The sequence below is a fragment of the Vipera ursinii genome (genome assembly GCF_947247035.1).
Source record: "Vipera ursinii genome assembly, chromosome: 2".
NCBI classification, from domain to species: Eukaryota; Metazoa; Chordata; class Lepidosauria; order Squamata; family Viperidae; genus Vipera; species Vipera ursinii.
Window position 1 is genome coordinate 159,052,413 of NC_139513.1, and position 72,089 is coordinate 159,124,501.

At 41.3% G+C, this 72,089-nt stretch overlaps 1 protein-coding gene across 7 annotated transcripts; it reads right to left on the minus strand.

The window, feature by feature from the left end:
- Positions 1–11,658: 11,658 nt before the first annotated feature.
- SLC48A1 (solute carrier family 48 member 1) lies at positions 11,659–44,346 on the minus strand. Of its 7 annotated transcripts, XR_014491406.1 has the most exons (5): positions 44,038–44,346; positions 18,730–18,897; positions 16,476–16,731; positions 15,267–15,346; positions 13,213–13,283 (listed from the first exon to the last, which is right to left on the minus strand). XR_014491406.1 is itself a non-coding variant. In XM_083354338.1 (3 exons), exons 1-3 carry the CDS (start codon positions 44,174–44,176, stop codon positions 16,595–16,597), a joined length of 444 nt encoding a protein of 147 aa, XP_083210464.1. In that variant the 5' UTR covers positions 44,177–44,346; the 3' UTR covers positions 13,213–16,594. The 7 variants fall into 7 exon arrangements, 1 of the variants encoding a protein (XP_083210464.1); XR_014491405.1 differs by lacking the exon at positions 13,213–13,283 and adding an exon at positions 11,659–12,310 and having other exon boundaries at positions 15,267–16,731; XR_014491407.1 differs by having other exon boundaries at positions 13,213–15,346.
- Positions 44,347–72,089: the final 27,743 nt, after the last annotated feature.

Sequence of the window (72,089 nt, forward strand, 5' to 3'; positions counted from 1 at the left end):
TTGAACAGGATATTTTCCGCCTTGCACACAAATGCTCTGCAGGGCAGTCTAAGGTTGAGTTGAGGGTGGGTGTCCTGCCAGCCTAAGAGTAAGATGCAATCAGTTGATGGGATAAAGAATTAACAGGAGAGCCCTTGGATGGATTTCGAGCACCAGCCAAATTTGGGACTGAAAGTGACCAGACATACTGTACAAATCCCCTCCATCCATAGGCAAAATCCTTGAAAAGTACACTCTTTAAAACCTTATTGATTTCAACGGGGAAGCATTTTGCACAGGAGACACCATCATGCTTACCTCTATTTTATGCACTCAAAAACATCCATGTAACCCCTTTTTCATCTATGTGTTGGGAGTTGTGTGTCAATCACACGATACAATTTAGGGAAAGGTGCCTTCTCACTATTTCCAGCATGATGCTAGAGAAACAACCCAATGCATCACTCCCAAACATTGGCTTTTATTTCAGTCAAGAAGAATGCAAAATTGATGCACAGCTCTTCAGGATGAAACCCTTAAAAAGGTTTTATTTTCAAGCAACACTATGTAGAAAACACCTTAATCTTGAATATCCATGTAAAGGTGTCAACTGCCAGGGACTCTTCTGGGATTTATATCTGAAAATGAATTCACTATAAAGTGTATATGTACATCATTGCTTCATCTGGTGTTCAGTTACGTTGCATAAGATACGGCAACGAGAAAATTATAAGCATCATAAGAAAAGGAATTTCTCTTTGGGCGAGAGGGATTGAAAGAGAGTGATTCTACAAGGTCAGTGAAATCTAAGGCTAAAATTGTATGAGTATATATTTTTTTTCCTCCCTGCAAAATCTGTAAAATTTGAAATACCGAGGCAGTTACTCTTTTTAAATTTCTCTTGAGTAGGTCTGCAATTTCCTTTTTTTTTTTTTTTTTTGGAGAAGGAGGAGCATCTTTTTGGCCAGAAGAAATAAAATTGAATCGCTGTTTATTAGTAACATATTTCTTTTTAGTAATTAGTCGGGTTGGTAAGTTTGCAAAATTTTTGACCAGGAACTATCAGTGGAAAGAATTATACATTGCAGGTGAGAATGCCTTTATTACACATTGATTTCAGTGTTTGGAAAAGAAAATGAAGTATCACAGAGAGAGAGAGAGAGAGAGATTTTTCTATGGAATATTTTAATCTGAAAAGTCTTCAGATTAACCTAGAATCTCTGTTGGTCTCTACATGAAGTAATTCTGGTACTTTGGCAGGGTCTATTTGGGTTAGGAAATAAAATAACAGAGGCAGACCATAGTGCTAGCTAAGTAGACCCTTCTATTCAATTGCTGCTTAGGTATATCAAATCTTCCTTTACATTTTTGTAAATTGTACCAAACGGAAAATGTATCTAATCTCTTTCCTTAGTTCACTGCTTCCCAACATGGTAAAAGTAGTTTTTCCTTGGGTAATGGCGCACAATCCCATTTACCCAATCACAATTTTTAAATTGATTTGTTTTACCTATATTGAGTAAAAAGGACTTTCTGATAAAACGGTTTTGGGTAATGGAAGAAAAAGTTGGGAAAGCATTGTTCTAGTTCATATTTTTAGAGAAAGAGAAAAATCAAAAAGCACCCTTGATTACTATCACAGGATAATGGTGGCAGTGTCTTTAGTCCCTGTTAAAGCATTTCTGCCCATCTTATAATCCACAAGACCATATGAGACAAACCACTGATTATACTTCTCAATTAAGGGAGTCTTCCCATTTTTGCAGCCGTATGGTAACCTGCCTACTTTGATGAGGCCACTGTATATGGTTGATGGGGTTGCATTTTGCACGGTGGGTTTAAAGCTGTGCAGGTTTCTCCTAAAAATTGTCTATAATTGAAAGCTACGGAAAGGCTCATCAACCTGATAATTGGAAATATAAATCCCTTAATTCATGGCCATTCAACATGCAACTGGGGTTGTTGCAGTTTAATATTTCTGGAAGGTGCTAGCCATGAGTAGCCAAGCCATCCGGCTTCTGCTTCTGCTATACTGTCGGAAGCACTAACAGCATGTGAATTCCTTTTCAGTGGCTATCATATGATTTTGTTATTTATTTAGAACTATTAATGTAGTGAATACTCTCAAGAGAACTTTGCTTTAAGGGGTGTGCAGTCCAAATAGAGGAAGCGATAGGTGAAGTAGGTAGGAGAATGAAAGTACTGAGTACCACAGGTGGAAAGTAGGTGATGTTTTAAATTATATTTCTTGTGGTTTAGATACTAATGTACGTTCTGTACTTTAAGATGCAAGGTCTGCAGGGAGAAACAAAAATTTTAAGGAAAGATTTAAAAGAAGTAATGCAGTTAATTGCATAAGGTTGTTTAAGGAGGTAATGGAAAACGCAGAGCTTTCGGAAAGCAGATCTTTTTAAAGCTACATAGAAGTGGTAAGAAGCAAAGTGTCTGGATAGAAGAACAGACTTAAAGGAGGTGGACAACACTGGCTGATCTTAAAAGTTAACTAGCGCTTGTCCTGATTAGTAACTGAATGTAAGGTAACATTAGTAACATTCCAGGTCTATGTAAGGTACTTAAGAAAGGAAGAAAGATATGTGCATGTACCTACACCCGCATCACAAACCAGAAAAAGGGAAAATAATTGGTCCATGTAATCTCTAGGAATTGAAGTCAACAGGAGGAAAAATTGGTTGTTTTTTTTTTAAAAATGAAGAGTTTAAAATGAATTTTATTTATTTTTTATTTTAATCCCATTTATATCCCGCCCTTCTCCGAAGACTCAGGGCGGCTTACACTCTAAGCACAAATCAATGTGCTTAGCACTAGCCTTCATTCTATGTATATGCCTGCTTATTAGGGCTTTCACACACACCCCAAGCGGCATTATTACAAAGTCAGTTTAATTGCCCCCAACAATCTGGGTCCTCATTTTACCTACCTCGGAAGGATGGAAGGCTGAGTCAACCTTGAGCCTGGTGGGATGAGGGTATGCAGGGTTGGAAGGGAAGGAGGTATGAAATCCAAAGCAGACAAGCAGCTAAAATGGGCATTTCAGGAGAGCAGGAGTCATGTGGCCAGAGGGACAAAAGGTGGGTAATTCAGCAGCACCAACTGGATGAAAGTGAGACAGTGAAGGTGAAACACTGAACAAGAGAAGAAAGAAAGGAAAGAAAAAGAAAGGAAAGAGAAGAAAGCTAAAGGGAAAAATAGGGAATGAAGTAGTGTTTCATTGAAAGGAAAAGGAAGAATATATCTGTAGTGCTATAAACTGGGGGCACATCCTATTCCCCCCCTCCCCGTGAATTCCTAAAATCCTGAAGCTAAGTCCCAAGAGTTCCTTCAACAGTTGGTTTCATACTGTAATTTTAAATATGACAGAAGGAGGGAATAATTAAATGCAGAAGGGGTGATCATATTGAGTGTATTTGATCAATTTAATTTTAATCATATTTAAACTGAAACAAGTGCAAGTTTTGAGCTTGATTCCACCTACTTGGCGAATGCAGCTGGCATGGTGCTCAAAGATCAAATGTGCATCCCTGGTGGAATAGAAGAGGCTGAACTGAAAGGCAAAGAGACCAAAGGAAAACTCCCACCTCATGCCTGATCAAAAAGGCAGAGAGTGACCTTGTGGATGATAAGAAGAATGAAGGTGGAAAGGGAGCGTTGTGAGGAAGCATCTTGGAAATATGGGGTGTGTGATGATGAAGAAGCACTGAAGCGAAGCACATACCGTACAATATTGGGGTTGTAAGATTGGGTGGAAGGTGAAATATCTTCTTTGATAAGAGTCGTATGCCTTCCGCTGATACTGGGGACAGCTTTCTAGGGAAAACAATAAAGGAGGGTGAAGGTTCCCAATAAATTGAGGTCAAAAAGGGCAAGAGTGTCCTCCTATTGGATGACTGAAAAAGTAACTATAGTAGAAAGGTAGAAAGAAATAAACGATAGACCAAGGTTAATAGCAATTCTATGGTACTGTGTAGAACAGGGGTGTCAAACTCAATTTCATTGAGGACCGCATCAGCATTGCGGTTGCCCTCAGGGGGCCGGGTGGGTATGGCCAGGGTGCGTATGGCCTACTGGGTGGGCGTGGCCAGCTCTACATCGTTGGCATCAAGGGTGCCTATGGGACCCTGGGCAGGAGTGGGACAGATCTGAGGGTCTCTGGCAGAAGGAGGGTCTCTGGGACAGGGCCAAGGCAGTGGGGGCCATTCTCTCACTGTTTCCAGGATGGCTTCGCAGGCCACATGAAACCACTTCACGGGCCGGATCTGGCCCCTGGGCCTTGTGTTTGACATGTCTGGTGTAGAAGAAGGAGATCATGGGATTGAGTGGTAGGAATGTTGACGCTTCTTTGTGCAGCCCTTTTGTCTTCTCCACTCGTAATTACTGCCTGACATTTATCATCTGTTAAAATAAATATACGTTGGCAGAAGTGAGTGGGTGTATTCCCTCAGTGCTTATATTTATATTTGCAATGCTGTTATTAAACACAAGTTAACAAGTTGGTCTTGGAAAAGAATGATCTTGCATAACCTTTAATTGAGTAGGAATCTAAGCCCAACAGCTTTAATATTGTCCACTCTACCATAACTTGATTCCTTTCAAGGGTCATCAGGTCTGATTGCTGCCTGAAGTTGGCCATTCAGCCTTTGACTAAAAGTCTCTTACTATAGGAGCATCCATCTTGTTATAAGACTAAGCTCAGGGATACATGGACAGAGAGAAAGAGATCCTTAACTATCTTACCAAGCAGTTGTGAGGTAAGTCTTGATAGGAAGGAATAATAGTACATTTGCCAAATAAGGTGGATTTGCAGCAACATTTTGGAGGGCCCAGGAATCCTGTGTTTCTTTCCATGCTCATTTGTACATTGACAGACAAGAATTGCATACTGTTGTAACGACTGACCTCTACTGGACAATGTATTCTCCTGCAAATGTGCAAAGGGTTACTGTACCATTTCTTGTCTCCAAGAAGCTTCTTCAGGGTTGACTGTATGATGGGGAGGGATGGAAGGATTATATTCCTTTGTAGTCAACTGAAGGATATAATCCTTCCATTTCCCCCCTCCCAATCCAGTCAGAACTGAAGAAGCTTCTTGGATGAGAAGGAAAACGTCTTCCTCAAGGGAAAAAAAAAGATAGCCCTGTTGCCTTTTGAAAAAGCACCTTGGAGACAACCAGGAGCTGGATGACGGAGAATCTCCACAGACGTGAGCCATTTCTTCAGAATCATTGGAGTGAGGAATTATATCACAACATGTCATCCCTGCTGAAGCTAACTCAACCAAGTCTCCAGAGGCTTTGCAGGCTCACCTTGGAATAGCCACTTCCACTCTCCATTTAACCACTAGTTGCTTTTCTTTATAACTGAGAATAAATATAACTTAAAGCCGTGTTCATACCATTGTTTCATTGCATTACATTGGAAGGAGGCTTACACTGAATTTGAGCTGAATCAGATTGGTGATGCATAATTTCACATTGATGCTTCACTTCAAATACCGCCATAGATGAGTCAGTCACTTAGGAGCAGCTAGTATTCTTTTTGATTATTCCGTGAACTCAAGAGTAGGTGTAATCTTTTTCCTTTTCCTTTTATTTTATTTTTTTGTTCAGTGTTGACTCCTGGAAACTGCCTGCACCCTGCCAAGGTTTTCGGAAGTACTGTAATTTACCCTTGCCTGCTTCCTAGGGCTGAGAGAAAGCAACTGGTGCAAGATCACCCAGTTGGCTTTATATCTTAGGTGGGACTAGAACTCACAGTTCTCCCAGTTTCCAGCCTGATGCCTTAATTAGTGCACCAAAGTGGTTCTCCCATTCCCCCCCTAAAGATTGTATACTAAACCTATAAGTGTCATGATGAATGTCAGTATTTGTCAGGGCTGCCTTTATAGATAATTCAGGCTGCAGTATTATGCATGTGGACTTGGGTGTAAGTCCTGTATGCCCTTGGAATTCCTATTCAGAAATGTCTTGAATACTGCAATATTGCAAGCACAGTATGATTGATGCTGCCATAAGCCATGTTTCCAATATTATTTTCCAAGCCAAGTATGAATGCATTTTAAAGAAAATGTACTAAAATGATGTGTACATAGATAAAAACAACATATTTAAAAGGCTTACATATGCCAAATGAGTGCAGAATTTAAAAAAAGAATAACTCAAGAAAATTTGGTTAATACAATCAGTGAAATTTCATACAGCCTTTTGGTGAAATAACAGGCTGATGCACAGCCTGGGAAGAAGCAGTCTTAAGGTTGGTTAAATGAAAAACTCTGAAATAAAACTCTGAAATAAAACTTGACAGAGTTGCCTGTCTCTCATTGCGGCTATTCAATTACAATTAAGTAATATATTAGGTTACAATTAAGAATACAATTTAATTGGGAAATTAAACCATTCAAATGGTAAAAATGATACTGAGAGGAGTAATTAGTGGAGCAGGGATATTATAAAAAACAAGTGAAAATTAGGGTAAATCTACTGTAATACAGAAGAGGTAAAAAAAATTGTTTTGATATTTTATTTTCAGGTTTACAGTATATACCACTTCTACGGAACTCTTAACACAGACCGTCTTTCATACAATGTTCATAATAACAACACAATATAGCACATAATGCAAAGCCAGTTTAGTGCCAGAGATGAGTATCAATAGTTCAATTAATCACTCAGATTACTAGAGGGAGCAGTTCACGAGATTTCTACTCCTTCCATCTGCTTAAAAAAACAAAAAGTCTTTGGTGACCTGTCATTCCAAGTTTAGATTTTTAAGCTATTTTGATTATTTACCTTTTATAAACTTCCCAGGCAGTGTCAGGAATTGAGCTTAATCTGCTGGATGCAAGACCTGTACTTGACCTTTATACTTTTTTTAAATAAAATTGATTACGTGCCATGCCTCATCTCTCATGACAAAATGTTGTGGCTTTGTTCTGAGGCAAGTGGAAGAATGGATGTTTCCTTTTAAAAACTGGATTTCTGCAAGGTATGGACACAGAGAAAGGGAAGGGAATATGTCTGTCTGTCTATCTGTCTATCATCTATCTATCTATCTATCTATCTATCTATCTATCTATCTATCTATCTATCTATCTATCATCATCATCTATCTCATTCATTAGATTGCTATCTCAGCTTTCCATTAGGAGCTCAAAGTAATGTACATACTTTATTTTCTACTACTACTCCCTACCCAACTATCTTGTACCATAGGTTGGTCTGAACTGAAAAATAATGGCCAAGTAATTCCATTCATTTCTGCGGTGGAGAGCAGATTTGAGCCCAGATTTCTCCATGTAGAGATTAAGACTGATCTTAATGGAGATAAACAGGAACTGTTATCTAAAAGCACAAGGCACTAAAAATTACATTGATAACATTCAGGAACAGTTCAGGAAGACCCCTCCTTAATTCACCGGAGGAGGAGGAAGAGGAGGAAGCACAGCTCAGTCAGGCCTGCAGAATTCTTTTTATTGTAGCCAATCTCAATAAAAGTAGTTTTAGCCTTCCCGTGGAGCCGATTTCATGGTCTGGTCTACCTAATGGAGCTGAGTCCTTTGCCTCGGTCACAATGCCACGCTGATTGGCTTGCTTCCTAATTTGAAGGGAGAATGTTGGTTTGTTCCCAACTGGGTGTTCTCCAGATATCTTCAAGCCTTCCAAAACCTAGGCAGTAGGCCAATGACTATGCGGAAAGAGGAGAATTATGGGAGTCGAAGTTCAGCCCCATCTGGAAGGCACCAGGTTAGGGAACTGCACACCCCACCATCAGTGTCAATGCTCAGCCCATCAATTCCTGTTCTATAAATACTGGAGCTTCTTTAGAGACGATGGGCAGCCAGACTGATCACTCAGTGTTCCCCCCCCTTCCCTGAAAGACCCAGGTGTTCATGGGGAGGGGGGGAAAAAAAGAAAGAAATGTTCTAGTGAGCTGTTTCAAACTGGTTGTAATTGGTTCCAGACCCCAGCTGGCTGTTGCAGCATTGCATGGCTGGGGTGTTTAACCGCAAGGCTACAGAGCCTTGGCATGTCTCCTGCTCCAGGAACTTCATCAAAGCCGAGAGACCGTCCTGGCCCTTTGGATCCAAATTCATTCCAAATGTTCCAATTATCAAGGCCTCCCACCAGCATCTTTCAGCTTCTTGGCTCCAGGACAAAAATCCACAGATGAGGAGAAACAAACAGCCACGCCTTGCCCTGTCATCGTGCCAGGACAGAGGCTGAGGCCCTGCAAGCCAGTCTGGGAAGAGGCCTTTGGCCTGGCAGCATATGCTCCTCCTCCCAACAGCGCCCCCCCCTTCCCCATTTCCATCACAGATTTTGTGGAAATGAATGCAAAAGTTCCCAGGCCAGGATGTGTGGGGAAGAATTCAGGCGGGATGGGGGGGGAGGGGCGGAACGCCAATATGTCTTTCTCCTTTCTTCCAGATCATGGCCACAGTGTGGGAAAACAGGAAGACCTCCACCCCTAGGATTTATTTATGTATCTATTTGTTTATAAAACCTATTTATATTATAGGGTTCTCTTTACATTTTCAATATATGGCCTGTGTGTGGATCTATGGGAGCTTACACTGCACAATGCAGGTAGTCCTCGACTTACAACAGTTCATTTAGTGGCCGAAGTTACAATGACACTGACAAAAAAAGTGACTTATAACCATTTTACACACTTAGGACGGTTGCAGCATCCCCACGGTCACATGATCAAAATTCGGATGCTTGGCAACTGACTCATATTTATGACGGTTGCAGTGTCCCGGGGTCATGTGATCCCCTTTTGCGACATTCCGACAAGCAGTCAGTGGAGGAAGCCAGATTCACTTAACCACCATGTAACTAACAACTGCAGTGATTCACTTAACAAGTGTGGCCAGGAAAGTCGTAAAATGGGGCAAAGCTCACTGAACAAATTTCTCACTTAGCAACATAAATTACGACCAATTGTGGTCGTACGTTGAGGACTACCTGGACAAGATCTGATGCATCTGTACAATTAAACGGAGATGACCTGGGTATTCATGTATAACCCTGCCATGGTTCCCATCCATATTTCCTCGTCACAAAACCGGATCCATTCGCAAGGATAGGAGAAAGAGGCACAGCATTCTAGAATTCCATGTAGCAACCGTTTGGACAGAATGATCCAAGGAAAGCATGCGGCTATTGACTTTTTGGCTGCTCAAACATCCTATTTTCTAGCACTTCCTTCTCCCTTTGTCTTTTTTAAGAAGCTTTTTAAAATCTTCCAGGGCCTGCAAAGGGAGGCGAAAGTTAAGTCACCCAAGAATCAGCCCAGTTTTTTTCCTATTTCACTGTGATGTCTGGAATATTTAGGGTCCTTGGTTCCATCCCCCCCACCCCTTTTTCTTAGTGAAGCATGCATTCCGTTATGAAAAAGGAGATGAAGTAATTGAGATAAAATAACAGGATAAGCATTGATAGGGCAGAAGACTTCCCCACATTAGTTTGGTTGTTTTATTGTCCAAGGGGAAAGGTACCATTTACACCACGTCTGAAGCTGGCTTGGTTTTTTTTTTCCTTCTTTATTTCAGAAACAGGGTTTGCAGATCTGCAACTCCTCTCCACACCCTTTTGGAGTAAGCTCTTTTTTTGAAACTGAACTTTTGGGAAGCATCAGCTGGAGAACACTGCTGAATGGAGATGTGAATGGGAGGATCCTGTCACCTGGACCATTGGTGACCATAGGATGGAACTGAAATGCGTTTGAAGGCCTGGATCGTCTATCAGTTTGACTGATCTGCCTTGTTTCCTGCACTATTTCAGGAATTTTATGCCTGTGCATCCTAAATTCTCTGGCTTCAGACTTGTCCTTTGTGTATTCCAAAACTTAACAAAATGGCACCAGTTTTGTGCAGGTGTCGCCACAAACCCTTTCTTGTTTGAGGTATGGCTGAATTAGACCCAAACCTCCAATGTGTGAGAAACATGAGAAGTATTCCGTGTACATAGGAATGCCTTTCTAAAGTGGTAAATGTGTCTTTCATTACTGTTGCATCAATCAAGACATGAGCTCATGGGTTACAATTGATTTAATTTGTGGATATAAAGTCATTTGAATCATGGTAGTTAATAGATCATTTGTATTCAAGGAACAACTTAAACAATAGATTGGGACTTTGGCTATAAAACTCTCACCATTCTCTCTCACTTTTGTATAATTTGTTTCCTACCTCTGGAATTTATTCCAGAATATTTACATTCATCATAATTACATTTCTTTCCAAGCATCAAGAATTTTTTCCATTTGACCATCTGCACTATTGTGCATTATATATATATATATATATATATATATATATATATATATATATATATATATATATATATATATATATATATATATATATATAGCACAATGGTGCAGATGTATGTATGTATGTATGTATATGTGTGTGTATACACACACACATATATGCAGCAGCAGTGAATGGGTTAATTTTATTTTTATTATGGTAAATATTGAGAAATATAATGCATACAAACAAAAGCTGTTTAGGGGTCCTCCGTAATTTTTAAAAGTGGGGAAAAGTCCTGAGAGAAAAAAGAAACATGCCATAAAACATTGCTGACTGGTTTAAGAGAAAGAAACTGCATATGTATGTATGTATGTATGCAGTGCTTTTTTTGTAAAAGAAAAAGGTGCCGGAACTCACACATGTCATACAACCCACTTTGCCTACCCTACAAGGTTCCATCCAAAAAAGGTGCTGGAACTCCGTTCTGGGCGTTCTATGAGAAAAAAAGCCCTGTATGTATGTATGTATTTGATTCATATGACCAGCCCATCTCATATAATAATTCTGGGTAGCTGCACTTGGTAAAACAATACAAAGCACAAGTAAGAGACACAGCATCTTATAACAAACTAGGCACTGCAGGTCACCAGCATCTGGAGGTTATTCCTGGACCACCTTTGACCCCTGTGCTATATTGAAAATCAGTACATTATCTAGTCATTCCCGTTTAATAAAGTCCTAGATTTCGGACTCCCCAACCCCATCCAAACAATGAGACAAAAAACATGAGGTCAAATAGCGTTTCTGATGTTGGCCACAGTGAGTGGGCTGTGTTATGTATGTATAGGCAGAAATGGACTTTCAACATTTTTTAAACCCAGTTTCAGTAACTTTGTTTTTCTTCAAAAAGTGTACTTTATGTATATCTTGCCTCCAGAAAGCAGAAGGGTTAGAAGGAGCTCTAAGGGCCCATACAATAATATCCACGAGCTATATAAAGACTAGGATCGCATGTTACTCATATCTGGTTTAGTGGAAACCCACATCACAGACGTTTGCTAAGAGAACAGCATAGAAATCTGTCAGGTTACATCTGACCTGGGACCCGATAGGCAACATACTCAAGAATTTTGAAATTATAAACATTGGGAGCACAGCATCCAGGAAGAATCACCTTTCCTTCTTGAGTATTTACCTCCCCTATCATTACTCCCCTCCCTCCCCCCCAATTAAAGCTAGCTTATATTTAGAATTATATCTCTATAAGTCTACTCACCATTCTCCTGATTAGTGGTAGGTCTAGAACGGGTGTAGGCAACCTCGGCTCTTTTATGACTCATGGACTTCAACTCCCAGAATTCCTGAGTCAGCTACTGACTCAGGAATTCTGGGAGTTGAAGTCCATGAGTCATAAAAGAGCCGAGGTTGCCTACCCCTGGTCTAGAATCACCTTGGAAATGAAGGGCAATCTGGCGTCTTCCCAGAGTATCAGTTGGCTTGGTCAACATGAAACAATGGTGGGTGTCAAAGGCACAAAAGTATAGGGAGTACCAAGAACACTGAGGAATGCTCACTGTCAGAGGGGTGGTGGTGGTGAGGACAGGAGGAGACTGTATTAAAAGGGATGACTTCTTAGATCTGCCAACATCCTTGAGTGCTCCCTTCCCTCCACACTTTTAGTGTGGGGAAAATGGATGAAGCACAAAACATTAAGAAATTCTAGTGTTTTTCTGGATCTATACAGACCGGTTAAGGGTGGGTTTTCTGGCGGAAGGCACGCTTAATCTGTTTTTCTGGCCCACATTCCTGCTTCAGTTAAGTGACAGTGTTTTATTTAAAATGGGATGATTTGATTGCAGGCCAAGGAACCAGCTACAGCAGACACACACCCAGGTTTCTCCTGTGCTCCTCAAGAGTGACCTGGGTGCTGATCTCGCTCCCTCAGTTGCAGCAAAACATTGTCCACTTTCCTGATGTAGGATAAGAAACAAAAACTATGGACTTCCCCCACACAAGGGTTTCCTCCTCTAGCCAAAACTAATGTCAGGCGAGCTAGACCTAGGGGTAGAAAAAGATGAGTTTCCTCTGTTAGTTGTGGTTCCCGCTTCGTACCATAAAAAATTAAGTATATTTTCCGCAGGAGGAATAGGAGACAGCAAAACTTGCTTTCCTCTTGGTAGCTGGCGACATCACTTTGCTACAACCTGGGAGGGAACGTTGTTTTGGCTTTGCAGACCGGCGGGAGAAAGAGGGGATGGTTCTGCGTGCATGGCGGGCAAACACGCAGTTCCATTCGTGCAAGCGGCAGGCCTGAGCAAACCTGCTGCTCACGCAAATGGGATGCACACGCACACACTCACCCGCTGCTCACCTGAGTGGGGATGCACGCGTGCACGCTTGCCTGCCACTTCCATGGCCCCGTTCTGAAAGGCTCAAGGCCCGGTAGTGGGCCATGGACCGAGAGTTGGGGACCCCTGCTGTAGGGATCCTGAGTTTTTCAGGGCCAGCGGCAAGAAATTGTGGGAACTGTACTCTGAACACAGTGCTTAGCCCTGCTCAGATTCTAAGCTTTGCAGCAAAAAGATCCAGTGCTTGGAAAGACTAACTAAAAATTGCTTAGGGGAAAAATTATTTCTGCGTATTTCCCCCTGGACCAAAAGGGGCCCCGTCCTATTCTTTGTACCAACACAAGCAGCTCAGCGCTTGTCAATAGTTAAGACTTGGAGAACTTACAGGAACTATTAGCATGAGAAAAAGAAACAGGGTGAACGTCTCTTCCCATTATTTCTTTCTAAATCTAGAAAGAATGAAGTACTTTATCTTGGATGGCTTGGCAAAGGAACTTCCCCAAAACGGACATGGATGATGGGAGGTGTGCTGTTTTAAAGATCTAGCAACACTTTTTTTGCAACCAAAATAAAACTGCAGGAGGCGCAAAGGACGCTCTTCTCAGGCTGTGGAATCAGTAACACAACTTCTTTACCAGCAGACGGAACAAAACCTGCTAGCTTCGTGCGCATTCTTGGATCCTCTTCATATTTCATGCAGGGAAAAAAAATATATCACAATGATTATTTCAAGATTCACTGGCTATTCCATGGAAAATAGCAAAGCACACGCCTGCCAAAATGTAATATCCAGAAACATCTATCCTTTAGAATTGCTGCAAGAGTGCAAAGCTATTGTGATAGCCTTTAAAGACAAAAGCAAGTGTCCCTTTCTAATGAAAGATATAAATTAAAGAGAAATTTGCTCCTTTTAAAAATGATGTCCAAAGGTTCCCACATCAGCATTTTCCAATGATGGCATACATTTGTACAGGTAGTCCTGGATTTACAGCCATTCGCTTAATGACCATTCCAAGTTCCAACAGCGTGGATAAAAGAGACAACTGGTCCCTTCACAAGTCTTGCAGCAAGATCATATGAACAAAATTTGGGCATTTGGCATGTACTGTATTTATGATGGTTGCAGCATTCCAGGATGATTTGAATCGTCATCTGTGACCTTCCCAGCCAGTTTCTGACAATCAATGGGGAAAGTCGGATTGACTTAATGGCTGTGTGATTTGCTTAACAACTGCAGCAGAAAAGGTTATAAAATTGTGTGTGACTCACTTAACAATTGTCTTAGCGACAGAAATTCTAGCCCCAATTGTGATTGTAGGTTGAGGGCTTCCTATACCAGTATATTCAACCTCTCCTCATCATATCTGGATATTTTCAGCATCTGCTTTGTACTTAAGAGATTCACCTACCCTGCTTTTGACTTTCCTCTGCAAATAGAAAGAGACTTTTAAATGTTTTTTTTTTAAATTTATTTTATTAATAAGAAAAATGGCATGCAAACATCCTTCACCTGGGTGAACCGTTTTCCTGTCACATACCTATTGCACATGGAGAGGAGAAAGCAAAACACAAAACCTAATCTGCTGTTTGAATTTCAGCAGACATGAAACAGCGAGATTAAAAAAAGACTGGATGAAGGTATGCATCACCATTGGGTCTTCTGCAACGTTATTACATAAAAGCACAGTATGGATACACTGCCTGGCATCAGACTGGCTACCTTTTTTTCCCCTTCACCACAACCTCCTTAGTAAATGATATTTTACTATATTAGTATCTTCGTTCTATGGGGGACATTTTGGGTCAACTAGATCTGTTCTAATAGTCTTTAAATTGCTTGTGAAGATTTGGTGTCCCTGCGTGTATCAAATCCCTTCTGTGCCTTTGGAAGTCTGTTTTTTTTTGCAAAAGAACCCCGAGAAACATGATCCCTGTAGTGCAGATCACCAAACCTGATGGAAGTACCATGTGGCATATTTGACAAAATAGGATGGCATCTGAAGCACGAGGAGTTTGTCGATATAAACTTGAAGCATCTCTACATCTGCCTTATAGCCCATAAATCCAAAGGGAACTATGAGCCACTTGGTTCGCATCCCAGTGTTTCCTGACATATTAGGAACAATTGGGTTGGCCGCAGCTGCCTGATTAGAGATCATTCCACATAAAAGTCTATGCCGGTGTTTCTCAACCTCGGGAGCGTCAAGACCTGTGAACATCAACTCCCAGAATTCCCCAGTCAACATGCTGGATGGGGAATTCTAGGAGCTGAAGTCCTCACCTCTTCAAGCTGCCAAGATTGAGAAATACTAGTCTTCTGTAAAGATACAGAAGAAGTTTAAAAGACAGGTCATCCTCTATAATTCTGCATTCAAATTAAGGTTACTCCAGATCTCAGTAATCTATCCTTTGGATGGAGGACAAGTGTTAGCTCCAAGGAAATGCTAAGGGCTCTTGGAGAAGGACAGAAAGACAGAAACTTCAAGGAGGATTGCACACCCCGTTGTCAGGTCAGCATAAGCAAAAAGGGGAGAAATAGGTGAAGGAGGAACAGCGCAATACACCCCCCCCATTCAAACACATCCACTGTAAAACAACTGAAGCATTTTAAGTGAGATTGCAATTGGAAGAATGTGTTGTGTCCAGGTGAGAAACTCCCAACTCACCATTTCTTCTCAGATGTGGCAGCCATCCCACTTCTTCAACTCTTATCTCATACAAGTTTGATCTAATTCAGCTAAGCGTTCTGTTAAAACAAAATGCATTTTTTTTTCTTTTGGTAAATTAAGTTTATGCCGGGTACGTTGCAAAAAGTGAGTCCACCGAAGGGATGACCACCCCAAGTTCATTGGCCAACAGTCCATGCGTCACTCATTCACCAGTGAATTCTTAATTCAACCAGAAGAAAAATTGTGGCAGTTATCGATTTTTGTCCCAGTCTGCAAGAAACAGACAACACAGTTGGCTCCAAAGTACGAACTGGTTTCCCTAAAATATTTCAGTTGCTCACTTTATAAAATATCAGTTTTAGACACACACACAAAAAGCAAAGTGCTGTGTAGATAATGGTGTTATGGATAAGGATCTCGGGCCCTTTAGATATTTCTGAAGCCCGGGTCGTGGTATTTATCACTACTGGCTGAGGCTATTGGCAGCTGTAATTAACATCTGGAAGTCTCCAGGTCCCTCCCTATGTTGACCAGATAGCTATGAGGGAAGGGAAAATGTTTGGATAGGAATGTTGTTTTCCTTCTTAACCCACATGGTCACTCTACAGAACTGCAGATGCCTTTGCAACAGTATTTAGCTTTGCCTAACTCAAATTAAAGAAACATTTAACTATTTGAGACTGGTAAGAAGGAGAGAGAGAAAAAAAAGTGCAGAGCAGTTTTGTTCACAACATACATTTCTTGTCCCTAAACACCAGCAGCACAATGGTAACCCTCCTCACCAAAGCACCAGGAAAGGAAAGCTTGCTTTAAAAAAGTCGTTTTAAAATGGGATTCACACCTTGAGCTATAAAAATACATCTGTATGAAAGGAGTACAAATCAATCCTTGCTTTGTAGGACTGGACCATAGATTTTGCCCCTGTTCCTGTCCCCAAAGGGAGAGTTGCTTCTCATTAAAGAGAGAGAGAGAGAGAGAGAAAAACTATGAAAAATGCCATAGGTCATAGCCATTAGAGACTTGGGACAAAAACTCAGGTCCTGCTGGACATCTTGAATCATCCATCCAAACAACAAAGTCTTTGTGAATGACGAGCAGATACGGACAAGCAGAACTAGTCAAAAGGGAGAATGATGACTGGACAAAAGCAATTAGGAAGCGGTCCTAATGGGACCAGCAGACAAAATGCAGAAGCAGGTCAGGCACCTGCTGTTTTCTTTCAGCCGCCTTCTGGCCAACCCCTTGCCTCCAACTGTCAATCAGATGAAGGATAGCCTTCCTTGACCCTCCAAGGTCTTTCTTTGATGGAATGGACATTCAGGATCTCAGAAGTCACTCAGAATGCTGATGTCTGCAAACTCCTTCTTGTACCGATGAGAGTATAAGCCAAGGAGAAAAGCCCACTTGAAGGAAAGGATGCTCCAGATGCAGGACAGGTAGTAGCTCTGTGGATCTGTAAAGGCTGGGAAGAACAAGCAAATCACAGCATCTTATTAAGAGCAAGAAGAAGTAGTGTACAGCTCCAGTGTTGATTGCTTTGCTAACCTGGTTCATTACTTCCAATATCCACCCAGAATGCTCAGTCTTCCACTGTTGCTGAACGATAGTCAAAGTGACTGAAGATTATGAGAACCATCACTCAACAAATATCACTCAACAACATCTAGAATCCCAGAGAGCCTTCACTTCTCCTAGACCAGTGATGGCGAACCTTTTACTGACCAAGTGCCCAAACTGCAACTGAAAACCCTCTTATGTATCGTCGGGTGTCCATTGGGTGGGTGCGGCCAATTGGGTGTACGTAGCTGCGGTGGTAACGGCAGACTGGGTGGGACTAAAAAGTTCAATCCATCAATTCCAACTTTGCGAGATCTTTTTTTCCAAGCGAAAAGTTGAAATTGATTGATTAAACCTTTTTTTGCACATGATGATGGAGGCCTAAAGCGAAAATGTTTTATACAACTCAGCTGAAGGCCTAGGACTGGGGCAATGGTGCGGGTGCCCACAGAGAGGGCTCTGTGTGCCACCTGTGGCACATGTGCCATAGGTTCACCACCATGGTCCTAGACGCTGTCATTCAATTAGAAGACCAGCAATCTTAGGCAAGATGCCCAACAGTCAGAGACAAGGAACTGAGCAACACCTGGAAACTGCTGTTCCTATGGCAAGTTTATGTCTTTGCCAGTTGCTAGCTTGATGCTTCAAGAATAACTCCTAGAATTTTTACCTAGCCTGCTGTGAAGAAACACATGGACAAGCCCCCAGATTAGAGAAGGATGGCTTAGAGTGGTCAAATAAACTTACAATGTTGTTTTTGGCAAATCTTAAAAGAATTTATAAGACAATAAGGAGAGTGGTGGTTCATGTGGCTAGGATGCAAGGCTGACAATCAGCAGGCTGCTGCCGTGTGATGGGGTGAGCTCTCATCACTCACTCCAGCTCCTGTTGACCCAGCAATTCGAAAGCAAATGAATGACCGCGAGTAGATAAATAGGTACCATTTTGGTGGGCAACTTAACAGGGACATGATATTTTTTTATTTATTTTTATTTTAATCCCATTTATATCCCGCCCTTCTCTGAAGACTCAGGGCGGCTTACAATCTAAAGCACAAATCAATGTGCTTAGCAATAGCCTTCATTCTATGTATATGCCTGCTTATTAGGGCTTTCGCCCCCCCCCCAAGCGGCATTATTACAAAGTCAGCTTATTGCCCCCAACAATCTGGGTCCTCATTTTACCTACCTCAGAAGGATGGAGTCAACCTTGAGCCTGGTGGGACTCGAACCTGCACTAATTGCAGGCAGCTGGTGTTACTTAAGGAGGCATTAGCCCACTGCTCCACCAAGGCTAATAGGACATCCCCTGGGCAACAGTGATGTCACCTGCTAATCCGAGAGCGAATGATAAGACAGCCAATTTTCAAGCCATGTTGAGTATCTATTGGTCAAAGCCCACCCCTGGATTTCCCTTTGAAAGGAGACATATTCAAGCATTATTGTAGAACCAAGCAGCACTGGTGCATCCCACCACGAACTTGAGAAAGTGGATCTACAAGCACACAATGGCTTGAGCAAACAACTGAAAGGTTGTAGGATTATATATCCCAGCTCATATATAAATCTTTGCACCTTCACCTATTTTAGCAAAGGATCCTCCCATGCTGAGGTGCAGGTTTCTGACTCAGGAGTGGGGAGTCAGATGCTGCTGGGTTACAATTCTGATAATCTTTGAAAACTGACCGCATCAACTGCGATTAATGGAGTTCAGTATTGTCCAGAGGGTCCCACTCTTTGCAGACAGAAATGTGGTGAAACTGTCTGATGGATTCTCTAAATGAGGAGGACGGGGAAGAGGAGTAGATTTCATGGCTGTCACAAACTTGCTTCTCCCTCTTTTTTTTTGGCTGCACAGACCTGCTAGTGTTAGACTTCAGAAGAGAACCAAATTATGGACTTACATTGTTTCTTTATGATGGCCAGGGCCAGGAATGTGCACAATCCCACCACGGAAAGTATGCCAAAGAAAATGCCAACGCACATGAAGAACCTCAGACCTTTCAACCAGGTTCTCCAATAGTCCTGCATATACATCACATGTGTGATTAGGGCCCAGAGTGCCAAGACACCTGAATGAAACAAAAAAAAAGAAGGAGAATCAATAAAAAGTGAGCATGTAAACTCCAAAGTTGATCAGCAGCTTTAACCAGCAAGTTTCTGCAATTTCCTTTAGGTCAGGCTGAATTTTGACCCTTAAGAGGCACCCCCCAAAAAAGGGACAAGAGAAACGCTGTGTTTGATTTCAACTCAGAATACTTTAACACAATTCCACACATGGGTTATACAACCTGAGAATATTCAAAATTGCCTACTTCATAGAAAACCTGCTCACCTAAGATATGTTGGGAGAAAGTGAAAGTCCCTGCCTCACAAATGGCAGTGGAAGAATTCCTGGAGCTTCCCTCTTGTGGGATCAGTTCCCATCCAATCAAGAAAAGTGTTCTCCTTACTAAGGTTTAGAAAGCCTCAGCATAACAGAGGTGGAAGGGACCTTGGAGGTCTTCTAGTCCAACCCCTTGCTCAAGCAAGAAACCCTATACCATTTCAGGCAAATGGCTGTCCAATCTCTTAAAAACTTCCAGTGTTGGAGCATTCACCACTTCTGGAGGCAGGTTGTTCCACTGGTTAGTTGTTCTAACTGTCAGGAAGTTTCTCCTTAGTTCTAGGTTGCTTCTCTCCTTGACTAGTTTCCATCTGTTGCTTCTTGTCCTGCTTTCAGGTGCTTTGGAGAATAGCTTGGCTCCCTCTTCTTTGTGGTAGCCCCTGAGATATTGGAACACTGCTATCATGTTTCCCCCTCGTCCTTTTCTTCATTAAACTAGACATAGCCAATTCCAGCAACCGTTCCCTATATGTTTTAGCCTCCAGTCCCCCAATCATCTTTGTTGCTCTTCTCTGTACCCTTTCTAAAATTTCAACATCTTTTTTACATTGTGGCGACCAAAACTGGATGCAGTATTCCAGGTGCGGTCTTACCAAGGCATTAAAAAGTGGCACTAACACTTCACATGATCTTGATTCTATCCCTCTGTTATTGCAGCCTAGGACTTTGTTGGCTTTTTTGGTAGCTGCCCCCTACTGCTGACTCATTTAAGTGACTGTCCACTAGAATTCCAAGATCCCTCTCGCAGTTACTCCTACTGAGCCAGGTACCACCTATTCTATACCTGTGCATTTGTTTTTTCTTGCCTAAATGTAGAACCTTATTTTTTTCACCATTGGATTTCATTTTGTTAGATAGGACCCAGAGTTGAGATTCTTCTGTATCTTGAACCTGTCTTCTGGAGTGTTGGCTATTCCTGCCAGTTTGGTGTCATCTACAAATTTGATGAGTGCCCCTTCTATTCGTTCACCTAAATTACTGATGAAGATATTGAAGAATACTGGGCCTAAGACACAGCTTTGGGGTACCCCACTGCATACTTCCCTCCATGTAGATGCAGTTCCATTGAGGACTACATGTTGAGTGCAGTTGATTAGCCCACTACGAATCCATCTGGTGGTGATGCTGTCCATCCCACATTTTTCTATCTTAACAACTTGTAGGCTGTGGTCTACTACTTTATCAAATGCCTTACTGAAGTCCACAGCACTTCTCTGTTCCACTAATTTTGTCACTTTGTCAAAGAATGCAATGAGGTTTGTCTGGCATGAACTGCTTTTTGACAAACTCATGTGGATTTTTTTTATTATGACTTTGTTTGCCTCTAAGTGTTGGCAGATTCCTTTCTTATGTTTTCCAGAATTTTTCCAAGCATTCCCAGACATTGGGGTTTGAGTAAATGAAAGTGTGTGTGGGGGAGGGGATGTATTTGATGTTTTATTATTTTATGACATTTTTGAATATGTACTGATATTTTTGTTGCAGATAAATTCTATTGTGAGTTTACCTTTTGTAAGTCACTTCAGTTTAGGTGTGCATTTTTTAAATCAGTGATCATAAAAGCATAATAAACAAACCAATAAAAAAGTTCTAGTGCACTTAAGAATATTACAATTCTGTCACATCCCAAACTATGTGCTGGTGAGATGTCTTTGGGAGGTGCCCTGGGAACAGCATCCCAAGACATCTGTTCTCCTTTACATCTTTGTTCCAGTTTGTCAGCATCTTCAAATGTTCTACCAAGTGTCACTTCAAAGTGAAAATGAGTCCTTCTGTAAGGAAATAATCTCCCATACAATATATTCTTTACTTATAAAAAGTCCACAGGACTTCTGGTTTGCCCTCATGGCTGCCACGGCCGCTGGAAGGCAAGCTCCATCTTCCGCATTCGGTTTCGTTCCACTGGGGGACCCTGGAAAAGGTTGAAAATCGCCCTGTAGGTGCGACAAGCAAGGAGGGGACACCCGCTTGATCGCAGGAGAGCAGCAGCCCTTCTGCTCGATCCTGGGTAGCCCTCCAAACTGGAGGAGGAAAAACCGGCCATAGCAATATGGCTTGTCACTAAGCTGCAGACAGCTAAAGTCAAACTCACCACCAAGCACTTCTAAAACAAAGCGGATGAAACTGGGTGAGATCCAATCTCCTCTTTACCCTAAGTATTTTCTTTTCCTGTAAAAGCTGTCCAAAGTATCTTTCCCCCTGTGAGGAGAGAGGGAAGGGAATTTCAATCTCACCCTCTAAGAATAGCGGCGACTAACTACCCAGGGGAATTAAAGCGCTAAAAGAATAACTTTAATCTAATTGGATTTATATGTTCCTGAAACCTGGGGACCAAAAGTTTTCTTATTTTTATTGGAGACTTTTGCTTTTATCTACAAAAAAAGAAACAAAATTGGAAAAAGGATTATAAAAATTTTGAACTTAAAAAACTTTAAATGGCATCGGTGACATCTTGTGGTGAAGTTTGGTATTATAACTTGTTATTTCCTAAAACAGACTTGGCTCGAAGCCCAGACTTTAGTTAAGGCTCTTTTGACCTTGGTACCACCTGTGAGAAACTCAGCTGTAAAGAGAAGGGCTGGGCGGCATAATTGGCCTACTTGAACTCTGAATGTAAACTTTTACTGACTTTCAGAGTTATATGTGGGGAATTGCCTTCCCTTCTCTTTATTTGAGGAACATTGGTTTCTATATGAGATGATGAAAGACCTTGGACTATAAAATCTTGCTTGACAAACGACTTCTACTATAAAGACCATCTATAAAAACGTGAAAGAGAGGTCCCATACCTAGTTATAAAATTATTTTCAACATCTAATTTTAAAGTCTTCAACTTTATATATTATTAAAAGAATATGAATGAAGACCAGGAAAAGATCTTTTCCATGTTGAAAGCAATACATGAAACCGTTCTCTTAGCTTCTGATAAAATAAGACCTAAAATAAAAGATCAAGATGCCAGGCTAGATGCACAAAGCCAAATTTTGACTACAACCAAAGAACCAACAATGCAGAAGATAACAGAAGAAGTGGAGCAATCAAATATTAAGACAGAGGACACAATTGACCAACGAATACAGTTAATGTAAAAACCAGAAAAGGGAGTGACAACACTGAAAATGGAGAAGACTTTCTATATAAATCAGAAGAAATTTGAGAAAGAAGAACAGATTGAATGGAAGATAAACATATCAGGGCAATCATGGGTAATTTTAATAATAGGGAGACAATTTAATGAATACAAATGGGCTAGCCCTTCCAAAAAATGGCAACTAAATGGTCTCTCTTATTTCAAATAACATATATAATAATAGAGGGAGATCTATTTGATGATTTAAAAGCACTACTATGGAAGCCTAGTTGGCAAAGGAAGAAAGCCAGAATAAGGCTGAAGAAAATTGGGGTTTTGACTTATTAGAGGGGATTTCATATTATTAATTAGAGGGTTAAAGGGAGAAGTTGAGATAAGGGGAATTTTGGTCATTAGATTTAAAATATTTGAAAATAAGGATTTTATCTGTTTAATATTTAAAAATTAGACCCAAAAGAAAAAAAAATAATTATTATGAATATGTTTGATTTATTGATTAACCCAGACAATATATATAATGGTTTTGATTTATTAAAGGTGATATTGTATTATTAAGTAGATGATTTAATATGGTGGGAAATAGATAACTTTTAGGAAAAAGAACAAGACTATATTCAAATAGATAAAATGTGTATTTTGAATATTAGGTTCTGTTATGAATTGAGATAAGGGAAATTCTGGTTACCTAAAGCCTGAAAATTATAAATATCAAATGTTAAATTGGAATATTGATGGGAAATTAAAAATTGGGAAAAAATTAATAACAGGACATGTATTGTTTATGAAGACTGAATGTAAAAGTAATTAAGATATGTATAAGCTAAAAATTTTTGATAAATGTAATAATGATGTTTTTATTGAGTTGATATAATAAGAACTGTATTAGCTTAAATACGAGACAGCAGATATTAAGGGAAAAAGAGAGGAAATATTTGATGTAACTTGAGATTTGTACTAAAGATTTTTATGTTACTGAACTATTGATTAACCCAGCCACCACGTTGCTTTTTAAATAGTTAAATGTAAAATTGGAAAATTAATAAAATATTATTTTTAAAAAGTCAACATGTCCGGAGGAAATATAGGCTAGCTAGACAACTTTTCTGCACTATGATTAGGCATATTTTGTATATTCAGGGATGTTTTTTGGATATGGGGGTACAGCCCCATTTAATTTAGCAAAACCTAGACATCAGAGCTGTGCCCTGCTTCGTTTTCAATACAAACAAGTGCCAATCAGTCTGTGTATGTTGGGGCTGGGGATCTGCAGCTCTTTAAAAGCAGCTGTGTCTTTTCCCAGGATCCTGGGACACCTGCCTTGGTTGCCAACTTTGGTAACCGACCCAAACTGGAGAAGATTTAGCATCCTTCAATTATGCCAAGTCACAACTCCTTCCGTGCAACGTAGCTATTGGCCATTCTTGCCGAGTAAAAAAGAACAGAGATCTATATATCTGGAGATGTCTGCGCTGGGAGGCCAGAGCATCCTCTAAAACACAGCATTGCTGTTGGGTAAATATTGTTTCAGATTTCACTGACCCAAATAATCGGGCAGTGGATAAGATACCAGATTTGCCCTCTTGTGGTTAAGAAAAAAAGTTTGCTACATGCAGCAGGCAGCGGCTGAAATAAGGAACAGCTGAGAGTTGGAGACTTAACGCAACACTTTGGGGAGGGCTCCTCAAGGGGGTCTCAACAGGTGGCAACAATGTTGATTGACTGTATCAGGATGAACAAACTAAGCAGCACCAGGTCTTGGTTAACATTTGGATGGGGAATTAATAGAAAATTCCAAGGCTAGAACTGAGAAGTTTTGGGGGGTAAAAAACTCTGGAAGAACACAATAGCTAGATACTTCTATTTTATTCAGCTGCCAAGAAAACTGCTTGAATGCATGAAGTCATCACAAACTCACCTCGACTTCAAAATGTTTTTTTTTAAAAAAAAAAATCTGGAAGAACAAAAAGTTCAGGAAAGAGTGCCTGTGCTTTAAAGATGGAGAACTGCAAATCAACTTCCCTCCGCCCAGTACGCTCCCACAGAGAGGGCCTCCTCAGGGTGCCACCAGTCAAAGAATGCCGACTGGTGGCCCCCAGGGGGAGGGCGTTCTCTGTGGGCGCGACAGATTTATGGAACCGTCTTCCGGTTGAGCTCCGGATGGCGCCCGACCTGCGCTCCTTCCGGCGCGATCTAAAGACGTATCTCTTCGAACAAGCTGGCCTGGCCTGATGGGATGGGGTTGGGTTTTTATTACTTTTAATGTGTTTTAACCTATTGTAAGAGTTGTGGGCATTCTGTTTAATCTCTTTTAATTTTTGTATTTTGTCTTTTAACATGTATTGCCCTGTTCACCGCCCTGAGTCCTTCGGGAGAAGGGCAGTATACAAATAATAATAATAATAATAATAATAATAATAATAATAATAATAATAATAATAATAATAATAATAATAATAATAATAAATCAGAGTGCAGAAGTCGCATGGAAGAGAGGCTAAAATGCAAATTGCAAAATGAGATGCACCAAATCCTTCAAAGCAAGGGGGAAGCAGGTATGCCTGTAACAAGATCAGGGCTGGAACACACCCAAAGCCAAGAAGATGTTGCTTAGATAGGCATGCGTTTATGCACCCCCAAGGACTGATATCAGAGGCACTGGGAACCACTGGCAGCCTGGCTGGCAGCATCTGGAAGAAACAAATCAACAAACCCTGAGATCTGGGAAAAGGCCATTTTTTTTTCTCCTTCTCCCAAAACCATGTTTGGGATCACCAGGGTTCTTTTCTACATAGGAAACTAACTCCTGCACGTGTGGAGTTGGTGGGCGAAAAGTTGCGTCAGTCTGTCCCCATCTGTCACTAGAGATGAACTTAAACTGGGGAGCATCTTTACTTTTACCACCCCTTTTATAAGAAATCAGCAGCGGCTGATGAAAGAATTTTTTGTTACAAATATGCATAAAGGTACATCGATGGAAATGGTTTGGGATGTTAGTAAAGCTTATATGAGAGGGGTTCTGATTTATATGAACAATGCTTACAGGCGTAAGCAAATGCAAAAACGTTTAGATATTGAGGAAGAGATTAAATCTAAGGAGAAAAAGCTTAAGATAAAGTTTTCTCCGCAATTGTTTTTATTGGGTATTGTTGTAGATTGTAATGTTAAAGAAACTAATTTGATGTTGAATATGATAACAGCAGCACGGTTACTGGTGGGACAATATTGGAAGAAGGATAGTTTGCGTACTATAGAAGAATGGGTGTTTAAAGTTTCGAATCTTGCAGAAATGTCTAAGATTTCTGCTTACTTGAAAGATCATTCACAGGAAAGATATATTTCAGTTTGGAGGAGATGGATAGATTATATTCAGAACAAATATGGGACTAAAAAGTTCCACTTAGCTTATGAGTAGGTTTTAGTGGGATATATTGTTATTGGTACTTTGTATGTAGTTATGTTAAAGGGGAGTTAAAGGACATTATGAATTTGGTTAATTGTATATTATGCATAATTTTTATTTAGAATATGATTATTATAATCCTGTATTTAGCTCTGGGAAGTGGGGGGGGAAAGTGGGGGTGTTTGGGGTGGGGGGGATTTGAGGATATATTGTAAAATTTTGTTTTTGTAAAACTCTTTAATAAAAAAAGAAAAGAAATCAGCAGCGGCTGTTATAGGTCTGCCTTAGTTGGGAATGCATCAGGATCTCTGAAAAGCTGTCAGAGCAGAGGAACAAAAATAACAAGCAGAGAGCTTATTGTTACACCCATTTAATGCAAGTCTACTTGCAAACCTTTAAGCGAGCAAGTGTTTATATACATATATCTATCTATCCTGAGCATATGTAAACATTTCACTCCAGATCTGCAGATGAGCAGAGGGAGAACGTGCAAGAACTGATAGGCTGCACCCTGGAAGTTCTGCAACACAACCCACAGCTCCATTATTAGCAACTGTTAGCAAATGCACTAGGGGCCACCTTCTTTTAATTTTAGCGTATATTTAAAACACACAATCAAGAGAAAAAGAACTGCGCCCGGGGGGGGGGGGAACCATCAAGAAAAACAGAAACAAAGGTTGGCAAGTCATATAAAACTGAACAAAAAAGAGAAAGTGATATTAGATCAGTACAGGTAGTCCTCAACTTACAACAGTTCATTTAGTTCGAAGTTACGTCACCGGAAAAAGTAACCTATGACCGTTTTTCATACTTCTGACCATCCCAGCACCCCCATGTTCACATGATCAAAATTTGGATGCTTGGCAACTGGTTCATATTTATGGCAGTCGCAGCGCCCCAGGGTCACGTGATCTCTCTTCTGACAAGCAAAGTCAATGGTGAAGCTGGATTCACCCTAGCAACCGTGTTACTAATTTAACTGCAGTGATTCATTTAACAACTTTGGCAAGAAAGGCCGTAAAATGGAGCAAAAATCACCAAACAACTGCCTCACTTAGCAACAGAAATTTGGGGCTCAACCGAGGTCGTAAATTGAGGGCTACCTGTACAACATATTAAAGTACCGTATCTCATTTGAAGACTTCAAAATCTTTAAATCAAATTAGTGTTCAGTAATTAATGAAAAGGGGACGCAGTGGCTCAGTGGGTTAGGACGCTGAGCTAGTCGATCAGAAGGTCGGCAGTTTGGCGGTTCGAATCCCGAGTGCCGCGTAACAGTGAGCGCGTTACTCGTCCCAGCTTCTGCCAACCTAGCAGTTCGAAAGCACGTAAAAAAATGCAAGTAGAAAAATAGGGACCACTATGGTGGGAAGGTAACAGCGTTCTGTGCGCCTTTGGTGTCTAGTCATGCCGGCCACATGACCACGGAGATGTCCTCGGACAAGCGCTGGCTCTTCGGCTTTGAAATGGAGATGAGCACCGGCCCCTAGAGTTGGAAACAACTAGCACGCATGTGCGTAGGAACCTTTACCTTTAATTAATGAAAGTGGCCAGGAAACAGTATATGAAACATAAGCCAGAGTGAACAGTTAACGTAATTGCTACAAAAAAAAAAATTTATTTATTTATTTAATTGATTTTATATACCGCCCTATTCCCGAAGGACTCAGGGCGGTTTTCAGGGCGAGTTAAAACAATACAAATAAGTACACTTTAAAATAGAATTAAATAAGACTAGCCCACAATTAAACAAATTAAAATTAAAATTAAATTAAAATTAAAATTAAATTAAAACCCCCTCAGTCCAAGCCAGCAAGATCAAACAACCAGGTTTTAAGGTCCCGGCGAAATGAGCAAAGGTCTGGGGCAGTCCGAAGTTCTACCGGCAGTTCATTCCATAGGGCAGGCACGCCCACAGAGAATGCCCTCCCCCTTGGAACCACCCATCGGCATTCCCTAACCGGCGGAACCCTAAGGAGGCCCTCCCTGTGGGAGCGCACAGGACGCTGGGAGGCTGATGCTGGCAGCAGGTGCTCCCTGAGATAATCCGGACCCTTGCCATTTAGGGCTTTATAGGTCATCACCAGCACCTTGAATCTCACCCAGAGGAGAATTGGAAGCCAATGCAGCTCACGGAGAAGAGGTGTTACATGAGAGTATCGGGAAACTCCCATTACTACTCGCGCAGCTGCATTTTGCACCAGCTGAAGCCTCCGAGTGGTCCTCAAGGGCAGCCCCATGTAGAGAGCGTTGCAGTAGTCTAACCGGGAGGTAACGAGCACATGAGTGACTGTGTGTAGGGCATCTCGGTCCAAATAGGGTCGCAACTGGTGCACCAGGCGAATCTGGGCAAAAGCCCCCCTGATCACAGCTCCTATACGATCTTCAAAACTGAGCCGTGAATCCAGGAGAACGCCCAAGTTACGAGCCCTATCAACAGGGGGTAACACCTCATCCCCCATCGTTAATGATGGACAAAAATGATTCACCCGAGATGCCAGTATGTACAGCCACTCAGTCTTGGCAGGATTGAGTCGAAGCCTGTTTCTTCCCATCCAAACCTGAACCGCCTCCAGGCAACGGGACATCACGATGAGGGCATCACTGGGTTGGTTTGGGGTGGAAAGAAAAAGCTGGGTGATACCCCACCCCGAAACCACGAATGATCTCATCCAGCGGCTTCATATAGATGTTGAACAGGAGGGGAGAGAGAACCGACCCCTGAGGAACTCCACAAACGAGAGGCCTTGGGGCGGATCTCTGCCCTCCCGTCAACACCGAAAAAATCCTAAAGATATCTTTTTTTTTTTCTGGATTTGGCCCATAATTCAACCCCTGAATTATAGAAAAAATACAGAGGGTTTTTAAATTTAACTACTATTTTTTTATTGAAATGTTTTACAATACATTTTATTTTTAACAAAACACAACCCCTCCCAACCCCCTTCCCACTCCCCAACCCTCCCCCGCCCCTCCCTCCCTTCCCCCTCCCCGACTTCCCAGAGCTAGATACAGGGTATAAAAATACAAACAATCATAATCTACCTTATGCAAACAACCATAAACTATTAAATCTATCGCACTTTAACTCTTATAAAATAACTACAAGCAGTATAAATATCACATCAATATTATTATTATTATTATTATTATTATTATTATTATTATTATTTATTAAATTTTTATACCGCCCTTCTCCCGAAGGACTCAGGGCGGTGAACAGGGCATATCTTAAAACTACAAAAATACAAAAATTAAAAAAGAATTAAATTATTGCCCACAATAAAAACAATAAAAATATATATAAATATTAAAACCCTAAGTGATTCCCCATCAGGCCAGGCCAGCTTGTTCAAATAAATGGGTCTTTAACCCGTGACGGAAGGAGCGGAGATCCAGTGCCATCCGGAGCTCAACCGGCAGCTGGTTCCACAAAGCCGGAGCGCCCACAGAGAAGGCCCTCCCCCTGGGGGCCACCAGCCGACATTCTCTGACTGGAGGCACCCTGAGGAGGCCCTCTCTGTGGGAACGCACGGGGCGGAGGGGAGTTGACGCCGGCAGCAGGTGGTCCCCGAGGTATTCCGGACCCATGCCATGTAAGGACTTAAAAACCATCACTAAGACCTTGAACCTCACCCGGAAGACAACTGGTAACCAATGCAGCTCGCGGAGCAAAGGTGTAACATGGGAGTACCGGGAAACTCCCAAGACAACTCTCGCGGCCGCATTCTGTACCAGTTGGAGCCTCCGAGTGGTCTTCAAGGGAAGCCCCATGTAGAGAGCATTGCAATAGTCAATAATTATTCAAATGCTGGATAAAACTTTTTAGTCCCATATTTACTCCACAATATATCTCTGTTGCAAATTTAACTACTATTTTAAGTGGGAAAGCCATCTTGGGTACCAATAGGAGCTTCCTCCTTTAAAAAAAACACGTTTATTGTTAACGCAGTTTGCAGGGTTTTTTTTATTTATTAGTATGGGAGAAAAAGTAAGTTCTTGCCACGGTCCTGCTGTGATGGAGGGGAAGGCCAGTGAACTCCCATAATATGCATAGCCCTCGGAAATCCCCTTTCTTCTCACCTTTATTGTCTCTTTATTTTTCCTTACTAAAAGCTCTTCAGATATAGCTGGCAATTTTGAGAATCATAGGCCCCACGTGCCTGAAGAGACCAGGCTGGGAGAACAACAAACTGGAACAGAAGGACTCACAGGCTAACTGCAAGAATGAGACTAATGGTTACAGCTAATTCTAGAAAGCAGGGGAGCTAGTCTAGAAAACTCTTTTAAGATGAATATGCACCAAAAAAAACAACAACCCCAACCTATAATGTAATGGGCTTCCGTGAGTTTCTTTAGGAGGAACCAGTAAACCACAAAGTGGTTTTTCAAAGCTCAGCCAAGGAGGAAGCTTCCTCTTTTTTAGAAGTTGACATAAAAACAAACAAGCTTCTGGTTGACATCAGCAATTAAATATGCCTAGTCACATTTTCACCCCTTCCCTGTTTCTCGGAGCAAGAAGGCGTCAGACTCTGTTTTTCCCCCCACATGTTCAAAAACTGAGTCAGTTTTTAAGGAAGCCAAACTGGCTTGTGATGAGGGACTCCTGACCTGGCATTGAAAAAAAACACAACACCCTTGTGACTCAGCAAAACACTTCTTTGGAAAGGAATGAGTTGGCAAAAAATGTTCCAACAAATCCAGAACTTCTCAAAACCTTAGTAACAATTCCTACATTTGCTTCTTCAGCCTCTACATTCAGAAGTACTCTCTGTTCAAGTCAGCAAAAGACCTTGATTTTTTTAAAAAAAAAAGGTAGACCATGCAATCTACAATATATCTATCTTCAAGTATATTTTAATAGTATATATCTACAAAGTTTTCATTCCACTAGCAAAAATTAATGATACTAAAATATTGGATTGCAAAACATTCACACACACACACCCCTACACACACACACACACATACAGACACAGAGTATATATAGTAAAATGGTTTAAAATTTATATTAAAAAATAAAGCATTACTGGGAAAATACTTTATTGAATTACTAATTAGTATTAAAAGTTTGATAATCTATTAACACATAGCTCTTTTGGGCTGCTTAGTTACAAAAGAAAAGGGAAAAGGAAAGGAAAGGAAAAAAAGAAAGATCTCTAGAGGCACATCAAGTTGCGATCAGGCTAATTTTTAGTATGAAGAGCTATCAGTTAAATATGTAGGCATCCTCTAGGAATAGTTAGATCAGGGGTGTCAAACTCAATTTCATTGAGGGCTGCATCAGCATTGCCCTCAGGGGGCCGGGTGGGCGTGGCCTACTGGGTGGGCGTGGCCTACTGGGTGGGCGTGGCTAGAGCGCGTATGGCCTATGCATCAAGGGTGCCTATGGGGGCCTGGGCAGGAGTGGGACAGATCTGAGGGTCTCTGGCAGAAGGAGGGTCTCTGGGCCAGGACCAAGGCAGTGGGGCCATTCCCTCACTGTTTCCAGGATGGCTTCGCGGGCCACATGAAACCACTTCGCGGGCCGGATCCGGCCCCCGGGCCTTGTGTTTGACATATCTGAGTTAGATGAAAGCAGATAATTAGAAGCTATAGAGAGATTTAGTTTGGCTAATAATAACACATTTTATTCCTATACTTATAATTTGTTAATTTATCAGTTCTAGAAATGAAAAAAACAAAAACAAAAACAAATACAGGTAGACCTCAACTTACAACCAATCATTTGATGATTGAAATTATAAGGATACTGGAAAAATTGACTTATGACCATTTTTCGCACTTACGAGTTCTGCAGGGTCCCCATGAACACGTGATCAAAATTTGGACACTTGGCAACTGGTTTATATTTCTGACAGCTGCAGTGTCCCGGGTCAGTGATTACCTGACCAGCAAAATCAATGGGGAAGCCAGATTATTTAACAGCTGTGTTACTAACTTACTGTAGGGACTTACTTCACACCTGTGGCAAAAAAAGGCAATAAAATAGGGCAAAACTCATTAGACACCTGTCTTGCTTAGCAATGGAAATTTGGGATTCAGTTGTGGTCGTAAGTTGAGAACTACCTGTATAACAGCAAAGGTTTCGATTTGCAGCAAAAGTGGTATCTCACGGGGTTAGCTATTCATAAAGATTATCTCATTTGTTTAAACCAGGTGCTCCTCAAAACTAAGTAATATGAATACAGATAGTCCTCAGCTTAAACCACATTTGGACAGGAATTTTTGTTGCGAATCAAGGCAGTCGATAAGTGGATTGCAACCAATTTTACAACCTTTTTGTCACGATTGTTAAGCGGATCCTGGTTGCCAAGGCTCCAAATTTCCATCCTGTACCTATCAGGATTCTGTGATGCACAAGTACAAGGAGCAGTGGGCTAATGCCTCCTTAAGTAACCCCAGCTGCCTGCAATTAGTGCAGGTTCGCGTCCCACCAGGCTCAAGGTTGACTCAGCCTTCCATCCTTCCGAGGTAGGTAAAATGAGGACCCAGATTGTTGGGGGCAATTAAGCTGACTTTGTAATAATGCTGCTGGAGTGTGTGTGAAAGCCCTAATAAGCAGGCATATACATAGAATGAAGGCTACTGCTAAGCTTGTAAGCCGCCCTGAGTCTTCGGAGAAGGGCGGGATATAAATGGGATTAAAAAAAAAAGGACCTGTTGTCAAGTCCGGCTCTTCAGTGCCGTTGCAACTTGGAGTGCTCACGAAACAAAAGGTAGTAAGTTGAGGACTATCTGTGGATCTTCGTTTTCAACACTTCTAAGAAAAAAAGGAAGGCAGCACAGTGATTAACTACAAAGCATAAAGTATGAGAGACTGCTTATGTATACAGCCTGGTAACTGGAGAGATGGTCTGTCACCAATGATACCTGCCCGGGAGATTTGATCCTGCAAGATTGGCGTGCTCCTCTTGGGATCCCAGAAGCATGTCTTTTCTGTATTAGCACCTGCCCTCTGGAAAGGAATTCCCCCCCAGGGGTTACCCCTTCCAGGAAGACCAGAGTAGGAAATCAAAGTTATGAATACTAACTTTGTAGGAGCTCAAAGTAGCATTCCCCCAATTTTTCCTTGCAACACTACAATGTACACTGGGCTGAGACAGGACTGAAACCTGAGTTCCCCTAATTTATTTATTTATTTATTTTAATTCCATTTATATCCCGCCCTTCTCCGAAGACTCAGGGCGGCTTACAAGCTTAGCAGTAGCCTTCATTCTATGTATATGCCTGCTTATTAGGGCTTTCAGACACACCCCAAGCGGCATTATTACAAAGTCAGCTCATTGCCCCCAACAATCTGGGTCCTCATTTTACCTACCTCGGAAGGATGGAAGGCTGAGTCAACCTTGAGCCTGGTGGGACTCCTCCACCAAGGCATTAGCCCACTGCTCCACCAATACTGGTCCAACACCTTAAGCACAATTCCACACTACAATATCCCAAATTTCCAGACAAGTGGCACATGTTGAAAGTACGTGCCACCCCTGTACAGGACCCTTAACACAGACAGAGGACAGTTATGATCTGGGCCTGGGATTCCTTCTGTCTGAGTGGCAGTAGATCCATGGCTCTGAAGGATCACCTCCCCTAAGCATAAAAGCTCTTGTAAGACCACATATTCAAGCATGACTTCTTTGGTACAGATCTAGCACAAGCAAATTCTTGGCTTATTCAGCCAGGCTGCTTCAGAAAAAACAATTGGGTTGATCTGTTTCCCCTCCCCTTCCCAAGGGTGTGGGAGAAATGACATCAGCAATTGTCCAGCAGAAGATTTAAGGGAGGTACCATTTTGCAGCTTGTTGTTGTCTTCCCCAGCCCTGAATGCAGTCATTCTTTTGGCCCAACGCAACCCTCTTGCTAAAGTCCTAGCCTGCATTCCAGATGTGAGGCAACATCTGACTGACAAAAATCACTCAAGGTGACTTGTTCAAAAGAGCAGCATACCCAGGAAACAACATGCACTCAATTCCACAGCTTCTAAAAAATTCATTTAGTGGAATCCCAGAAAAATAATAACATTTTTCTTAAAAATAAGAAAAACTGGACCCTTGTTTGGAGCAAATATCTTGACCGTCACTCTGAACTCTCTCTCTCTCTCATTCTGTCTCTCTGTCTCTGTGCGTGTGTGTGCAAGTGTATGTTTATTCCTGCTACAACATGCAAAATGAAGTTCTTGCCACTTAGATATCATCTGGGTTAAATATATGCAACGGGATAGAAAAAGACATGCCACACATAAACGAAAAACATAATTACAGCTCAGTGGAAGAAAATATATTTTGCACATGCCAGGTTTAAATTAATACAATTTTGTTTAAAGGGTCTTGGACACTTAAGATGGCAAAGATTTTTGCTAAATGTTTGCAAAGATCTTGGTTTCAGGTAATGTGTTATTGGATCCTAAGGACTAATAACCTCAAAAAATAAAGAAATAATCAATTATTCTTGGTCTCCCCAAGTCTAGCTAGGATAAAACTTTTAAAGAATTCTGTATACTGTAGCAACTCAGGATACATGCAGACATAACTACGATCAAATTGGAAAGCCCAACACAAATCATCCTTTTATGGATCCAAATCCTGAATCTCTCTCGCCTCTGCATAAAGCCTCAACAAATCACCTTTTGGGAATCTTTGTGTTCCACCTGTCTTGGAAGCATAGTTTTAGTAATCCAGACATATTTAATTCAATTAACTCACTAGGAATCTCCCTGAGCTTGCATTTTCATATAGACAAAATCTTAGCAATGTCCTTAAAGGATGTAATACACCTTTCATTCTCTCTTCTCCGTTATGTCTTCAAGCTTTTCTCAGGTTTGAAAAACTTTTCTTTTTAAAAAAAACTTAAAAAAGAAACTGTTAGTCGCGCGGGAACTTCTCTGCCATCTTTTTTCTCTCAGTAAAAGATCCTTTTGAAATAATGCTTGTTTCAGGACTCGTGCTTTCCTGAGGAGATAGCTGAGGCAGGACCTTACAGTTACAACATTATTGAGTAAACAGTGCTATTACCAAATATTCACATGATGCCTCCAGAGTGCAAGCAGTCCTCACTTAGTGATCATTTGAAGTTATGATACATCTCTCTACAGCTACTTACACCCTAATTCTGGAGGTCAATTGGCCACATACATACCCCAGTCACGTTATCACATTTCGGATGCTTGGCAACTGGCTTACATTAATGGTTGTTTGCAACACACCATTATTCTTTCAGCATTTTTGGCTGGATACAAATTCAATAAATAAAATATGAGAAAAGCCAGATCTGTGGTCTGATTCAACATAAAGCAGTGCCATATGTATTTGCATTGCAAATGTGTTGCTTCGAAAGACCTAAGCCAGGGGTCCCCAGCCCCCAATCCGGGGACCGGCCACAGGTCCACAGCATGCCAGGCCACGCAAACAAGCGGGATGCAGGCAGCATGTGAAACCATGCCCTTTCCAGTCCACGGCAAAACCTCCCTCCATGGAACTGGTCCCTGGTGCCCTAAAGGTTGGAGCTCCTGGCCCAAGCCACGATTGGAGGTGGGGAGGGTGATTGTAGGAGGAGAGATGTATTAGTCTACGGTTGCAAAAAGGAAAAAAAGAAACTAACTGGTAGTCTCTATTCAGACAAACATTTTATAAAAAGGGGTTATGCTTTTGTGGAATCCTACATCAGTGTGTAGCTACCCTGTATACTGATGAAGTAACCAGCACCTCGTGAAAACCTAATAAAATTTGTTAGTTGGAAAAGGGGCTACCGTTTTCCTTCTGATCTGGGGGAGTGCAATTTGCTTAAAGAGGCCTGTCAGTTGACTCTGTAACTTTACCAACAGGGCTGGGGACAAGGGCCGAGAAGCATTCTACACTTTTGGTGAATGCCTAGCTTTCTTCTTCTATGGAACCCAGTCGTTCTCATTTGACAGATTAAAGCCAAAAACAACCCTGACCTACAGATAAGATCATCAAGTAGCTCAGATCTTCCATGAATCTCAGGTGATGTCATGTTGGAACCTAGGATCCAAGGTCAAATTCTTAATTATTAGTTCTGGTCTGAATTGTTAGGCATATGGTGTTAGCCTATAATGTTGGGTTGAAAATATATTAACCATAATGCTATGTCTTTAAGAAGTTAATTGGCCAGTGGGTGTGTAAGTGTTCTCATGGCCATAAGAGGAAGCTAGGAACGTAGCTTCTCTCTCTCTCTGAATTCACTGATCTCTACTGTTACTGTTTTTGCTCTGCTGTTGGTTTATTACTGTTGTAAACCTGAACTGTATATTGACCTCTGGACCGGTAAGAAGATTTTGTAGCTTGGACTGTTGCTATTGTTTATGACCTGGACTGTTTATTTTTTGACTGTGCATTTTTGTTCTTACACCACCTCAAAAGTAAACTACTTTTTGTTTTTAGAACTCAGTGTATTTCTGTGTGTGACTTTTTTCTACTCTCAGTACCCTTCCTTGTCTGTGCAACTCTTTGGTAGCACAAGGAGACCTCTGCACACTAAATTCCTTAACACTGGTTATGGGCCCAGGCCTGTACTGAGAGTTAGTACACACAGTATTCCTAGCTGAGTTTGTGTTAGTTTTTTTGGTGTAAAATGGCACAGGAACTGTTGTCAGGCATCTCCTGGATAACCCGGTTGGATGGGACAAACTATGTTTCCTGGTCCATGAAATGCTGCTTGCTTTTGCGCAAGGAAGGACTATGGACTGTTGTAAATAACCCACCAGATACTACTGCTTGGGATCCAGATGATGAAGAGGATGCAAAGAAGTTAGACAACTTTAAACGTAGAAATGAGAAAGCTCTTTGCATTATTGGACTAACACTGAATGACCAGCAGCTTGTCCATATTCGTGGTGAGGAGTCTGCTGCTAGGTGTTGGGGTATTTTGCGAAGGCTTTATGTTCAAGACAGTGTGGGTGCACATATACACCTTACACGTAAGCTGTTTAGGGCTCGTCTGCAGAAGAATGGAGATATGCTGACCCATTTAAATTACATGAAGGCAATTTTTCAAGAGCTTCATGAAAAGGAGCTGATTTTTTCAGAGTTGCATCAGGTCTACATTATTCTGTCATCTTTGGATGAGAGTTATGATGAGTATGTTTCTTCTTTGGAAGTCCTGACCAGAGAGGAACTGACATTGACTAACATTACTGGGAGACTGCTGGAAGAGTCCAGAAGGAGGCGTGACAGAGACCAGCTGAGAGAGACACAGCCACGAGAGGAGCAGCCATTCACCACTGCTTACAATGTCAAGAAATGTTATTCTTGTGGGGCTAAAGGGCATATAGCCAAATTCTGTAGAAAGGGTAGAAAACAGAATGTAAATAGCAGTGGAAAGGCTAAGAAGGGCATTGGTTTGGCTATTTCTGATGAATCAACATCCAGAAAAAATGAATTGTGGGTTGTTGATAGTGGGGCTTCACAATGCATTACTAAAGAGAAAAAGAGGTTTGTTACTATGAAAAACAGCAACCAATATGTTTCACTAGCCAACGGTTGGAAGATGAAGGCCTCTGGTGAAGGTAATTCCTATTGTCCATGCATTGATGAACAGTTACCTATGTTATATATACCTAAACTAAGATTCAACCTGTTATCTGTAAGGGAATTGGTTAAGGTTGGGTTTGTGGTAACATTCAGAGGGGAGCAATGCACTATTGAGAGGAATGGAACCTGTGTAACTGCTAATTTGAAAAATGGTTTATTCGTTCTCACAAGTAACCAGGTTAGTACAGTTAAAGCTAACTCAATATGTGAGAACAAGAAGCCACATGATGAATGTATACATTTATTGCATAGGCGGTTAGGGCATATAAACTTTAACTCACTACGTAAAACAGTTGAGTTAGTAGGAATTAAACTGAAGCCATGTAGTAAGTATTTGAATTGCAATGCCTGTAATCAGGAAAAGAGTAAGGCAAGTCCGGCAAACAGGATAAACAGCTTCAAAACAACTGTTCCTTTGGAAGTTGTGTTTGCTGACTTAATTGGACCCATGAAACCAAGTTTAGGAGGATCATGTTATATTTTAAGTATCTTGGACCACTACTCTCGATATGGTTTTTGTTATCTGCTTAAGTCAAAGGCAGACACTTTCCAACAATTTGCAAACTGGCTGAAGTTCGTGGAGAGAAAAACAAAGAGAAAGGTTCAGTGCATAATTACTGATAATGGTACTGAATTTACAAATAAGCGTTTTGTTGATATGCTACAATCAGCTGGCATTGAGCATAAACGTTCAGCCCCATATAGGCCTCAACATAATGCTTTTGTTGAGAGACGTGGGCAAACGTTACAAGCCATGATGAGAACCATGTTAAGAGATTCTGGCTTAACAGATAGACTGTGGGGGGAGGCAGCAAAATGTGCAAACCATGTTCTGAATATAGTTGTTAATACTTCTACTGGTAAAATACCATACACTATATGGCATGGTAGAAGACCAAACCTTGATTACCTGCACACGTTTGGCACCCCAGCTTGGATCCATATTCCTGCACAACTCAGGAGTAAAGGCCAACATAGGGCTAGGCAATTATACTTCGTAGGTTATGAAGCTAACCATAGATCCTATCGTTTCTGGGAACGAGGCACAACTAATGTATATAATAGTGCGAGTGCAAAATTCCTTGAGCACGTTGGTTGGGATAGGTTAGAGCAAGAAACTGTTAATACTGATCCTCTAGTGTTTGAGGACTCCCATGATAATGTAACTAGTAATGATAATACATCTCCTGTAAAAGATGAAGAGGAGATAGGGGAGATTAAAGATGAATCAGAGGAAGGAGAGGAGTCAGGAATTCAAAGCCCTGTAATTCCTTGGCGTTCAACGCGCATTAGACATCCACCTGATCGCTATGAAGCAAGTATATGTCAAGTTAGTGTAGAGCCTTCTAACTATAATGAGATCAGGATGTATCCTGAAAAGGAACAGGCATTATGGAAAGCTGCAATGAACAGGGAGTTGAAGTCTTTGCAGGATCTTAAAGTTTATGTGAAAGCAAAACTGCCACCTGGTGAGCAAGCTATAGGTTGTAAATGGATATATAAGATAAAGAGGGGTGTAGATGGAACTATAACCCATAAGGCACGTTTGGTTGCACAAGGTTTTGCCCAAACTACTGAGGATTATGACGAAGTATTTGCACCCAGTCTAAGGTCAACTACTTTAAGAGCAGCTTTAGTATGGGCGGCTAAAAACCAATATATGGTTAACCATGTAGATGTTGAAACTGCATATCTACATGCTCCATTGCAACATACTATTTATTTAAGACTACCACCAGGATTGACCAATGATAGAAACCATGATTGTTGGGAATTAAAGAAAAGCCTCTATGGATTGAAACAATCAGGCTATGAGTGGAACAAATGTATAGTTAATGAGTTAAGTGCATTAGGTTTTGTAGCCAGTAATGCTGATCCTTGTTTGTTTAGACAAAAACACATAAGCTTATCTACAATGGAAGCTGAATTTTCATGTCTATCAGTGTTATGTACAGAACTGCTAGTGTACAAACAATTATTGTTAGATATGGGTTTAAATGTAAATGATCCATTCATTGTGTATGAGGACAATCAAGCTGCGATAAAGATGGCTAATAATGCTGCAGTAAGAACAAGATCTAAATATACTGATCTTCGTTATTTAAATGTCAGACAATGTATCAAAGATAAATTAATACAGCTAGAGTATTGCCCATCTGATGTAAATATTGCAGACCATTTTACGAAGGTACAAAGTGCTGTGAAACACAATGCTAATTGTGAAAGAATGTGCATAAGATTGTAAGAGTTATATATTATTCTACCCAAAGGGGAGAATGTTAGGCATATGGTGTTAGCCTATAATGTTGGGTTGAAAATATATTAACCATAATGCTATGTCTTTAAGAAGTTAATTGGCCAGTGGGTGTGTAAGTGTTCTCATGGCCATAAGAGGAAGCTAGGAACGTAGCTTCTCTCTCTCTCTGAATTCACTGATCTCTACTGTTACTGTTTTTGCTCTGCTGTTGGTTTATTACTGTTGTAAACCTGAACTGTATATTGACCTCTGGACCGGTAAGAAGATTTTGTAGCTTGGACTGTTGCTATTGTTTATGACCTGGACTGTTTATTTTTTGACTGTGCATTTTTGTTCTTACACCACCTCAAAAGTAAACTACTTTTTGTTTTTAGAACTCAGTGTATTTCTGTGTGTGACTTTTTTCTACTCTCAGTACCCTTCCTTGTCTGTGCAACTCTTTGGTAGCACAAGGAGACCTCTGCACACTAAATTCCTTAACACGAATCAATTCTCCACCAGCTTTGGTATTGGTGCCAACAAAACCATGTCTAAGAGTTCCTCAAGAATGACTTTGGGCACCCTAGACATTGGGCTAACAGTTGCCTAGACAATTCTTTTCACCACCACCACCACCCCCATCTATTTGGATCAGTCTTAACTCCTGCCTGCACAATTCCCTGCAGTTATCTTTGCAAGATTTTCAGAAGTGGATTGCCCTTGCCTGTTTCCTAGGGTTGAGAGAGGGTTAACTGGTCCAAGGTCATCCAGTTGGCTTTGTGGTGAAGGTGACACTAGAATATGTGGTCTCTTGGTTTGTGCCATAACAATTCCTCACAGACAATTCCTACCCAAGTACAAAGAAAGTAAACAAATGTCCACAGTGCGTGGTCCTGCCCTGATGCAAATTGCCACTTGTTGATGAACCTAATGCTGACAGAAGAAATTCAGATACATTTGCATCCTAACACAAGCAGACTTAAAATAGATAAGCTGGGAAGAGCTTAGTTATTATTTCTGGGTGGAAAATATATACAACTCACAAAACAGGATGCCCACTGCTTTGGTTCTGTTGTAGCTTAGAGCTCAACAGGTCTGTTGGCTTAAATTTACTATACTCCCACCGAAAGCTTTGAAATGACAGCAATGGAGAAAGCACTTTGGCAAGGCAATATATCAGACAACTGTGGTCGGCACCCACAAGAGTTTTATTGCTTGGAAGGCCACACTCAGCCAGTTGTGCACTTGGGAGAACCAGTTCAATTTTCAACATCAAGATCAGTGTTTCTCATCTTACTGGTGACGATGCAATCCAAACTACCTGGAGTGCATCAGGTGAAGGCTGCAATGCCCAGCATCCTTAAAGTTGATAGGACTGAGTCAAAGATCACTTTGCATGGCACCTCAGGTTTCCTAAAAAAATTTTCTTTGTGGCTGTAATGTTGCACACAAAGGCAGTTGGCTAAGAATGCCAATTGCCTTTTCCCTACACGATGACGGTTATTGTTGAAAAGCCTACTGCATTTGACCACAATTAGGAGGAATCCAAAAAGCACATGAAGGCCCTCTCCATGGTATAGACATCCCAGTTATGACACAGCCTCCTTAGAGAGGCTCATGAGGACGACAGCACTGGTTTTGGGGCACCAGGCAAAAATTCTTTCATTCACCAATCCCTTGAAGGATGTTGTCAACTTGACACTCATTTAGAAGCTGCATGTTTGAACTGTGTGGTTTTGTCTTAGCTATTTGTTTGGTTTCTACCGTATACTTATCTTCTGATTATACACAGAGAACACCTGCTGTATATAAAACAAGTACCATAAATAAAAGCACTGCAAGAAGTAATGTAAATAAAGTCCATAGCAATCTAGGCTACTAGTAACATAATTATTAATGCAGAGTCACATTTAAATTGGTAAATCAATCTTCTTCACAGAAGTCTGATTCCTAGGTGCTGTGCTACATTGATGGCACATTAAAATGCCGACTCCAGGGTTACTAATAGGCTTCCAGTGGAACCTCAGGCATCCCTTTTAGGGCGTACCAGGCCCCCTGCCTCACCTTTTACCTCTTTTTTGGCCGTCCAGGAAAAGCAAAGCAGGGTGAGACCTGGTTAGTTGGTAAATGAGAGAGAATCAAGAAATATTAAGGTTCAGACATGGGTAGGAAGTCTCCTCGAATGCATCCCAGAAGTCAATGACAAACTATTTACATGGAATTACACAGATGGGTCTCTGGAATCACCAGAAGTTGAACTCAACTCAGGGGAGACTTTAAGAGAAATTGAAAACTTACAAAGCTGATTTCTTGAATCACCTTTATTTCTAGGAATACCTCTGGACCTCTAAAGCTTTCTTAGAAAATAAAAATGAAGCAGGTGAGCTTTTGTTTGCTATCAAAAGGTGCCAATCGACCTAAAAGATTGGAGAACATTGGTGTCATGAACTGCTAGGAGGTATCCCCAGTTACATCTATCCAGCCTATCAGGCTTTTCTGCTGTGGTACCCACCCTATTGGAACATCATCCCTCCAAAACCTAACTTGGCCCTGGCCCTCCTGCCTTTGAGAAGGCCCTGAAGATATGGCTATGCCACTATGCCTAGGAGTCTGGGTATGGTGAGGAGCTCTTACAATGGCTGTGTTGAGCTGATGTAGGATAAATTCTGCTGCGATTATGATACGCTGTTTTTTAATTGATTATGGGTCGTTTCTATATGTTTGCACATTGCTTTTTACCTTGTTTTTATTGGATTGTTTTGACCTGTTCTGAACCGCCCAGAGTCATTTAAATGAGGTGGGTGGCCATACAAATTGAATGAATAAATAAATAAAGTATTAGGATCAGAGATTAAAGTTTTAAGGTCCCTTCAAATTCTCAGTCACCCATACGATTTGCGGGTGACCTTGAGCCCACAGCTATTTCTCTGGCCACCCTACGTCACAGGGCTGTTGTAAACATCTGATGAACTAAGAAGATCAGATATCTGGAACTCCCTGAAAGGCACGATATTAATGTAACAAATGAGAATACCAGATGAAAATGGCTTGGCGTGATGGCCCTAAGTTAGGGTAGGCAACCTTGACTCTTTTAGGATTTGTGGACTTCAACTCCCAGAATTCCTGAGCCAGCATGGCTGGCTCAGGAATTCTGGGAGTTGAAGTCCACGAGTCCTAAAAGAGCCAAGGTTGCCTATCCCCTGCCCTAAGTGGTGTATCATTAACCACTACACAAATAAAAATTTGAGAAGAAAATTGTGGATACATTACAAATCACAGCCAGCAAAAGCAAACTGCATGAAAAGCTGAAAGCAAAACAACTGACTTTTCAGAAACATTTATTTCTTAAAGGACTGTATATTTTTATTTTGGAGTAGGCCTAAACCAGGGGTAGGCAACCTCGGCTCTTTTCTGACTCATGGACTTCAACTCCCAGAATTCCTGAGCCATCTGGGTTGGCTCAGGATTTCTGGGAGTTGAAGTCCATGAATCATAAAAGAGCTGAGGTTGCCTACCCCTGGCCTAAACCAACAGGCAGAAAAATAAAATAAAATAATCGTTAACACAGATGGTGATAAATGAGGCTACTATCTCTCATACAGAAAACTCAGCCTCAGCAGCTGACAGGATGACTTTGGGCCCCTCATTCTTTCTCATATATAAAATAACAACGAAATAACGTGAGTTGACTTGAGAATCGCTTTTTGTTTTCTTTCCCCCCCCCCTTTCTTCCCACTATGCCTCCGAGTCAGTTTTTGATTTCTGATCGACTGCCCTGGACAAGTCCCTGGTTATTTACTAAGCGGGGTCTTCAAACTCGGCCCTTTTATGACTCATGGACTTCAACTCCCAGAATTCCTCAGCCAGCATGCCTGGCTGAGGAATTCTGGGAGTTGAAGTCCATGAGTCATAAAAGGGCCGAGTTTGAAGACCCCTGCTTTATGGACTAGAAACCTTGATTGTATGATTGACCGTTCAATCAATCATTAGGTGCCATCACTTCCGCGTCTTCCTTTGCAGGGCTGCCTTGGGCACCTGACAAATATACAGAAAGCGAGATGCAGAGCAATCCACTCGTGGGTCAAGGGAAATGAGAGAAACAAAGACGAAGCCAACAAGCCTATTCGCCTTCAAAGCCTTACCGAACTCAACACAACTTAACTTCGGAGTAAAACCACCCCGCCGCCCTTCTAAACAGCCCCTTTTCCCCGCCAAACAAACGCAAGGGGGAATTGTTCTTCCCAGCGTGTATGCAGGCGACCCAGGCGGGTTGGCCAGGCTGAAACGATACGGCAGGGGTCTTCAAACTTGGCCCTTTTATGACTTGTGGACTTCAACTCCCAGAATTCCTGTGCCAGCTGCGCTGGCACAGGAATTCTGGGAGTTGAAGTCCACAAGTCATAAAAGGGCCAAGTTTGAAGACCCCTGCGATACGGGGTGCGGGGGGTGGGAGCACGGCTCTACTTCCCTCCCGAGTTTGGAGGGAGCCGGGGACGGACCCCAAAACGGACCCAGACCGCACGCCCGTTTCCCGCTGCCGATCAGAGGCTCACCCGAGAGTCCGCCGGCGGAGGCGGTGTAAGGCTGCCGCAGCTTCGGCGCCAGGTTCCAGGCGAGGAAGGCCGACAGCCCCGAGATCATCCCCACCGCCGAATACGCCAGGCGAATTGCGATCTTCCTCGTCACCGCCATCGCGGAGATAGATGAACCAGCCAGCCAGCCGGCCGCCCCGGCCAGAGAGATGAAAAAGGCAGCGATTCCCCACCCGGGCAGCCTAACGAGCCTCGTCCTTTTCTCGGCGCGACGGCTTCGCAGCGACTCCTTGCGAGCAGGGGGACTCAGCGCTCTCGGACCGGCTTGACTTTGCACCCTTTTTACGTAGAGGAGAAGGCGGCCCATGTTATAAATATGCATGAGATCGGGCAATTATTTATTTCGGACTTGAATCCCGCCCGTTTTCGAGGGGACGGTTGAAATTTCCCCCCCCCCTCCCCTGGCTTCGTTTTCACAACAACCCCGCGTTGTACGTAGGGTACTTTAAGAAGCGAGCCATGTTTCAGATAACCCATTGCGTTGAACGTGCCTGGTTTTTTTTTTTTTTGGTTAGGTTTGTTTCTTTCGTGGGAAGTCAGCCACCCAGAGAAGGAAATATTAAAGGGGGAGAAAGAATATTTCCTCAAAGGATCTTAAAGAGGCAGAAAAGCATGCCCAGGTTTTGTTTTTCTTAATAGCCCCAAGTCTCCCTCCCCCCAAGCAGAAACCAGCTCTGTAGAAATGCAGATGTAAACCATTCAGGAAGGTTGAAGCTAGAAGATTAAGAAGTAAGACAGGACATAATAGGATTAACCCACAGATGCCAAAGGGGCAGACTCAGGTCAAAATACATGATGCAGGAAATACAAAGCTTCAAACAACAGGAAACAACCTGAAAAGCTTGAGAGGATATAAAAACCCACTCCCTACATGTTCTCTCTCTCTCTCTCCTCTTCAATAAACTGCAACCTTCTTTCTAAAGCAGTCACCATGGTGTTTATTCCTGGCTTGGACTGAACCACGATGAAGACTTTTCCTTCAATACTTTGGTTTCATTAACTGTGATGCAATGCTTTGAGCTGTAATTTAATCGCTTAAGGTCAGTGTGTTTTTCAATCTTGACAACTTTAAGACCTGGCTGGGGAATTCTGGGAGTTGAAGTCTACACATCTTAAAATTGTCAAGGTTGAGACACACTGGCTTAAGGTGACATCATATACACAATTGCTTCCGTTAATTCTATATAGTGTCCCAGCAAATCTAGATGATTGGATGAAAGATCTACAAATGATAAAATTTTAGCCATGACTTACAGCAAATTATTCTTTAGAATAACTCATGGACTGGGATAAATTCTGAACGTTGCTTTTAATATCTTGCAAAACATATTAGGTAATATTCTACTTTGGAAAGACTATCTACAAGCAAAGAATACTGTACACTATACAATTTTAATATTAAAATGTGCTGCATTATCGATTACCAAATACCGTACTTTACTTAAAAATAAGAGGAAAAAACATGAATGAGACCTTGAACAAAGCTTCTCACTGTCTGCTTGCCAACTAATAGAAGTTCTAATCTGCAAGCCATCTAGAATCGCCAAACCTGTTTTACCTTTTGAATTGAATATTTTGTGGTATCGAAAAGTTCTATGTTCCTAGTTTCCTGCACTTCTGGAAAATATCTGCATTCTTTTCCTTCTCAATAGTCCTGTTTGGCTCTGTTTCTTTTGGAATCCTACATCCGGCTACTATAGGATGATCTTTGAAATTCTTATGAGAAAATCCAACTTGAGACAAAAAGAAACACCTTTGCAAAATTTATTAAGCTGGCATGAAACATGCTAGCTCCAATGAAGTGCGGTGCTCACAAGCATAGACTCAGATTGCACAGCTTGCTGCATTGTTCTTGATCTCCAGTGGCAAAATGCCTTTGGCCAACTCTACCGGAATTCCTTGTATATTAGCACTGTGTTGGTGGTGCCAATGAATTATGTCTAACACATTCGGTTTAACTTGCTAATCCACTGGGTCAAGGACACTTAATGCGCTTATGACCATGGCTAAACCTGGGTGAATTAGTGACTGCTAATTTGCTTTATGTGGCTCCAGAAATGCCCATCATACAAAAGCAAAAAGAGTTGACAGAATTTCATTAGCAACACTTCCCCATCCGCTAAAAGATACGATAAAAGCTGATGACCCTGAAATGATTCTTTTCCTGTTACTGACAGCAAGGAAGATGATTAATTTTAAGAGCGGAACCATCTCCCATTTCATTGCACCTGAGATTTAGCTTCCATCACTAAATTTATTAATGATATATTAAGAAAGAAAGCCAATGGGGTATAATGGCAAGACCCAGGTTCTAGTCCCCTTTTAAGCACAGAAGCTGGCTGAATGACTTTGGGGCCGGTCACTTTCTCTCAGCCCTGATTTGGAAGTCCAAAAAAACCCATCTATTTTCCAACCTATACAAGACCAGAATGCACATTGGATTTGTATAAACTTCAACTAAGAGACCCTTATCCCACAGTAGATTTATTCAGGCTGATGACAGTGATGTTGATGATATTAAGAGAAGACACTTCATCTATTTATTAGGAAGAAAACTGGTTTTCTTCTGGAACAAAAAGTACTCTCTTATATCAGGTACAACCACTGTGTTTTCTTCATTCTATTGTGAATGATGATGTAATGTTTAAAATACATTTAAATACATGCTTACAAATGTGTTGCTTTCATTGATCTTCTGAATTAGGCAGGCTCTAACTCAAATTATATTCTGACTAATATGCACTCTATATGCATGACCCAGTTTGGGCTGTCTGAGATGCTGATGCTGAGAATCAGCTGCCTTGGACTGGTTACTCTTAAGGTGGTTCATAGACAATATGATACATGGCAGCATTAATTGCATAGTTTGAATGTGTTAATGCACTCACTACACTCACAAGCACATGCACGCACAAATCTTTGCACAGCTTAACAATGCACGTATACACAGTGAAAACTTACAAATAGCTAGGTCATAAATTCTCCTATAGGCTACACAAACTGTAGAGTATTTTCAATTGCTGGGTCTTGGGCAGAAGATGTAGCTATCAGACAAAACCTAAAAAGATTTGAAATGGGAGCTGGCTAAGGAATCTGATCTGCATGTAATGAAAGAAAAGTTGACTATAATGTGCTACAGATGTAACACACACATGGAACAAAGTAATTTTGCAACTTCAGTGTGTGGTAAGAGTTATTTATGCAATATGTAATTCAGACAGAGTCTAATACACCCACACTGAGTCCATGAATGTAACATGCATTGCTGCGAAGAGGCAACATTTTATGGAGTTCTTAACTGTATCTGCAAGATTGCATCTATTGTTCTCACATACAGACATACCTTTATCATTATTGCCAGATGGGAGGATTCCATCCCGAATTCTTAGCGTAACAGTTATTATTTTCCATAAACATTTTATTTCTGAATTTTCTGAAATGCCAATTTCTCTTCTCTTGAATGCTTCCTTCAATATTTGTTTGGAAAACCTCTACCTTTCTAGGCTTTGGGTAATGGTCAGGATTTGTAAACAGCTAGCTCCTCCATTGTCAAATAAAAAGAACTGCTTTCAAATAAATTTACAGGAAAGTTTTGTGCCTCTTGCCACACTTTTGTGGCATCCAGGTAACCTGTATATGCTGTAAGTATAGTTGGGGATACAACCATCCTACTAGTAGAGTTGATGCAATAAAAACTTCTAGCTGCAGAGGAAATATTTTATGCTAGTTCAAAGACAGGTAGGATTCATAAACTGATAATTCAGTGGAGAGATGAAAGTGGATTTCCAAGGGTTCAGAATAGGCTGAAAGCCTCTTTCCTACCATCCAACTGAGTTGGATTAATGGTCCTATAATCCCCAGCCAAGAGACCAACACATTCAGAAGACTGCAGATTGAAGAACATTGGGTTGGAAGAAGAAACAGCCTGAAGAACAAGAAATAAGTCTAAAGTAAAGATGGATGTAGGGCATGAAAGATGAACCACAAGGATGGATGAAACAGGAAGTCAAGGCAAGATTTGACATATAAATCACACTAGGTATGTGTTGTTTTGTTTTCAAGATCACCAGTAACATGTGATGTACAAAAAATAATTAGTTCCTTTGAGAGAATTACAGTAAAGTTTCTCTGGCATGATGGGAGACTGATAGATCCAACCATGTGAGTTGGCATACTCCTCTATTTGCCAGGAAGAAACTCTGTTTTTTGATACCTAGAGAGCTGATTGAGAAGTTCAATAGTGCCCTTTATCTCTGAACTTCAGCTATCCCAGTTGGGACTGATGGGCATTGAACTCAACCTGTAAAAAAAAATCAACTTACCTTGTGTAAGTAGGTGCCTTCGTTTTGTTTCCTCTCCCCCCCCCCACCCCCTTTTCTCACTTTTGGAAATGGCTTTTTAATTCTTCAGGATTTGATCTTCTCCCTGAAAACTCTAGAATATTTATTTATTTATTGAGCAAATTCATTTGGCCAACCATCTTCATTTGGTACCAAATATGCATACTGTAGTTGCTGTGACTTTTCTGCCTGGTAGGCTTTTTAGTACCATTCAAGGTGCTGATTATCACCCATAAAACCCTTCATGGCAGAGAACCAGGTTACTTGTATCTCTAGGTGTCTCTGCCTGTGGCCACACAGAGTGGGCATATTTCAGGTCTCTTCTTGTGGCAATGCCATCTAATGGCACCTAGAAGACATGTCATCTCTGTTGCTGTACCGGTCCTTGAGAATTAGCTCCTCCCAGAGGTGGATGACCCTGACTCTTTTGGCCTTCTGTATAGCTGTAAAGGCTTGGCATTTCTCCCACGCACTGGACTGAGGTGGCAGATACCATAAACTAGCATAGCTGTTAGTCTGACAAGTCACAAAGACTTGCCTGATGACATCATAAGATCCAACTCTGTAACTATTCCTTGCATATATTAAAAGCCTGAACATTCCAGTGTGTATGGAGATAGGGTGGGGTTGGGTGGGGTTTGTGATTTTTACTCTGAGAATAGTAACTTGCACGCTACTCCTGCTTTTTGTCTTTTAAATACTGTATGTCTTTATGAGCTGTAAATGACAACTTCCAAATTCTGTCCATGGTACTGATCCAGCTGGTTAATGGTTTATCTGTTTGCTCATTCACTTTACTTTATTTAATGGAGATTCATTCGGCAAAGCTTTCAATTCTTACTTCGTCTTTATCTAATCTTAGGTCTGAAGAGGTTTAGCCCATTCCCCCATCCTCTCTCAGAGCCTGTGGTTTGGCACAAGTCCACCAGAGAGTGAAAAATGGGTCCCTAAGTAAAAGGTCATCAAATACTAACCAGTCTCATGTGAAAGCTGAGCTTGAAGCTATAATAGTAGTCTGCTTGGAGATATATTAAATTTTTAAAGTGTGAATGCCCTGATTTTCCCATCGAGGGAAGGGTCAGCCTATGTGGTTTCCAGAAGCATTTTATGTAGACATTTATAGAATAATAAAAAAGTAAATTTTACATAAACATAAAAGAGGCTTTTGCAATGCATTCAAGCAATTCTGTTGGGCTAGGAAAAGCACTTCTTTTCCTCTTTATTCTCATGGATAACCTATTGTTTTTCTTCATCTCCCTCTTCCTCCTCCTCCTCCTCCTCAATTGGGGCCTTAAGATAGGCAGCCTTATAATTCTATCATATAAGCAGGTGAGATTTTATTGAGACTATTTGCTGCCATAGTTGGATGGGAGCTCAGCAGGAAATGACAAGTTGTAGATTAGAGTGGGAAATCAAACATAATGAAAGAAGCCAATGACAAATTACTTCTATGTTTTTACACCAGGATTTATGATTAACTCAGGGGAGTCTTTACTTACACAATGGGTAACCTTAGCACTGTCCTTCTGTGAGCAGCTTCATCTCCATTGTTCCTCCCCCATATCTACTTTATCCCCCATATTTCCAACAGAGAATTGTACCCATAATTCTTCTTCCCCATCTGTTCAAGATGCTTAAGTTTGGATTCCTTTTATTGAGAAAAGATTAGATTCAGCCAACTAAATCAATTTCTTAACCTTGACATATTGGCTGGGGGATTCCGGAGTTGGTACACCCATCTCAGATTTGCCAAGGTTGTAAAATGCTGGTCTAAATACAGGTAGTCCTCGACTTACAACGGTTCATTTAGTGACTGTTCAAAGTTACAACAGAACTGAAAAGAGAGACTTGTGACCGGTTTTCACACGATCACTGCAGCATCCCCGTGGTCACATGATCAAAATACAGATGCTTGGCAACTGGCATGTCTTTGTGACGGTTGCAGTATCCTGGCATCACATGATCCCCTTTTGCAAACTTCTGACAAGCAAAGTCAATGGGGAAGAAGGATTCACACTTAACAACCATGTTGCTAACTTAACAAGTGCAGTGATTCACTTAACAACTGTAGCAAGGAAGGTCGTAAAACGAGGATTACCTGCAATCCCTTCAACATTAAGATGCTGCATCTAATTACTCTCTCCGGTATAATAATTCAGCCCTGAATTCTGTCACCGGCCGTGTAGGTACATTGCAAGCCTGCCTTAAGCAAATTTTGAAACAGGTTCTCCTTTGTTGCTAATTAGCTTTATGAAATCCCAGTTGGTTGTGTCTTTTCAATCATCTGTTTAGTCATCTGTTCACTCATCCGTGATTGAGCAATCTCTATAGATGCCATATGGTAAATAAATAAATAAAGCACCTGGAGACTCTTTTTCCTGTCATACAACAGGTGAAGGGACTTAAATCTGATTTTAAAAATGCCAAGATCTGAGAATCCTGAATCTTTTCCAGAAGTATGATTTTAAATCACCTTGAAAAAAAAAAGCCCTCAGGTTTTATTGCTGAATGGGGGGGGGGGGGAGAGGGGAGGGGAATAACTTGAAATTGGGGCTGGCCAAATTCACAGCACTTTCCCAGGTGTCTCTGCAATGAGCACCCTATATTATGAAAAAATGCTTGAGGCAGCACAAATATTTAATTAAAAAATGTGGATACACACTTCCCCCACAGGGATCCACAATATTCAGAGAGTGGATTTCCCTCCCCCCACCAAATGCTAATAGCTGTTGCTTCCTTCCTTCCAGATTAGGAATGTTTCCTTAATTTTTCCTGGCTGATTAAGATTCTTGGCTTATTAAATCCCTTCAAGGAGTTGGAGAGCCCATCCTCCCTGTTTGCATTTGGTTTTGTCTTAGCGTGTTGCACAAATCTAATTGCTGTAGCTTGCAAGCCATAGTTTCTGATGCAGAATCTTCTGGAAACCCTGATTATGATTTGTTCAGTAAAGTATGACTAAACAAACCCTGGCTTAATGCAATATCTGAGCAGTCTCAATCTCATTGTAGATTCCTCAGTAAATCTGCAAGGAAGGGAAAGAAAATGCTGTAATTCTGTTGAGCTTATGATGAGCTCCTACAATTAGTTTTGACGATGGACAGCAACTACCAAGCTTGCTTCGGCTAGTGAAGGAAGTGCTGCCAATCATCATAATTGGTCAGCTCACATGCTACATTTGTGCGCACGTGTGTGAGCAATCACATGGTGCAGGAAGTCTGAATCAGCCATTTCACCCCAGGACTTGAAGAAGAGGAACTCAAAGTGATTTGTTAGGTTTTTCATTTTTCACTTTCTTCAGGGCTCTTTGAGCGCTAGCCAAGACAGTTAACAGATGCATCTCAGAAAATAAAGCACCTTCACACAATTGCTCAAGGCACAAAGAGCCAGAATCAAATGGTAAAAATAGATTAAGAACTTCTCACATCCAAGGACTGTGATTGGAGTGATCGAGAATGGTCACTTGGATTTGTGAGCAGAGCATCAGAACAGCAACATTAAATGTTCTTCCATACCGTGTGGTGTTTTACATGTTTAATGAAATCAAACAACCTATCTTGGCTATGTTTGGTAAACCACAAATTTTGAAGTAACAGACCAAGACTGTGGCTTTCTAAGGCTCAGGCTTGGAAGGGAACAAATTGAGACCCACCTGTTTCCCAAGAGCATGAAATGTTACTCTGCCTCAGGATGCAGGAATCAGTCACACCTATGCACATTCCAGGTAACACATTCTGTTTGTTTACACTGTACATATTGTACTAGAATCATAGAATCATATGGCTGGAAGGGACCTCAGAGTTTTCAACCTTCTACCCAAGGCAGGAGGTCCTTATGCCATCCTGGACAAATAATTGTTCAATATTTTTTTAAAAACCTCCAGTATTACCACAATATACCTACAGCAATTGGATAAGCTCCTAACCTCCTCCTGTAGCAGTGCAGTTACATTACTGAGTTCAAATATCACCTGTTGGAGAATACAGAGTCTCTTCCCACTTTTCCCAGGAATTACCTAGCATCTCCTAGACCAGGGGTAGGCAACCTCGGCTCTTTTCTGACTCATGGACTTCAACTCCCAGAACTCCTGAGCCAGCAGCTGGCTCAGGAATTCTGGGAGGAAGTCTATGAGTCATAAAAGAGCCGAGGTTGCCTACCCCTGTCCTAGACCTTTGCCCCAGGAGAATACTGGCAAGGCTTCACAACATCATTAGTTCTTAACCATTGCTCTTGCAAGAACCAGTGGACATGAAAAGAGGAAGCAGAGAAAGGAAAATGGATGGAAACTAGTCAAGGAGAGAAGCAACCTAGAACTAAGGAGAAATTTCCTGACAGTTAGAACAATTAACCAGTGGAACAACCTGCCTCCAGAAGCTGTGAATGCTCCAACACTGGAAGTTTTTAAGAAGAGACTGGACAGCCATTTGTCTGAAATGGTATAGGGTTTCCTGCCTGAGCAGGAGGTTTGACTAGAAGACCTCCAAGGTTCCTTCCAATCTGTTATTGTTACTGTTATTGTTATTATAAAAAGGCCTTGTTCCTAGATTCAGTTCACACAAAATTTAACAATTCCACTCTTCTCCAATAGCTCCCTGCAGGTCAACTCTTACTCCCCCCCCACCTTCACCAGTATGGCCACAAAAGACAAGTTGCCAGACCAACTCCACCCGCCCTCCCCCCCACACACACACCCCTCCAGATTAAATGTCCCATTAGATTTTTTTCCTCAGTCTCCTTTTAAGGGAAGTGTAATGTATTGGGTCTTGTTTTACTGAGTGTATTTGAATGCTGGAAGGTTGCTTAAGCAAGGAGCTGGCTCCCAGCTCCTCAGACAACCCGTCTCTGGAGCTGCCATTGGCTGCCTCTGGAGGGGGGGCAATAGGTTGCTTTAAACCTATTGGCTGCCACCTAGAGGCCAGGGTATAAATAGCTGCATTTCCAGCCTTCTTCCTCAGTTCAGTTCCTGTTCTCAATAAAAGCATGTTCCTGCCTGAACTCACTCGCCTTGTCTCTTTACTCAAGCAAAGAATCCAGTACACAACAGTAAGCAACAACCACAGTAAGCCAGAAAAGCAGCAATGAAGGAGATGGCTATCCCTTAGTCATAGGGATCCCACAGGGAGCGTCTGGTAATTCAGGGAGGGAGACTTGTAGATCCCTGCAAATAATTCAGGAAGCATTCTTGGCATCCAGAAGGTTCACACAGCCAGGAGTGGCAGGTCCTGGAAAATAGCAGTAAACCCCAGACGCTAACTCATCATCTGTATGGAGAATGTAAGCTGTGCTCTCAAAGAGAGCTTTTTAGAACGTTGCTTATTTATATGTGGGAAAGCACAGAAGGGTGACTTGACATTCAGAGTGTGAATGCCAGAGGCTCTACTTGCTGGTTGTAAGTGCTTGTGGGAGTAATTTCTGGCCCCTGAATTAGAAAGACAGGAAGGATAGCTATCAGGTCTCTTACTGCTAGCCAATGGCTTTCCTGATCACTCTATCCCCTCAAGACTTTTCTTAGAAGACCAAGTAGGAAAGGGCTGGACAATTGTTTAACTGCTAAATAAATTCAGGCATTCCCAGAATACAGTGCCCCAACTTATGTCTCAGCTAAGGGTGTTGTGGGACATGACATATTATTAATTAGCGAATGCCAAACAGCAAATATTGTCCCGTGTCAAACAAATTAGAATTAAGTTGTCACTAAACTTTACAAATATAGAGGCACCAGGCACTGGAATTGGCAGTTTTTAATTAGTTTAACATAATAAAAACTAATGGGATAGAGGAAATTCAGATAAAGATTTGTATATACATTTGATATTATTCCAAATAGGGATGTGTCAAGAATCAATCCACATCATTTAAAATAGTTATTATTAAAGAGGAATGTTTATGTGATGGATTCTAGGAATTCACAACAGGAATAGCTGACCTGAAATCAGAAATATGTATTAACTCTATTGCGAGTTTGGAAAAAATATCGATATAAGTTAAATTATAAAATACCAATTTGGGCAATACCTAAACATGCAATAGAAAATATAAATGTGGGATTTAAACATGTTGTGACTACATATAAAGAAATTCTTAGGATGGAAAGGAATGTGTGGCAATTGAAGCCATATAATATTTTAAAAGAAGGGAAAACAGTACAAACTTGGTTCCAGTATGGGCAGTTACAAGCTAGATGGAAGGAAGATCAGAAAGTTGGTATTTTGATAACTGATGAAAATTTGGTTAAACAAATTAGAGATCAAGGTCAAGCACATATAAGAAGGATATATAATGCATTGATAGAAATAGACTCAGAAACGGAACTGGTTAAAGATTGTATGATAAAATGGCCCAGAATTTTCAGGACGTCATAACAATGGATACTTGGGAAAAGATATGGGTTAGAAATGTAAAATTTACACAGGCTCAAAATTTAAGAGAGAATTTTTATAAAATGTTTTATAGATGGCACTTAGATCCTAAAAAATTAGCAAGTATGTATCCGAACTGTCAGCCTAAATGTTGGAGGTGTGGTTGTGATGATGCAACGTATTATCATATATGATGGACTTGTAAAAAAGTCAAAGCTTTTTGGATTAAAATTTGGTGGAACATGCAGAAGATATTTAAGAAAAAGATAAGGTTTTTCCCCACAGTTATTTCTGTTGGGTATTATTACAGATTGTACTATTATAGATACTAAATTGATGTTGAATTTAATTACGGCAGCAAGACTTTTAGTACCGCAATATTGGAAGAAGGAGGAACTGCCTACTATAGAAGAGTAGACTTTGAAAGTTTCAAACCTGGCGGAAATGGCAAAGATTTCAGCATATTTGAAAGAACAATCACAACAGAAATATATTGTGGAATGGAGAAGATGGATCGAGTATATTCAGAATAAATATGGGACTAAAAAGTTTCATTTAGCATATGAATAAGTATTAGTTTTATATGATGTATTATTAGGTATTCATTATTAGTTATTTAGTTATGTTTAAGGGGAGTTAAAGTGCGATAGAATTTAATGTGTTTTTTTTAGTTAGTTAGCATATTCTAGCTTTAGTTTGTAAAAGTTAATACCCTGTATTCAGCTCTGGGAAGTCGGGGGGAGGGTGAGGGGGAGGGAGGGTAAGTGGGGGGAGGGGGAGGGAGGAAGTTTATGTTTTTAAAATGTATTCTAAAACTTTTCAATAAATTAAATGCATTAACAAAGTACTATTTGTTTTTCCTCAAATGTAAAATACCATTGGATTTTAATCTCACACTTCTGAACCTCATACATATACAATACTTCTGCAAATTTTTTTTTGCCAATAAACTAGAGAGATAATGCTTTATAGAAATCATTTTGTCCTCTTTCCCTGGAGACCTTGAGGTAGATTCCAAAATTAATGTAAGATGAGACCAGTAGCAGCAAAGATAATTGTGCGCTATAATAAATAATAAATTGACAATGTCAACTTCCTATAAAGAAAATTTATATAAAATGTTCTATAGATGGCACTTGCCATCAACAAGATTAGCAAAAATGTTTAAAAATATGTCAGAGAGTTGTTGGAAATGTAAACATAAATCAGGCACGTATTATCATGTTTGGTGGACATGTGATAATAAAGAATTATTGGAAAAAGATACATACCTGGCTAGAAAAAATGTTGGGAGAACATGTAAACTTTAATCCTGAACTTTTTTTTTATTAGGTATAACGCCAGAAAAGACTAATAAACAAAGCTTATATTTGATTTTGCACCTCACAACAGCGGCAAGAATTATATTTGCGCAATATTGGAAAAATGATGGAATACCATCAGGTGAAGAAATAATAATAAAAAATACTAGAATGCGCAGAGATGGACAGATTGACTATGAGACTGAAAGAAAAAGAAGAAAGAGAATATTATCAAACTTGGGACATTTTATCGATGGCTAGAGGAAAGAATAAAGGATTAGGAATTAAATATGTATTAGCAAAGGTAAACTCAGACAGCATGCTGGTTGAAAAATGATTACTGTATGTATGGAAAAAAAATAATTAAAAAAAACTTCTACAAAAAATAAATAAATGTGTGCCATAATGGAATGCATTGTCCAGAAATGTTAAGAGGAAGCTGTGATTCCACAGGCCTTCCACAAGAGGTCCTCCTTCACTGCAAGCAACTATTTTTCATACAGGTTTCATCCAAAGCATCCTTCTACCAACCTTACATAAATAATGTCCTTTTTAGCGGGCAATAACTATAACTCTACAGTATATTGTAAGCTTTATCCATCCACACTATAGAATTGGATAAAGGTAGGCAAATGCTTATGGCTTTATTTTGAATACCTGAGTTGGATTCAAATTTAATCAGATTTACAACAGAACCATTGAAATCAATAAAACTTTAATTATTTCTGAAAATGCAATGGTCGGCATTTCTTTCTTTTTTTCCTTTGTTTTCTGCACCAGGAAAAAAGTATGCCTTTCACTAAACTATAACGTTAAGCCCAGGTCTGGGCAGAAAAAAATCTGGACAAGTACAAGATGGGACTTGGTGTTTCCTCACCCTCTGGGGTTGTTTGCAACCTAGATCTGACAGTCCTACTAATGGTCTACTACTTGATTCTGTGGTCTATTTGATTCTGATTTAGTTTGATCTACGCACACTAAATCGCTGTGCTTTTAAAACATGGTTAGTGGCTCAAATGAACCAGAGCATTCTAGTTTGTTCAACAAACCAGAATTTTCAAGAGCTATGGTACAGCATCAAAATGTGAATCACATTCATCATCTTTGGCTTGCAGTTATAGTAGCTTTCCAGTCAAGATGGCTTTCAATGTACAAAAACAAGGAGAGAGAGAAACCCTACCATTTGTTACCCCAAGCTTTTTGGTGGAGGTTAAAAAAAGACCAGAAAAATGAATTCTATGTATTTTCTGCTCCAGTCTCTTAACTGTTCACATTGATCAACTTTGCAGCATCTGGATTTGTGAAGTTTTCAAAATTCTGCCTATTGTCACAATTAGATATCTGTACAACAGTGTGACTTGCTCGATCCAGCTGCCAGAACGGAAAGAAACTTCCCCCACCCCACCCCACACAAGATTACGAATCCATTTTTTCCAGAAATACCCCTTGCCTTACCAGCACTAAATAAATCCCTCCCCCCCCTTTCCCTGTTCCTGATCTTTATCTGGTGCACCAAGGTCAGGGAGCATGGAAAAGAAAGCTAACAGGCCACGCCTGCCCCAAGGGAACAAAAACAAACTGGATGTGTTTCTTATCTGTAGCAGGAGGGAGCAAAGAAAACAGGCATTTTCCATTCGGGAAGGAATTAAGTACAAATCTCTCTCTCTCTCTCTCTCTCTCTCTCTCTCTCTCTCTCTCTAATGTTGGCTGGATTGAGACGGGTTTCAAGTACGTTCGCAAAAAAAATGTTCACTTCAAGTCTCACTGGCATAATTCATGGAAGAATTAGATTTAATCCTTGGCATTAGAGAAAAGCGTGAGAAACTCCTTACCTTTCAAATTTTGGATTGTGCCAGGGAATCCAAGGGAATAGCAAACAAGCACCACCCTTTGCAGGACAGGAGAAGTATGGGGATTTGAAGATGGAAGCAACAAAAGCAGAGTTCATGTAACAGGCCTAACGCATAGCTGTTTATTCAAGGAAATGTAATTTTGAGGGAATGGCACAATGCAGTAATCCATGGACTAACCACAAAGGGAATGGGGTAAACCAGGTTGCAGTTCAGGACACTGTATAAACACTGTTATATATTGAATGTTAATTGTTAAACAGACAGCTCAGCTGGACATCAGCTGTGTAACACCCGGCAACAACAGGTGGCGTCGTAACTCCTGTCCTATTGGTCAGGCCATTCTGGCGGGACCCTTTAAGGATGTGGATTGGACGCCGGCTTGCCGGCAACAGTATTTAAAGGAGCTGAGCTGTGGAGAGTCTGTCTGTTCCATCCACAATAAAGCTGATGTCCCTGTCTTCTGTTCCTGACCGGTCTACCCACGATACTTAACAGTGGCGACGAAGGTGGGATACTGCTTGTAGAGCTGAAGCGCTAGCTGAGTCACTAGAGCTGAAACAAGAGCGAACGTGGGAAAGGAGGGAAGAGAAAACTCTCCCAACTAAATTCCTTCCCGGCTAAGAGCAGTAACTGGACCAGGACAGAATGACCCAAATCGGACACGTCTGCGAGTTTGATGTCCATTACCCAGGACAATGGGAGTCCCACTTGGGACAAGTCGAGGGGTATCTCTTCGTGAACAAAATCACAGAAGATAAGGCAAAGGCAGCGGCACTGCTATGCATTAGCAGGCCAGCTGTGTACGACATAGCCGTCGGGCTATGCATCCCTGATCCTGTCACGGCACTACCCTACGCTGACCTCGTCGGCAAATTGAGCCAACACTTCATGCCTAAGAAGTCTGAAATCTACTGGCAACTCCGATTTATCCAGAGGAATCAACTTCCAGGTGAATCGGCGATGGATTTCGTGGCTGCCGTGCGACAAGCCACCCGAATGTGCAGATTCTCCGACCTGGAAGATCGTATTTGGGACCGAATTGTGTTCGGCCTGAGTGACGATCACCTCCAGCAAAAAATAATCACAAAACCAACCCTGAGCCTGTCAGAAGTAGTCAACGAAATTATGGCTCAGGAGGCGATCAACGAAAAGAACGCACTCAGACATAACAACAACCCGAACGGCTCCGTGCATCAGGAAAATGCTGCTGACAGCAGAGAAGGGGAACAAGCCAATGAAACTGAAATCGACGCTATTCTACAAAGGCTGGAGAAGTTCAAGAACCGATGTGACCACATCCAGACGCAAAAGAAACCAGCAGGGCCCAACAGAAACTTTAGAGTCCCTAGCCGCAACGTAAGTGGGAACAGCCAAAATTGTGCCAGCTGCGGGGCCAATCACCCCAGAGCATCCTGCCGGTTCCGTGGAGCCAAATGCCATGCATGTGGTAAAACCGGCCACATACAGTCCATCTGCCGAGCCCGGAACCACGACAATGTAAATGACATCGACGAGCAGCCTGCAGGTACCAGTACCCCCTTTGAAACCCCAGGGACCCGGGCATCCCAGATTATAGAAAATTTGGAAGTGGCATGCCAGTCAGCGATCCAACCCCCGCTCAAACCTAAAATCCAAATCACTATTAGTATAGAGGGTATCCCTTGCCAAATGGAAGTAGATTCCGGCTCGCCAGTTTCTTTAATTTCATCTGAGACCCTGTCTTTAATTTGTTCTAAGAGCAGGCAGCGGATTGGCATAACACCCACCAAAATTAAACTAACGGACTTCCAACGTTCCCCGATTAAACTAAGAAGACAAGCCACTGTGTTTGTCAAATATAAGGGATTCCAGGGTCAGCTAGGAATTCTAATCACTGAGGGAAAAAGGACTAATCTAGTGGGCTTAGATTGGTTTGAGGCCCTGGGCATTTGGCTAGGGGGTATAAACAGCGTCCAATCTAATAGCCTAGATTCCGTCTGTAGCGAGTTTACAGACGTGTTTGGGGGGGGGTTGGGGAAAATACACCGGGCCCCCAGTTAAATTGAGACTTAATCAAGTAGTCCTGCCCATTAGAATTAAAGCTAGGAGGGTCCCGTTCGCTTTAAAAGAAAAAGTTGAAAGCGAGTTAGATAAATTAGTAAGGCAGGGAATTCTGGAGCCCGTAGAGGGGGGGAATGGGAAACGCCTATTGTCACCCCCCTAAAACCGAACGGTAAAATAAGAATTTGCGCGGATTATAAGGCTTTGGTAAACCAGGCCTTGAATCCGCATGCTTACCCGGTCCCCTCGGTGAAACATGTCCTCGCAGTAATACAGTCCGGCGCCATCTTTGCCAAGCTCGACTTGGCGCAGGCGTATCAGCAAGTTCCAGTTTCCCACGAAACAGCTGAAATTCAAACAATTGTCACACACAAGGGAGCCTTTCACATAAATCGTTTGCAATTCGGAATCGCTGTAGCTCTGGGGATTTTCCAGGAAATTATGGAAAAAACGCTGAAAGGTATCCCTGGTGTGTGCCCGTATTTTGACGGTGTGCTGATCGCCAGGGAATTGGAGACACAGTTGGCTGACAGGCTGAGAGCAGTACTTAGCAGATTCAGGACTGCCGGTTTGAAACTACAGAAAGATAAGTGCTGTATTGGGGTAAAGTCAACCGAATTTTTAGGGTTTAGGATAGATGCGCAGGGCATCCACCCCACTGACTCGAAAGTAAGAGCTATTAAGTTGGCTCCTACTCCTAAAAATAAGGCGGAATTACAGGCATTCTTAGGCTTGATTAATTTCTACCATTCATTCTTACCCCATAAGGCAACTATTGCAGAACCTCTGCATAGGCTGCTAGACAAAAACGTCCCCTGGAAATGGTCCACAAAACATGACAATAGCTTCAAAACCCTAAAACATTTGCTCTCTAGAAATTTAGCTGTCACTCACTTTGTCGAAGGAAAACCTGTATGCCTTGCATGCGATGCCTCTCCTTATGGTTTGGGCGCGGTACTCAGTCACTTAGAAGACACAGGGGAGCAAAAGCCAATTGCCTTTTACTCCAGGACACTTACACCTGCAGAGAGAAACTATGCGCAGATAGATAAGGAGGCGTTAGCCCTCATGGCAGGGGTTAGGAAGTTCCACGACTACCTGTATGGTAGGAAATTCGTCATCTTCACTGATCACAAACCCCTGTTGAGGTTATTCACAACCAACAAAATAACACCTCAGATACTATCCCCCAGAGTCTTACGTTGGTCCGTCTTCCTGTCTGCCTACTCTTATGACTTGAAATATAAACCTGGGAAAGACATGGGACATGCGGACGCACTAAGCAGGCTGCCCCTGTCCATTGTCGAGCCAGACCCTGCCCCGGCCTGTAACCTCATTACCATTCAGGACCTCCCTGACTCCCCCCTCCAAGCCAAGGATATAGCTAGCAGCATAGCTAGCGATAAAATCTTAAGCAGAGTATCAGCATGGGTAGCCTCAGGCTGGCAGGCACAGAGCCCAGGGAAGGACTTTCAACCATACTTTACCCAAAGAAGTGAACTATCTTCACATAAAGGATGTCTACTATGGGGAAGTAGGGTTATAGTCCCTGACAAACTGAGAATTAAGGTATTGCAGGCATTACATGAAGGGCACCCAGGCATTGTTAGAATGAAAGCTCTGGCCCGCAGCTATGTTTGGTGGCCTGGTCTCGACAAAGAAATTGAACGCTTGTTGCCGTTAAGACGCTCAAACAGAATCCGCAAGCCCCCAGCATATCTGCAGGATTTCGTAAGGTCATAGGTCATCCACAAGGGAAAGAAGAAAAGTTATATTATTGTTATTGTTCTTGTTTGGGGGGGAAAGGGAATGTTATATATTGAATGTTAATTGTTAAACAGACAGCTCAGCTGGACATCAGCTGTGTAACACCCGGCAACAACAGGTGGCGTCGTAACTCCCGTCCTATTGGTCAGGCCATTCTGGCAGGACCCTTTAAGGATGTGGATTGGACACCGGCTTGCCGGCAACAGTATTTAAAGGAGCTGAGCTGTGGAGAGTCTGTCTGTTCCATCCACAATAAAGCTGAACGTGAACCCGATGTCCCTGTCTTCTGTTCCTGACCGGTCTACCCATGATACTTAACAAACACAACCAAAGAAAACCATGTGTTTTGTGAAGTCAGGGCTTTCCCCAATTACCCTGACCATCTTTTCCTCTCCTGGTGCCTGCTTAGATGAGTTTGAACGATAACTTCCAAGCATTCTCAACCAGTAGGAGCAAAACCCAACTTGGGAGAAATTTAGGCAGCTGAAACCCCATCTCATCTGGATCACAGGTGTCAAATTTGACTGCGTTCACATGACACAACGTAACTTTTTTGCCTTTGCGGAGCCAGGGTGGGCGTGGCCTGCACGTAACGCATCCAGCCTGCAGGCCACCAGTTTTGGACCCTGATTCTGAATGGCATCAGGCTTGAGATTACACCAATTAAAACAGGGGTCCCCAACCCCCAGTCTGTGGGCCGGTACCGGGCCATGGCATGCCAGCCACCAGTCCGCACAAAGGAGCAAAACCCCATCTGTGGCATGCAGGCAGCACACAAAACCATGCACTCTCCGGTACGTGGAAAAACCTTTCTCCACGAAACTGGTCCCTGGTGCCCAAAAGCTTGGGGACCTCTGCGTTAAAAGATCTAGCTTGTTCCACTCCTGTCTTCCACTCAAACAGCCATTTGAGAAGTAGAAGTCAACAGGTGCACTTTTGGCTAGCTTAGGCACAAGCAGGATCACTTGTTAATTGCTGCACATTAAAGCTATGATTAAAAGTGCAGCATAAAGGGGAAAAACTGGTATTCCTCAAATAAGAGGTTCTTTTTTTAAAGGACAGTTCATTTAGGACAATTTGAAAAGCTTGGCTTGAAAACTTCAGATCCTTCCAAGTTCTATTTTTCCTGGCAAAGCCCAATGCTCACCTACCTGGGGCTGTTCTCGGCTGCTGTTGTAAACAATTAATGATGATTCAGGCACAGCTTGTGAAATAATCTGATCATATGAGACTGAACAGAGTTAAGTGCTTGATTTAATGGGACAACTACATGCATCCTTTCTTTTACTGCCCAGTTTTTGCTGGCTTAGGTATTCACAGCTGGGTAAATACTGAAGAAAAAAAAAGAGCAGTCTTGCTGCAATGATTAGGATGTCCAACAGAGGTTAGAAAAACCAACAAAGACTGTGTTCTTATAAAGTGTTTGATTTATTTATATGTTCTTATCCTTCTTCCAGTGTTAAGGTAGCATATTACATTTTCTTTATGTGGTCCTTTCTCCGATCCCTAGGAAAGCAAAAGAAGCAGAGATCGCTGAGCTTACCTGTTATCTCAAATCAGAATTTGTAGTGATAGAAGAGAATATTTGTAGCTTAGGGTTGAATTGTGCGGTTCTTCGTGCTGAGTTTGGTTGCTTTCTCTCAGACGTTTCTTTACCAAACTAGATAACACCATCAGTGCTACAAGAGCAAACCCCACTCCCTTCTAGCACTGATTATGTTACGTAGTTTAGTAATGAAACATCTGCAAGGAAACAAACAAGTTCAGAGAGCACCAAGAACCTCATACTAGAACTTGTGTTTACCATTAGGCGTCATATGAGACACAGTGAGGTGGTAAGCATAATACTAAACTGTAAATGATGGTGTAAAAGCTGCAAGAACAGGAATTACGTATGGTGCCAGTTCAAAGAAACTATACCTCAGTGCAATGTGAGAAGCAAATCCTAGTGACTCCAATTTAACTTCTTCTCTCTGGAAGAGTCTGCAACTCCCAAGAGCATGTCCTATACTGCAGAGATCCCCAACCTATGGGCCGTGGCCCAGTATTGGACCGTGGCCTCTTGGTTGCAGAAGTCGCAGAAGGGTCGCACACATCTCTCCTCGCGCCAGCGCTAGCCTTGGTGTGATTCTCACGCTGGTGCTAGCCTCACCACGACCCTCGCACCTGCACTAGCCTCAGTGCGACCCTCACACTAGCCGTAGCAGCCCCATTTACAGAGCATGCATGCTCACGGCCCTGTTCACATGTACGCGACGTGTCTGCCCTTCCCTTTCCCTCTGGGCCACCAACCAACTGTTGTTTCTCGCACACTGCCTGGCATTTATGGAAGGCTGCTGTCTATGCTGCACTGATAGCCACTTGTTCAAAGGGGATCACAGGCAGTTGTGATAGCCAGGTTGGGATTCCAGTTCATAGAATTCCCATCCAGGTTAATGATTGTTAGGCTGGGGAAAGTACCAAAAAGTCTTTCAAGGGGGAGCAGAAAAGTATCCTGATGAACAAAACAAAAGAAGATAGGAATTTGTGAAGAATACAAAAAGCTCCAGCATCCTATATCTACAGTACTTATGACTGCATCTGCAGGCCATGATGGCAAATATTTCCTTTTTTAAAAAAAATATGTTATCAATTTTCCAATTTTACATTTGAATATTTAAAAAGCAACTTGGTGACTGGGTTAATAATTCAATAACAAGGTGCAAATCTCAGGTTACAACATCAGATATTTCTTCTCTTTTTCCCTTAACATTTACTGTCTCATACTCAGACTAGTACATTTCTAATTAAAACATCATTATTACATTTATCAATAAATTTTTAGCTTACACATATCAATTAAATTCAATCTTCATAAACAATCTATATCCTGTTATTAGTTTTTACTCACTTTTTAATTTCTCATCAATATTCCAATTTAACCTATGATAATTTTCAGATTTTGGGTAACCAAAATTTCCCTCATCTCACTTCATGACAAACTATAATATCCAAAATACACCTTTTATCTATTTGAATATAATCTTGTGCTATTTCCTAAGAGTTATCTATTTTCCACCATATTAAATCATCTACTTAATAATACAATATCCCCTTTAATAAATCAATAAATCAAACATATTCATAATAATTAATTTTCTTTTCCCTTTTAGGCCTAATTTTTAAATATTAAACAGATAAAGTCCTTATTTTCAATGATTTCCAAATATTTTAAATCTAATAACCAAAATTCCCCTTATCTCAACATCTCCCTTTAACCCTCTAATTGGCAATATAAAATCCCCTCTAATGAGTCAAAACCCCAGTTTTTTCAATCTTATTCTAGCTTTCTTCCTTTGCCAACTAGGCTTCCATATCTGGGCTTTTAGATCATCAAATAGATCTCCCTCTATTCTTATATATGTTATTTGAATTAAAGGAGACCATTTAATTACCAGTTTTCTGGAAGGACTAGGCCATTTGTGTTTGTTAAATTGTCTCCCTGTTATTCCATTCCCCCCCTGTTTGCTCTAATATATTTGTCTTCCATTCAATCTGTTCTACTTCTTCTCAAATTTATTCTGATTTATATAGAAAGCTATTTCCATTTTCAATGTTGTCAGTTCCTTTTCTGGATTTTCCATCAGCTGTATTTGTTGGTCAATTGAGTCCTCTGTCTTAATATTTGATTGCTCCACTTCTTCTGTTATCTTCTGCATTGTTGGTTCTTTGGCTGTAGTCAAAATTTGGCTTTGTGCATCTAGCCTGGCATCTTGATCTTTTATTTTAGGTCTTATTTTATCAGAAGCTAAGAGAATGGTTTCATGTATTGCTTTCAACATGGAAAGAATCTTTTCCTGGTCTTCATCCATCTCTTTCCCGTATTTGTAAATAGTCCTTCTAGTAAAAGTTGTTTGTTAAGCAAAGGCCAGTAAAGGTTCACATTCAGAGTTCAAATTTTTTCTACCCAGCTCTTCTCTTACAGCTAAGTCTCTCACAGATGGTACCAAGGTCAGGAAAGTCATTATCTAAAGTCTGGCCATTGAGCCAAGTCTCTTTTAAGGAAATAACAAATTGCAATACCAAGCTTCACCACACGATATCACCAATGCCATTTAGTTTTTTTTAAGTCCTGAATTTTTCTAATTCTTTTTCCAGTTTTATTTCTTTTTTGTAGATAAAAACAAAAGTCTCCAATAGAAGTAGGAAAATTTTTGTTCCCCAAGTTTCAGGAACTTATAAATCCAATTAGATTAAAATTGCTCTTTTTAATGCTTTGATTCCCCTGAGCAGTGTAGACGCCGCTATTCTTAGAGGGTGGGATAGCTATTCCCTTCCCTCTCTCCTCACAGGAGAAAGATACGTCAATCAGCCTTTACAGGAAAAGAAGTTACTTAGGGTAAAGAGAAGATCAAATCACCCAGTTTCATCTGTGTTGCTTTCAAAGTGCTTGATAGTAGATCTGACTTCGGCTGTCTGCAGCCTAATGATGAGTCATATTGCTATGGCCATTCTTTTCTTCACCAGTTTGGAGGGCTGCCCCAGATCAAGAAGAAGGGCTGCCACCCTCCTGTGATCAAGCGGGGGTCCCCTCCTTGCTCATCTCCCCTACAGTGTGACTTTCAACCCTTTTAAGGGTCCCCCAGCAAAGGAAAATTGGATGAGGAAGATGGAGTCATCTTCCAAACGTCCGCAGCGGCCACGTCGGCAAACCAGAAGTCATGATGGCAAATATTTTCACTGCTCTTTTTCTATCCTATATTCCATTCTTCATCTCTAACGTATGGAGTTCTAAATTACATACACACACACACTTCCAAAGTTAAACTATAATTATTCTCTGCAAAAGTTAAATACTATATAGTATTCTTTTTTCTTCTATTCAATTGTATCCAGTTCTCAGAGACTGTTTGGACAAGTTCCTGTCTAATTTACTGGCAAATGAGTTAAAGAACCCTAATATTTCTTACATTGGATATCTGATATCCATCCTTTTTAAAACATTCTTTGAGGGGTTCCAGTAATAGCCTTGGTGGAGCAGTGGGCTAATGCCTCCTTAAGTAACACCAGCTGCCTGCAATTAGTGCAGGTTCGCGTCCCACCAGGCTCAAGGTTGACTCAGCCTTCCATCCTTCCGAGGTAGGTAAAATGAGGACCCAGATTGTTGGGGGCAATTAAGCTGACTTTGTAATAATGCCGCTTGGGGTGTGTGTGTGTGAAAGCCGTAATAAGCAGGCAGATACATAGAATGAAGACTACTGCTAAGCTTGTAAGCCGCCCTGAGTCTTCGGAGAAGGGCGGAATATAAATGGAATTAAAATAAAATAAATAAAAATAAAATATTTTATAGTGAACTAATTTCATTTTGAAATCATATTTCTCATTTTCTAACATTGTGATCCATTGATTATTTAAAACTGGATACTCCAATTTTTATTACCTGCTCCAAATACATACAGTTGTGGCCAAAATTGCGGAAACCTTTTGGGAAAAGTGTATTTTTGAGGTTTGATGGCTAATAACACCACTTTTTTGGGGGGGGAGTAGTACCATAAAATTATATATCGATGGAAAGATAATTTAATCAAGAATGTAATGCAACAAAGTTTGTTCAATTATCTATACTATATTCTATGAAATGTTATAGCCAAATGACCAGAAAAAGGAAGCTTAGGTTGATATCAGGTAGCTTTCCTTCATCTGACTGTAGCCAATGAGCATGAGTGTTTAGAGAGCCAATCAGGTGTCATCTTGTTTTGGCAATGAGCCAATCAGATCACAGTAGGATTCAGTTATCAATGTCATGTATTGAAGCTGAGAGGAGGACATTTGTTAGTGTGTTATGTGATCGCTATCAACTTGGTTGGGTTTTTTTGTGTTCTTTCATTTAGTGAGCTTGTAAAACGTAATAAAATTAAAGTAATGGTGCAAAGAGTTGACTGGTTGCCCAGAAAGCGATGTAAAATAGCATTATTAAGTGAACAAGGCTACAGTTATAAAGAAAATAGAAGAAAAATTGGTGGAAACTTAACCAAAGGTGGCATTTCTACTGTACACTTTTCCCAAAAGGTTTTCACAATTTTGGCCACTACTGTAACTATGTGTGTCTTCATTTTTTTTTCTTTTTTGTAGAGCCTTATAAAATTGTATTGTTAGTTTCTGTTCAAGTGCAGCAACTCTTAAAGTAGTTACAATCACAGGTAATTGGAGTATGTTAAATCACTGGGGCCATACTGGTTAGTTAATGCACATTTCAATTGTATATGATGCCAAGCATAAATTATAAGTATAGCAAATTCAAAATACAATAGTTCCAGAACCTGAAAGCAACTAATCCTTTTGTTTAACACGAGCATTGCAATAAAACATCTAACCCACAATTTTCATATTAAGATAATGTGATAACATCTGTTTCTCACGCGATTGGGATCAAAATGTAACTACCGGTACTTACCTATTAATAACCAAATATGTCTAGCAGCTTTCAAAACAGAAAATAAATGTCCCAGTGTAATACTGTGCTATATAACTGAAACCTACAGGTTTCCAAAATTTTAAAGATTTTACATGTTGCTCTCCCAGCAGTCCCAAAGAGAAGGGCAATCATTACAAGTTTCATTCCAAAACAACACAGTACAGAAGTTAAAATAAAAGTTCAGTGATGTGGTTGAAAATCTGGCGAGTGAAAGCTACCCTTTAGCTAAGAGTCTGTTTAGTCTAGTGCGGGGTGTGTGTGTGTCCAACCTTGGCATCTTTAAGACCTTTGGACTTCAACTCCCAGAATCCCCCTGCCGGTCTTAAAGTTGCCAAGATTGGACATTCCTGATCTGGTGGTTAAGATACTAGCCTAGAAACCAGAAGACCACGAGTTCTAGTCCTCTTTTAGGCATGAAGACCAGCTGGGGGGGCTTGGGGAGCAGCCCAACCCACCTCACAGGGTTGTTTTTGTGGGGAAAATAGGACGGAATATTAGGTATGTTCACCAACTTGAGTTATTTATAAAATATAAGAAATGCAGGATGTGAATAGATAAATAAGCAAGATATAAGTTTTAATGCAAGGGCTTTAGCTTGAAGATAATTCTTTTAGTGGCATTATTTCAGGCTGGTTTAGGAAAAACAGAAGCAGCCTTTTCCCGGCAGCCAGAATTGTTGCAAAGATGTCAGGACAAAGGCAGAGATATAGCACTAGCCCATAAGTCAAGAGAAAGCATTAATCCACCTGAATTTAGCCTGCCTTTTGGATATCTTGCAAAATAGTTTACAATAGGGTTAACTCAGAGATTAACTCAACTTTGTCAAAGGCCAAGCCTAATAAATGTAAGGCACCGCCTGCCTTGCACAAAAACCAAGGATTGGAACTGATAGCGGGAGCCACATACTGACCAGTTCTGTCTGGAGTCATACGTGCTCTCGTGTGTTTTGTGCTTTAAGCGTTCATAAAACAAGCGTCCCCTTTATGGATTACTGCCCTGTCGCAGTGAAGGGGCTTGCGTAACTCAATGAAGCTGTGAGCTATGCCGAGCAGGGCCACCCAAGATGGACAGGTCATAGCAGAGAGTTCTTACAAAATGTGATCCACTGGAGAAGGAAATGGCCATCTAATGAGAAGGAAGGACTCACTGGAGAAGAGCCTAATGCTGGGAAAGATTTGAGGGCAAGAGAAGAAGGGGATGACAGAGAATGAGGTGGCTGGATGGAGTCACTGAAGCAGTAGGCATGAGCTTAAATGGACTCCAGAAGATGGTAGAGGACAAGAAGGCCTGGAGGAACATTGTTCATGGGGTCGCGATGGGTTGGACACGACTTCACAACTAACAACAACAACAAAACAAGCGTCTTCTCAGTATTCTCAAAAACAATTCACTACCCCACAGTTTACAACTCCATATGAGTTGTTCTACCCCATCTGCCCCAATTTACACATTCCCCATAATAGTAAAAAAAATTAAAAAATGAAAACAGCAGCCTAGGGCAGGGGTAGGCAACCTCGGCTCTTTTATGACTCATGGACTTCAACTCTCAGAATTCCTGACTCAGGAATTCTGGGAGGTTTTTTTTTAAAATTCCATTTATATCCCGCCCTTCTCCGAAGACTCAGGGCGGCTTACAAGCTTAGCAGTACAAGCTTAGCAGTTGAAGTCCATGAGTCATAAAAGAGCCGAGGTTGCCTACCCCTGGCCTAGGGGTACAAATTGTCCATAGCATTGATTACTGTCTCTTCATAGTTCTCAAACTTGCCCATTTGAATGATGATTTAAAAGGAAAATTGAGTGGCACTTGAGTTTGCCATCTGGTGTTAAGACCACAAGTACTTTTCTTTTAACCTAAGGTGTCCTGTAAACCCAGCCACTGTTCTTTTAGAGCCCATAGTTCAGGACTGTGTTTTGTGAACCAGATCTATCACTATTTTGAATGTTAAAAATTAGATTCAGGCCCTACAGTCCAAATATGGCTGAGAGGGGTGTGGCTTACTATGGGCTATGAACCCAGCCTATTGTGGCTTATTCAACAAAACTATGATTACATTAATCATGGCCTAACACAGCCTATAAATATAACTAATAGAGTCTTTGGATTTCATTCTGACTGCAGATATTGGTCTGGAATAGGTAGCTAGAAAGGTGGCACTGTATTACATCTGGGTGTACTTGGGCATTCGAGCTACTCTGTTTTTAATCCTACATTCACTGCAAAGCAAAGTCCACACTGTTGCTGTGGTTTTTGCATTTCATAAATGTTGGTCCCCTGGTTCATTTTGCATTCTGTATATACCTCTGAGCGAAGAAAAGCATTAAATCCACAGGACTTCTGCTCCAATTAAGGATGATACTTTCTGCAGCTGAGGAACTCAGCTCTCGGTTAGCAAAGGTGATTTACAGGGAGGTTACAACTCCCCCAACTCTCCTATTGAAAAGGAGCCACTTCTCGGGCCTGACCTCCTCCTCCCTCCTCTTTGTGAAATCTGAAGCTTCTTGAGAACCCCCTCGGTCTGTCTTAGCCCCCCCACCCCCTACCCTTTCACTCTCTCAAAAGAAAGGAGGCCAGCCTTTAAAGGGAAGAGATTAGATTGATTGCACCACTACACGAGTGTCAGGATGGATGGCCGTGTGGTCTAAGGCGCCAGATTGATTGCACCACTTGCTGGGATAGCACGTACACCCATTTTCTGCAAGCTGCAGGCAGCCCAATGCAATCACAGTCTGTTTTAAAGGTAAGTTTTGGATTCTTGCTTGACTCATTATTTGGCCTTTTGTTTTGGCTGTTGTACTTAAGGGGAAAAGGAGTTGCCTCCCATAGTATACCTCCCCAATTGTTCTGGCCTGGGAAATTCAGGAACCTGCTCTGCTTTTAATCTGAATAGTATGGTTAAAATGGCTAGTGTGGTCCCTAAATCAGGATAGGTTGGGGTTTTATGTTGAGCCTCTAATGCGCTTTCAACAGTTGGTGGGAAAGCAAAGGATTTGTTCATCAGGTGAGAAATGGCACGTTCACTCTTGATCTCCTTCCTTTAAGGTCCCTTAAGATGGGATTTCTAAAGCTGATGGTATGAATTGCATCGATAACAAGGCTGGACAACCAGTAGTCCTCCAATTGTCAATTCCTAACAGTTTCATCTGCACAGGGGTAGTTAAAAAGAACCCCTGGAGTTCTATGGGTTCACCCCTGTCTATAGCATTCTTTGTTGGAATCATACCCTGGTTTCCATCTGAAACGCTCCCAGAGCAGCTTCTATAATAATAATAAACAGATTCTCAAAATACACAAGGAAGATAAAAACAAACAGATGGGCCAGGGAAAGGAAAACAAGGTAATTTAGACAGCGGTTCTGAATGTTTCTTCAGTCCTATTAAAACCAGCTATATGGTGGTGTCCTTAGAGAGTCCCAGTGGACACTAACATCCCCTAAAACTATTGATCTTGTTCTCAAAAACACAAATGATCCAAAACTCTCTGGAAGAAAAGATCACAGCAGCAAGTACCAACGGTGGTCCTGGAACTGGGTGGAGTATTTACATTCCCACCTGCCTAATTACTGACAGAAGCTTCCATTGGTTTTTGAACGTCCTTAAAGATCAGCTAAGGAGAAACCTGACCAGGAGGTGCAATCCATGTTCCTTCAGACTAGAACTTTTACCTAACCAGGGGTGCACCAAACAATTTGTTGGAACAATTGATAAGTCTGCCTAGCTCCCTAGCATTTTGGACACCCTACAACAGGGGTCCCCAACCCCCAGTTCATGGACCGGCAACGGGCTGTGGCATGCCAGAAACCGGGCCACACAAACAACCGGAGCCTCATTGGTGGAATGTAGGTAGCACGTGAAACCACGCCCCCTCCTGTCTGTGGAGAAACCTCTCTCCACAGAACCGGTCC

What these genes read in the sequence shown, in the direction of transcription:
- SLC48A1 (XM_083354338.1), bottom strand. Translation starts at nt 44,176, where the DNA reads ATGGCGGTGACGAGGAAGATCGCAATTCGCCTGGCGTATTCGGCGGTG. An exon ending in CTCCGCCGGCGGACTCTCGG is followed by an intron (nt 18,898 to 44,037) that starts GTGAGCCTCTGA and finishes TGTTTCATTCAG; the next exon opens with GTGTCTTGGCACTCTGGGCC. An exon ending in GGCCATCATAAAGAAACAAT is followed by an intron (nt 16,732 to 18,729) that starts GTAAGTCCATAA and finishes TGTTCTTCCCAG; the next exon opens with CCTTTACAGATCCACAGAGC.